Below are 63747 nucleotides of genomic sequence, written 5' to 3'. Positions count from 1 at the left end.
ATTGTCTAAAAATTGGACTTCACTAGAAAGTATATGCTAATTTTCCATTAGACTCCAGGAAGAAAAAGCTAGTCTTACCTAAAAGACAAACTTTCTTTTATTAATCATTGAGAACAGCAGAATTCATATTCCTTTTATGCCTGAGCTTTTAGCAAGTTAGAGTTAATGTAATGAATTTACCTCAGAATATGGCTGTATTTGGAGAGATAGGGCCTTTAAAGAGTGGATAGGGTGAGCCCTCATCCAATCAGACTGGTCCATAAGAGAAGAGGAGATTAGGACACAGACATAGAGGAAATAATGTGTGAATACACAGGGAGCCATTTGCAAGCCAAGGAGAGAGACCTCAGGAAAAAACCGATCCTGTTGACATCTTTAGCTGAGATTTATAGCCCCCAGAACTGTGGGGAAATAAATTTTTGTTGTTTAAGACACCTAGTCTGTGGTACTTTGTTCTGGCAGCCTTAGCAAACTAATAGAAAAAGCACAGGCACCATGATGATGATACGGTTGTCTGAATGCCTTGTTATATCTGTTATTGATAACTAAAACATATTCATGGTAAAAACAGAAATCATTCTAATAATGGAAAACAGTATAGGATAAAAATTTTAATTTCTCTTTTTTCCCCTGAACCCCCTATAATCATTCTCTAGAGGTAACAGAGTTTTATATTAAGTAATATCAGGTGAGAGTATCAGGTTTTATTTATTCACTACTCAGTGAGCATTGAGTCCCACCTATGTGCCAGACATTGTGCCTGGCAGGCATACAAAGAAAGATATGGTGCTATTCCAATCCTTAGTGCTGACAGTGTGGCAGTACCTGGCTTCTGTCTCTGGGGTCAGGGCACCGCGCCCCTCCCCCCCGCCCAACACAAGAGGAGGCCAACACTGGGGCCAGATTGGAATGAACACAGTTGTTACCTGGAGGAGCCAAAAGCAATCACAGCCAAGGGGTAAGAACCAATAGGAACTAAGATGTGCCCTTAGTCCTGGAGGAAAGAAAGCCAGCCACAGATCTAGGATGAGAGTACCAGGCCATCGATGGACGCCAGGTAGAAAGTCAGGAGCACTGGGAGAGTCCCAGCATGAACTGTGGAAGAAAAGGAATTTAAGACCCAGGCTGTGACGCAGCAGTGAGCAGGTCTAGCTGAGTGGACCTGGGCCGACCAACAGGGCCAAAGCCTCAGGGCCTCACATGACAAATACACATTATGTGGGGAGCCCAGCAGAGCTGGTCATGAATAGTGATAGTCATGGGGTAATCATGTCCAGAGTGCCATCAAACACAGAGAAGGAATCAAGGCAGTTAGAGAAGGAGTTGCCAAGAGGTGAGGCAGGAACTCAGTCTTAAAGAAAGATTAGGGTACAAAGGAAATCATAGGAAAAGGAAGCCCAAGCCAAAGCCATGATGTTAGGAGGATAAAAGATATGTCAGGGGAACTGAGAGCAGTCTGTTTAATGTATAGCAGGTCTGGAAAGGTACCCAGAGTCAGCCTGGACAGAGAAGATGCGAAGCAAGTTTAGGCTTTTTCCTGAAGAGTTTCGAAGGAGGAGAGAGGTACTAGACCTGGGGTTCGACACGGAGCTACTAGGTCCCACTAGGACAGTGAGGAGACAGGCCTGCTCCTGGGAAGATCATGCCAGCACTAGGGAAACACGTTTTACCGTCAGTCTCCCTCTTACCTTCTCCACAGCTGGGGACTTTCCTTGGCTCTCTTCTCCCTTTCATTTCTGCAGCAATTTTTTTTTTCCCAAACCAGTCACTGCCTGTGACAAAGGCAGGCTTGCCTACAGTCCTCCGGGCCTCTGAGGAGTGCCTTGGCACAGACTGCCACAGCGAGTCACATTGATGCCTCAAAGACATGGAACAGCTGCAGCCTAGGTTACGACTGTGAGCCCTTTCAAAGTGTACACGGGGCATACACGTGTCCCTCTGCGCCAGTCCAACACCTCCCTCACACACCGTGCGTTTGAGAATCTTGCCCAGTGAGTAAGCATACGTGTGGATCTCCATGATAATCTTTAGGTTGGAACCCAGGCCTTCCTCTCTCTCAAGGATAATGTGGATGAACATGTCACTTAGGATTCCCAGGATGTAAAATAGAACCTCTGCAGGGTTATCTCTGGTTGAGAATCAAACAGCTGCTCCCCACTGTCTCCCTGGAATAAAATGCTTCTACTCAAGCAAAATCGACAGTCGCACAGAGCAGATAAGCGTAAGATCTGGGCTGTGGGAGGCACGGTTATCTGGAATACTTTTCTTCCCCAGGAGAGAGGCATTTATCTGAGAAGTACTAGAAACATGTACTTCAGATAACAAAATTTCCGAGGGAATCCTTCATATCAGCAGCAATTCTTTATTCCTGGACTTAAACAGAAAAAAATTCAATATGCATTTCTCTGCCTTACATAGCTGAGAGAAAGTGTTTGAGTGTCAGGGGAGATGAGGACTGAAAGGAGCTTGTTCAGGGTGTGTCTCAGTCCCTGCCCTTAGCAAGGGGAAAGAAGCTATGAGAGTTGTGGGTGGGAATTATCTCGCCGCGAGAAGGCAGAGAGGTGAGGTATGACTTGAAAGGCCATTCCACTGTCCTGTTTTCCCACAAGGAATCCCTTCCCCAGCGATGGTGCCTTCAGTTCCCACATTAATGACCCTTCTGGGCTAAAGCGAGTTTTGTGTCTGGGCTGCTTAAAGATCTAGGAGCTCCAGGGCAAGTGAGGCCGGCAGGGGAAGGGTCCTGACCCTTCCTCACACTTTAAATTGGAGTGCTCTCAATTCTTCTATGTTACCTATCAGGTTTCCTTCCCTTTGAGATTTCTTTGAAAATTTTTTCTTCTTTTTTGTAAGTATGATGGTTAATTTTACGTGTCAACTTGGCTAGGCAAATACCAATCTAGATGTCACTGTGAAGGTGTTTTTGAGATGAGATTAACATTTAAATCAGTAGAGACTGAATAAAACAAACTACCCTCCCCAGCACAGGTGGGCCTCAGCTGATCAGTTGAAAGCCTTAAGAGGAAAAGACTGAGGTTCCTTGAACAGAAAAAAATTCTGACTCACTTTGCAACATCAACGTTTCCAGTCTGCTGGCCTGCCCTGCAGATTTTGGACTTGCCAGCTTCCACAATCTTGTGTGCCAACTCTTTAAAATAAATCTATTTATTCACATCCAATTAGTTCTGTTTCTCTGGAGAACCCTGACTACTACAGTAGGTTCGTTAAATTTGTGGTATAGATGAAATAGTTGGAAAGTATTTTCAGCGTAATACATAATTGAGCAAAAAGAATAAATGTGTTGATCTTCTTGGAGTTTCACTGTGCAAAAAGAACCATATAAAGATGGAATGGGGCAAGACAAGAAAGAGCTGTGTAGAAATGGATGGGAATTGGAGGTATTATGTAAACTCAGGATTTCTAAATTATATATATGTGTGTATGTACATGTTCACGTGCCTGTGTATGTATATTTATGTAAGTGGACGTGTATATAGGTGCATATACATGCTTATGCTTCCTAGTCCTGCCTGCTGAAAGCACCGGCAGCAATAAGTACACTTGGTGTCCAGGTAGTGATTTCTAATGTTTTCCACAAAAAGAGCCCAGGACTATATAGAAAAATGGCCAATTCCAAGGCTAGGGCAGGGTAAGACGAGATGAGCCTGGAACATGTTTGTTAAGCCAGAAAATGAAGACATGCACAGAAAGAAAAAAAAAATACGAGCATGTTATAATGACTTGGGAGACAGCTCAAAGGCATTCCACTGGCTAAATTGGGTACAGCTGGAACACCAAAATATTAGTGCAATGATAAACTATTGAAAAACGAGAGGACATCAATCCATATAGGTAATTTTAAAAGACATAAATAGGGGAGAAGGTAATTCTGCTTACATTAGAATGCTGCGGGCCATACGGGCGATCAGCAGAGAGTGCTAGAGAGGGAAGGAACATCATCACTTTGCGGCCACAGAATAAAGACGAGGTCACCAAAAAACACCAAGGAATGCTAATCTAGGCGAGATTTTGATGAGGAGCGGGATACTCATATGTCTTAAACTGTCCCCCCACAGACTGCTTCTTAGTTCGAGGGAGAAAATAAAACCTAATAATTATTCCCAATGTCATAAAAGACAATGTAAGGCTGTGGAAGTGTTTCAAATTAAAAGAAACTAAAACATCATGCAATACCTGACCCTAAACTGAATCTTATACTGGAGGAGAATGAAGTGCTAAAAAGAACATTATTAGGTCAACTGACAAAATTGGAATATGGCTGCCAGATTAAAGTATAATATAAATGTAAATTTATGAAGTTGATAGCGGCACTGTGGTTATGTAAGAGAATACGCTATTGTCAGGAAATACACTCTGAAGTATATAAAGGTAAAATGCCATAAAGTAATTTACTTTTCATTGGTTTGGAAGAAAGAATTCTATATTCGTACACATATATGTATATGTGGCTAGACAGGTAGGTAGATAAGTAGGTAGGTAGGTAGATAGATTACATACATACAAACATACATACATACATACATACATACATTGACAGACAGAACACAAAGATCATTCTGTAGGGAAGAGAGATATTTGTTCCCTGTAGCGGCATATATTCCAGGGCCATGCCACATATAACTGAACAAACTAGTCCTCTGGCCTGAAGAAATGACTACAAATATGTGAGGTGATGTTGGGGCACTGGTTAGAATCAGGTTGGTTAGTCCAACTGAATACATTTAATGCACTAGCCTCCTCTCAGTATGCATGTCCTATGATGCAGTGTATAAAATGCTAGCTTAATCACTGTACTAGTCAGTTTTCCAGGAGGAAACAGATGGCATAAGCTAGATAACCGAGGGCAGTGCAATAAAAGGGCCATTTACAAAGGTGGAGGCCCGAGTGAGAGAAACAACAAGGAAAAGACAGCTCCCCATGAAAAGTAGCAGTGAGGAGACAGTGCTATTCGAAAAAATGAAGGGAGGGAATTGTTACCAGGACCTGAAGCCGAGAGATGAGCTGTGTGGAGACCTGGTCTGGCCACCTGATAGGAGCTGTGGTCTTTGATAGAAAGATACATGGGACTCTGCAACCACCCCTCAGCGACCCAGCTGGGAGTGGGCCATGGAGTACAGTTAACTTGCCATACTTTCCTTGCAACTCTGGTCTCCTGTCAGGGTCTCGCATTGACAAAATCCACCCAACAGCCAAAGGGCAAGGGAGCCTAATGATGTGGCCAACACCGGTCATTCTCCCAGGGCACAAAGCAGGGTGGAAAAGGGTAGAAAGTGAATCTGGAAGGGGCGATGGATTTAGCAAATCAGTGACATGGGGCTGAAATGAATGTTTAGCTTTGTGGAAGCACGGAGAACTGACATTAAATACCACCATGCAAGAGTTCTGATTGTATGCAGAAGATTCTTGGAACTGCAATGATTAAAGATCAAATGATAGGGAAGTCAACCAAAAAAAAGTGCTTCTTTCCTGATTATTGGAGATGAGATTTTTTAGTCTTTATTTTCTCTAAATAAGTTATTTAACAAATCGTCAACTACAGCCAGTTAGAAGGTAAATATAGGAGACTTGTTAACAACATAGTGGTAAAATTCAACATGGATGGAGAAATTCTCCCATTAACTTTTCCTAGAAGTAGAATATCTGTCGCATTTGACAAAAAAAAAAGCAGTAACTTTCTGGAGTGCTCCACTAAAGTGTGGCCCAAGGTCTGTGGTGTATTCAGTGGAGGGGCTCTGCAAAGGGCAGAGGAGACAAAGCCGAACATTGACAGGACAGCTGGTTCACAAAGGAAATTCAAGGTAGCGTGAAGCAATTGACTAGAAGATGAATCACAGAATGAGAAGTCAGGAGGTTTGGAGGAAGACCAGAGGCGTGGCATATGACACTGCATGGCCATTCATCCAGGATCAAGGCTGTGAGAGGCCAGCGTGTAGTGTCATTAGCTGTTGGTTTTGGAGGCAGGACTCACATAGAGAAGAGGAGAGGACAGACCTATTAAGAACAAGGCTCTCTACACAGCCCAGCATTGCTTCTTTTGTGAGAAACAAACCCAGCCATGATTTTTGGCACATGAAACTATACTGCTTCCTGCCTTTCCAATCTTTGGGGCCCCACTCCCCACCAACTCATTTCTCAGTGCTCTAGTTACAAGATTTCCCTGAACATATTATGCCGTTTCACATTGCCATGTCTTTGAGTATTGAATTACACTTCAGGTTAAGTTACTGTAACAAAGAGAGACTGCAACAGACGGTCTTAGTTTTTCTCCTGAAGTAGCCCAGAGGTGAGTGGCACAGAGCCAGCAGGGTAGCACGTGGCTTCACACAGTTACTAAGAGACCCAGGTTCCTATCATCTTGTTACTCCTCTATCTCTTGGGATATTGACATCATTTACAGGGTTGAAGTGGGCTTACCTTCATGTATGGCAAAGAGGAAGTCCAGGGTTAAGTGGCTTTGTCTCCAGAGAAAGGACTCAGAAGTTGCACAAATAACTTTTACTTACATCCTCTTGGCCTGAACCTAGCCACATGACCATGTCTAGCTGCAAGGGAGGCTGAAAAGTATAATCTCTACGTGGTGGCCATGTGCTTTATTCAAATACAGGGTACATTTTCATAATAGGGGGTAATTAGAAGTTTCTGCCACCTGTCTGCTATTTTCTTGGCCTGGAATGACTTTTGTTCACCTTGATCACTTCCCTGACCTTCCTTTACTGCCACTTTGATGACTTCATTAAAAATAAACTCTGTTCTTCACTGCCAGCATTTTGTTAACTCCTCCCTGTTATAATTACCTGTGTACAGCTTAGACTGTGAACTGAAGAAGCCAGTAATAAACTACAAAAATCACTCCTGAAATATAACAATGTTAGTGTCTACAAAACCTCCCAGTTACTAGTCTTCATTTGGTCACCCTCCAGAACGGTATTGATACTGAAGAAAAAAATTTACAGACTTGATCACACTATTTTATATATTCCCAAAGTCAAAGATCTGTGACCAGGAAATAATCTGCCTACTTTGTGTCCCACTCTACACTATTCTCTAGGACCTGTTCAACTTTAGGCACCAGATATCACTACAATCACAAGATGCTTTCATCTGTATCAAAATAAAATTAATTCATTGACCAAAATTTGGCAGCTCATTTGTGAAGTTTGTGAAGGCACAGAGAGCTGAAGTCCTTTGGTTAATTATTACTGAAGCAGGCATTCACTAAGTGTTTGTTGAGTGGATGACTCATTCATTGAATGAATGAATGAGTGAATGAATGAATAAAAGTGTAAAGTTGGTCAATATCTGATCCAAAAGCTAGTTACAAAGAGTATGATTCTTTCAGTTTTCTTAATCGCCACATAGCATTTGCAGGTTGCACATCTGCTCATTAGCTTCCCATGGAGGAAAGTAGATAGTCATATTGCAGAATCTGATCTTGATGAAGGTGTAGTATGGAGTTTCGTGCTTCCTAGAAATCTTAGAAATTAAAAGGAATAAACCTTATTGGACTGCTCGTGTGGAAGTCAGTCTAGACAGAATCTGCTTTTTCTAGTTTACAGGACAGTGCTGTCCTGGCTCTCCCGCAACCCTTTGCCATGGTCTTTATTTAAGGTGGAGAGGTGACAGCAGAGCACACAGGCTTCCTGTTACTTTAGAACCTACCCAGGGCCCTTGCATGTGGTGGGAATGCCCTGGGAGCTACCATAGCTGTAGGCTGGCATCCCTACCCAAAAAAGGCTTGCTTGGGCCTGAACATTTAGGAGAACAAAGTAAATAAGAAAAACAATCTGATATATAGTATTTATATTGAAAGACAATACAACTGACCAAATATCTCCTAGGATCAATAAACACTCAGCCCTGCCTACATTAATATCCAAAATATTCTATGAAGATCACTGGAAGTCATCTTTTGGTCCAGCAATGATGTTGGTCAGGCTCTATAAGACCCTAAATGATCCCAGATTCAATTGTGTTTAGATTCCTATATTTCCCAAACATTGGAATATGGGCTTATAAGTTTATAAGCAAAGAGTCTAAATGAAAAATTCACTTTCACTCTATCCCTTGCATTTCTTGACTTCATTTTATCATGTAACCTGTTTCTCCCTAAACAAAGTAGAGTCAGAAGTCAGCCAAGCTTACAAATTCCTAACCTAGAAAACCTCTAGGCTACTTAGCACAGTCTCCTTATCTAATCAAGTATTTGATGTATTTTTTTTTCCTAAGAATAACAGGAAACATCCTAAAACATGAATTGAAAAATTTTAAGATCACCCTAAAAAACTAATCACAATCTATGAATAATTGCAAAAGTACCAATTGAATTATAATAATTTATGTCACACTTTTAACTGAGGGAGAAAACACTTGTTGAATGCAACTGGGGAGATTTTTACAAAACAGAAACACACTGAAGTTTAGTCAAAATGAGAGAAAAGATTGTTGAGAGGAAGGCCAAATAAATATTCTTATAACAAGATTTTAAAACAGATAAAATACTGTGTACTATTACAGAGCGCTAAAGCTGATAGCTGACTTGGAGCTCAAATAGGATTCAAACATATCTGAATTTAACTGTTGAGTGGTGGGTAGGTCTTGGAGTTAACAGTTTCTATAAGACAGTTGTTTGTGCTAAAGGAATAACCAGAAGTTAGGGCACATGTGTCTGGGCCATGCACTAGGTAGGAACAGAGGGCCAGTGTCTTATCAGTGCCCTGAACAGCTGGTGCAATATGAGAAACTCAGAACACACTTATTGTTAGTGAAATGGACATGCTACGAAAAAAAATGCAAAGTTGATATGAAACATTCGGGGCTGGAATCTCGAACCTATCTTCACTTGACATCCCTTCTTAAGGCTTCTGTTTTCTCATGTGTTACATAATTTGCTTGGGCTAGATGATTTCTGTGGACCTGCTAGATATAATGTTCTCTAGCTCTAAGGAGAATTATGACCAAAAAAAGACAACTAACACGGTGTGGTATAATATTAAGATCAGAAAATGAGTGGAGGGCAGAAAGGCATTGAAAAGAAGTGGCAGTGTGTCCCCTTTATCAAATGGAAGCAGGACCTGAAATCCATTTCCTTGGACACAGACAGAGGGCAGCAGTAACAGAGGAGTTGTAGATTTCTGTCATGTCTGCAGATTCCAACGAATTCTTGTTTCCATGGGAATGAGAAAACAAGGCTGCTTTCTAACAGATTGATGGTTTTAAAATCCCATCTCTTTCGAAAATTTCCTTCCATCTGTTTCTGTTGTGCCAAACTCTGCTTTGGTAGCATGAAAATAGAAACACAAGGAACAGCTGAAAGAAAAAGAAATTGTTCCCTTCTATGCTGCAAGTACATTCTATTCAAAAGATGGGCAGTGTGGGAAATAAAACAAAACAAAATACTAAAAACTTTGAACATCTTTTTTTTTCATACTCCGAATGAGTTCACAAACCTATTATAATTGGCTACCAAATTCTTAACATAATATTGAACATCAACGCTAATTGAAAAATAAAAAAAAAAATTCTTTTTGACAGGTGTATCCAATCTACTTACTCCCTATATTTTAGTATCGATTCTTTGTAATTCCCCTATCATGCTCTTGCTCTTGAAATTTTCTCAGTCTCCTTATTGCTTGCAAAAAAACTATATAGCACAGTGGTTAAGGGAATGGGAATGATAGACAATTCGGGGAAACAACCACCAAAATGTCTCAGCAATACTGAATTCTTATCTGCAGTTATCTCCAGCTAATGAGTGGTAGAGGAGAAAGTTAGGAAAGTGAAACACGCTTGCTTCACATTCTGCTAAGCTACTGTATGCCCCTTGTTACGAGACCCAATTCATTCAAGTTTTGCTCTAAGATGACCTTAAAAGTAAGTAGATGTGGCAGAAGTTATTAGTATAACTTACTGGTGAGTTACCTGAAGAATTAAATGCAAATAATAGTGATAATCGAGGCTAATGTTGTGTATCGATTGCACTAACAGGCCAATCTTTTCTGCCTATCACCACGCTCTTTGGTAGTGCCATCCACATTCTGACTTTCTGCTTATGTGACTTACTTTGGTCAATGCGCTCGTAGCGAACACTGATGCAAGCGGAGCCTTCAAAAAATTCTCACGTTTCCACCTCCTCTCTTACGCTCTGTAATCATAAAACTAGTCAGCTGGCGAATGAAACTGACCCAGCCACAGTCTATAATGATAATCGAGGCCATAACAGGTTAGATGACAGTCAAATGATCCCCACACATGTGAGTGAGCCCAGATGAGCCCAGCCCTGATCTGAAGAGCTGCCAGACAACCTTCCATCACACATTCTACTTTTTAAAGTAGAATGAGTTTGTAGAAGGTTATTTAGGACAACGGAAACACAAGAATACTAGGATGCATGATTTTTTTCTTTGTGAAGGGTTTTTGTTTGTTCGTTTGTTTTGTTTTGTTTTTAACAATACAGCTCACCTTGATAGGGATGACTAAAAGATTACTCCTGCTTTTTTCCTCTATTTGTTCAAAATTTGGCAGAAAGAGGCTCGACATACCTAATAATGTTTTTAATGATGAACTTCAAGCCTACATCATTTACTCATTTAATAAATAATACAATAGTGTTCATATACCTTTTATTCTAGATTTAGATGATTTCTGCTTTTGGCCATAATGAAATAATTGATATTGAACTTATCTTCCCACTATAAAGAACCACAAAACTGGACAAAATATATAAGGCAACTCTTTTCAGGCAGGGGAAAAAAGCAGTAAAGAACTGAGATCCATGAGATAAGGGAACATATAAAAATTTAGCATTATCTTTACTTCGGCTTTCTGCTCAGGGGTACTTTCAAACCAAAGTCCAAGATGATGGAGACCAAGAAAAGAGAAGTAGACTTGCTGAGCTGAGGAGGCAGAGATGAGAGTGCAGGGCTGCAATGTGGCTGGTGTTTGTCAGACAAGGTACCAGAGAGGAGGAAGTTTCACAGAAGGGGGAGCCCAGAAGTTGCATGGGCATTTGCCTTAGGTTCTAAATGGTGCATGGGCAATGTGAGACTTTTGAGGTCTAGCAGAGAGTGGCTACTGCAGACTAAGAGCTGAACAGGGTTCCCAGGGTGTACAGTCCTGGAAGACATTATAGTCCTAGTATAAAGTTCCATTCATAATAGAAAAACCCATACTAGCACCTTGAGCTTTTCAATGAGACCCTAGAATGGCCACACCTTAGGAGTAATAACCATGCCCTAGGGAAAAGGTCACACCTTAAGAATAAAGAAATTATCAAAATAGACACGCCCTAACAAAACCTAAAATTAAGTTTGAAAATATTCAGAGGACCTTCCAGCAATTCACTTACCTATCACAACAAAAGTCAGACCCTTTTAAAAGGAAATCATAATTTTAACTCCCTACAAAGTAATATTCACAATTTTCAGCATACAAAAATTTTGGACATATGAAAAAAAAAAGCAGAAAATGTGACCCATAATAAAGAGAAAATGTAGCCAATAGAAATAGATCTTAAGAGGATCCAAGTATTGGACTTATCAGAGTAGAACTTTGAAACAACTAGTATGAATACATTAAGAAATAAATGAACAGATATACATAATCAGTAAATATACAGGAGTCTCCAGCAGAGAAATTAAACTACAAAAAAGGAAACAAATGAAAATTCTAGAACTTAAAAATAAAACATCTAAAATGAAAATTTCACTGGATGTGTTTAACAGCAAATAGATGCAATAGAAGAAAGGGTGAGAAAAATTTAAGACAAGTCAGTAGAAATTACTCCAACTGAAAGAGTGGGAAAAAAATTTCAAAGAATAAAGAACAGCATCGAGCAACTCAATAACTTATAAGATAATATCGAGTGGTCTTACATGTGGTTAGAGTCTTAAATGAAGAAGAGAAAGAATATAATAAAAAAAAATTAGAAGAACAATGACCAAATATTTCCCATATTTTGTAAAAAAAAAAATTAACCTACAGAGAAAAGGAGCTCATAAAATCACAAGTAGAATAAATACAAGGAAACCCCATATAAGCACACTGTAGTCAAACTGCCTTAAAATTAAAGGTGAAATATTTAAGTCAGCTGGAAAAAAAATTAAAATGTTGTTACAGAGGAATGATATCTGAAAAGGCTTCTCATTAGAAACAAAGGTGGCCAGAAGACAATAAAAAGACATCTTAAAGTGGTAAAAGGTGGAGGGAGTCAATCTGGAATTATATATACAGCTAAAATATACTCCAAAATGAAAGTGAAATAGATATTGTCAAGTATATGAAAACTAAGATAGGTCACTAAGAAAACCACTACATGAAATGCTAGAAGGAATTCTTCAGGCTGAACAGAAATAATATCAGATGGAAACTCTGATATATAAATGCAATGAAGAGTACCAGAAATTTAAATATGTTAGCATATATAAAGGCTATCATCTTTCTCTTTCATAAATTACATTAAAAATGCATGACTCCTTAAAATTAAAAAAAATGACTTTGGAGTTTATTCATGTAAATGTAGAATATATGACAACAATAACACAAAATACAGCAGTATAAACATTTCAGAGACTTTAATTTCTAGTGTATAACATTTAAGTTAAATGTCTAACATGCCTAAAGTTTGGCATTTGCTAGGTTAGAAGCCAACCAGAGAAACAAAAGAAATAGAAGACATGGTTCTTGACCTCGAGGAACTTACGAGGAGATTAGAAAGCAAAATATACAAAAGTGAAATACCTTAGCAATAATTAAAAAGTGATGAGTGGAAAAATCACAAGGATATACAAAATGTCTTTTGTCCTAGAGTTCATAATGCAAAAATGCGATAGAACTTACTGTAGTTCATCTGTAGACATTTCGTGAAATTCAGGGGGGAATACCAGACCTCACTTCATAGCTGATGCCTGAGCAAGTATGTATGAGCTGGAATTTCAGCCCGCCTGTAGGAACTTTTATGCAATGAAGCTGCACAAACATCCACAGTGGCTCTGACCTGAGTGAACAGAGAGATAATAAGGATTCTTAAGTCAAATCTATAAAATCTTTAAGCCAGCCAGAAAAAAAACTTAAAGAACTTCATGAACTATGCATTAAAGAATTTCATGAACATTAACTGTCCTCACATTCAAAAGGAAGAAGATAACTCCTGCATTAATTTTCAGGAAGAAATTTAAAGGATCTCAAGCCCCGTATATTTCTGGAAGTGTCCTGTCCAGTCTGATTAGCCTTTACTTCATCTTTCTATTTTAAACAATCTTATGGGAATATTTTACACTTCATCTTTTTAGGAGAAATTATGAAGACAGGTATTCAAATAAAGGAGAAAATATAAAAGTTTGTATTGTTAATTAGTGTTAAATATTAAATAGCCCAAAAAAGACAAGCTCATAAAATTTTACTGAACAATGACTCTCAGGAATGATCTTTAAAGAAGTCTTTTTGCCCCTTTTCCATTGAATACACTCAGTACGCATGCACACATATTCCATCTGTGCTAGTACCAATATTAATATAAAATCTGGCAGCATGATGATCTTTTAATGTGATAAGTCATCAATTGCCAAATCGGGAGTTAACAGCTCCTACCATTTAAAATTATTATTAGTTTTCTTGAAGGGTGTAGAAATTTTATTTTATTTTTAAATTAAAGAGAAATGATATTGTTTGTATCTTAAAGAAAATAAAACCAAAATTTTAAATTTTTTTCTAATTGTATCCTCAAAATTCATGTTTGTTAATTATGAAGTTATTAATGTATACTGTAGTGTTATGTTTTGAAAACATACAAAAAAGTAAGAAAACTTTAAAATTCACAATCCTCTCACCTAGAAATAAGCAATGCTAACATTTTTATTTTCCCTCTGGTCTATATTTTCTGCATGAATAGGTACCCCAGACAATAACATAAAAAGTTATTTTAAAAACTCTTAAGTTATACTAAAGTTTTGAATGTTTTCTTTCATCTAACTTATTAAAGACCTTTTAAACACATTATTTATCATCATTGTGGTAGCCAGTCTCCCAGATGGCATCCAATGATTATTGCTTCCTGGTATTCATGAACCTGTGCAATCCCCGCCCTGCTCTGCCCTTTCCCCTTCAACATTTAAAGAACTGACCTGTGTAATAAAATACTTCAGAAACAATAGAGTGTGACTTTCAAAGTTATGTCATAAAAGACATCACAGTTTCCACCCTTGCTCTTTTTTGGAATACTCACCACAGAAGAAACCAACTGATATGTCATGAGGACTACAGCATCCCTACAGAGAAGCCCATGTGGTGAGGAACTAAGGCCTCCTGCCAATAATGAGCACTAATTTGCCAGGTATTTGAGTCTGTCACTATTTAAGGAAATCCTCTCACTCAGTCAAGTTCTCAGATGATTGAAACTCTGGATGACACCTTGAGTGTAACCTCATGAGAGACTCTGTGACAGAATCACCAAACTAGTTTGGTCCTGGGTTTCTCATCCACAGGAATTGTGTGTTAATAAATATTTATTGTTTTAAACATCTAAATTTTGGAGTAACTTGTTGCACATAGGTAAATAATAATTTTGGTGCTAAACATGGGGCATTACCATAACAACAACAACAACAACAAAACTAAAATGTTGGAGGGCTTTATAACAGTACAAAAGAAAGACTTTGAGAAGTTAAAGCAAAGTGCATTGAAGAAATTGTTAGCAGAAGCCTAGTGACCTTCATGGAAGCTATTGGTGAGGGCTTGGAGGAAAATCCGGAAACTATTATTGAAAACTAGAAGACAAAAGATTCTTGTTATATATGACAAAATTTAGCAACACTGTCACATGCAAAAAACATGGAAAAAAGAAAAATATATCTAACAAACTAAGTGATCTAGCTAAGGAGATTTCCAGGGAGAATGTTAAAAGTTGTTTTCCTCTTGCTGCTTATAGAAATATATGAGAGAAGAGATAAGCTGAAAGAAGAACTATTAAACAAAAAGTAGTCAAGACTTCCTGCTTATTAAATTTTCCAGATGACAGAAAATGCTAAAATTGTAAAATGGCTTCCAGGCAAAAATCAAATCCAGGGCTCTTCCAAGAAAACATGGTCTAAAGATGAAGCAGACACTATGACTATAAAATTCTATTTTAATTATTTTTAAAAATCTAAGGGATTAAAACTCTAGGGCTTCCACGCAGCTCAAGGGCACTGTCCTTCAAGCATTTTCAACAACAGTCTCAGGTAGAAAATAATAGTTCATTTTGAAGAGATATAATGGTGTAGTTTTTATCTAATGGAATGGACCTCACCTACAACCCCTTTGCAGGTGACTTAACAAAGTTCTTTTTTTTTTTTTTTTTTAATTAATGAGGGCAGAAATACTATCAGGTTCGACAGAATAGATAGAAACCGCATAAAATGAAAAGAGGCCTCAGACTCCAAAACTTTGATAGGCAGAAAGCAAACTGAAATTGTCTCTCAGCTGCAAAACACAGGTTACTTTTAATGGAAAAGGAAGGAAGAATCAAAGAGGGTGGAACCAAGGACTCAGAGGGTAGAGCCAAGAGCCATGAAGAACCAACCTCAGAAAAGAATAGGCTTGAGTCCAACTGAGGAACTTTCAACATGTGCCTGGCCAAATTTTAGAATTGCTATGAAGCAGTGACCTCTTTGTGCCCTCTGTTCTCCACTGTCTTGAACAGCAGTATCTATAGGAGCTATCTATGCCTGTCTCACCAGTAGATGCCAGGTGTGGGGGGAAGCAGATAACTTGTCTCTAATTCACAGGTCTTCAAATCGAGAGGAACTATACTTGGAATTATATGCCGAAGGAACTATATACCCAGAGATTCATCTGCCCCAGGATGTGATTTAGTTGATGAGATTCTAGATTTGGAACTTATGCTGTAACAGTTTAAAACTTTTAGGAGCCTTGTGAAAGGGTGAGCGTATTGTGTGTGTGTGAGGGACATGAATCACTGGGGCCAGAACACAGATTATAGTAACCAATCGGTCTCCCCAAAGACCCTCAGTCATTCTTGCCTCCTAGTACCCATGTCCTTGGTTAGCCCCCTACCACAATGAATAGGATCTGTGCGACACATAGGATGTTGTGAAAACAAAAGAGTGTGACTTCATAAAAGACATTGTAATTTCCATTTTGTTTTCCCTTAGATCACTCACTATGGGAGAAGTCATGTCATGAGAGGACACTCCAGTCTTATGGGGAAGTCCATGTGGTAAAGAATTTAGATGTCCTGCCAAAACCTGCACTATCTTCCCAAGCACATCTGTGAGCTGTCTTGAAGCAGAACCTCCAGCCCCAGTCAAGCCATCAGATGGCTGTAGCCCTGGCCAACATCTTGACCAAAACTTCATGTGGCAGAACCATCCAGCTAAGCTGCTCCTGGGTTCCAGACCCACAGAAACTGTGTGAGATAATAAATGTTGATTATTTTAAGCCACTAAGTTTTGGGATAATTTGTTATGTACTATAGGCCTTATTTTATCATACGGATATATTATTTAACTATTCTTCAGCGTCAACCATTTAAATTCTAATTTTTCACCATTACAAACAATACTGCTATGAAGAAATTGATAAATAATATTTATTAAACTTTTAGTATGTCTCTAGACTAAATTCTTAAAAACAAAATTACAAGATATGAACAATGTATCTTTAAGCCTGCATTATATGAGTATCAATTTTATTGTAGGCTCAGCCATACTTTTAAAAATCACAAGACAAGAATATCCACAATCACTATTCTTATTTGACATTATACTAGAATAATTATATTTAGAAAAGAAAATGAAATTCAGAGTATAAAACAGTAGTGAAAATAATAAAAATTAGAGAGGAAAAATTTAAATCCTCACTATTTTCATTTTATATGATGGATATTTGGAAAACACTAGAAAAACTATAAAAAAAGCTATTATAAATGATAAGAAAATTTAGTTAGGTGACACGAGACCAAACAACTGTCTCCATCGTAGGTACATTCAAGAAACTTTGAATAGAGGTCTGATCAAGTGTGTTTATGGGCAGCGATGGGAGGAAAGTAGAGCTTCTTGATTGTATCCTGCTGAATTCATCTAATTCAACAAACAAGTTACACCAATGCGTGTAACCATTTTAGTTGTATAACACTTGAATAGTACATGTGCCACTTTCGAATGCATGCAGACAATTATAATCCCTAATTATTGTAAGGGGAGTTGTTAATTTTAAAACTACAATTAGCAGGAGGAAAATAAGGGAGCACATGGTGACTGAGGCAAATTTGTCAACCTAACTCCCTCATTTCTTCCCACAATCCCCACAGGTTCTCGTACTCCTTCAGAGAGATAATCTCTGACACTCAGGTCTTCACTGTTTAGCGTTTGCTTCCTGAGCCACTGCTGAGTCACTCATGCTTCCAGCCTGGCAAACTCGCACATGTGAGAGTTTAGCTGGTTTCTATCCTGCAGGGTATAGTCAAGCCCAGAAGCCTAAGTAGAATTCACAAAGAATTGTGAAGCTCGAATTTACGGGATTGTATGTTTGTAATTCCCAGCCACCCATGGTTGCAGGCCTCAAGAATAGATGGACCTTGATGCTGAACCAGAAACTAGATTCTGCCTTGAGATTACCCTCCTTCACCAGATCCACTAGCAAGTGATAGATTTAACCAAGATGTGTTGCCATTGCTCACTCTGCTGCACACTCCCTTAAGAAGACATCTATGATAAAGAAAATAGATAAAAATGGGGACAAAAATCAGGAGGGGGAAAGGGTCAAAGTGATCCGCAAATCTCTGGAGCAACAAGGACTGCCTGTGATCTCTCCTGGCACTACAGAGCCCACCTCCAGGCTCAGTGCCTTTGCAGTAATGCTTTATATACATTTGACCTTCCTACAACGTCTGACAAATATTCCTTAGACTAACATGTGTTAAACGTGGCGAGATATTGGGTTGTTTATTCCCACAGCCTACCCATACATCATAGAGCTGAGTGTGTTGGCCACTAGGAAGAGCCTGCAGATGCCCCTGCAGGGTGTGGGCAGGGCACTCTATAAAGGGGGAGGGGTATTTAAATGACTTTTCCAGCACACACAAGGAGAGTGGATGGTTTTCCATAGGCAAAGACAACAAATTGCCAGAAGTAATTTGTGTGCTTTCTCTGAAGTGAACTGCATAAATTGTGTCCTCCAATTTCAGCAAGTAATGAGAATCTCATTCGTAGCCCGGAGAATGCCAGACTGAAGCACACATCGTGTTTATTCACAATAAACTGTGACCCAAGTCTACTGAGGCCAGAGCAGCTGAGTTTAAATGGTTAGAAAGAGAGAAAATATGAGAAAGTTGTCCCCAGCATTCACCCATCTATGAAGCTATTAAAATATCATATCTTGGAATCTTCAGAGAGTGCATTTTCCATCATGGTTTCACAACACTGTACGATTTCTCTATTTATCCCATGGGATATTAAAGAATTCGTTAAGCAGATTTATAATTAATTTTACTTCAAATGAGTATATAGCATATCACAGTTATGAGCACAGAGAGAAAATATGAAATAATAATAGGATATTGTAAACTGAAAAAAAAGTTGAAAATCATAGGATGTATAGGATAACTCTGACATATTAAATAGATATAGAGCAAAAAGAGTGCATCGATGTCCTTTTTCTAAGTCAAAGTTGTTTTAATTCTTGTTCGGGTTTTAACCTTGATTTATATTGAATTTCAAGAGCACTGTCTCAGTCTCCAATTCAGTTAGATTCAGCCTCTCTCAGTGCTTGGCACTGAGCTAGGCACTGGCCATATGGAGAGGAATAACACATATCACATAGAGAAGAGTCTACAAGGTGACATTGTTGCTATTTTGTTAGCAAACAGCAACAGCGCAGCAAGTCAGTTCAGTAAACCTTAGGGAGAGCCGACTATAAGGTTGGGCAAGGCCCTGGTAACCGCCCAAATAATGCCAAGCAGCAAGTGGCTTTTTAAAGTCATATTATGTATTGACTTTGCATAATGTGTATCTGGGAATGGCAGATTTACTTCCCTAATTATGATTTCCTTGTGCTAATATTAAAATTAGTCAGTACTCCCTGATCACCTTCAGAGGAAGAAGTAGCTTTAGAAGTATGCTGGGCAGCAAGATAAAGAAAAGATTCAAGATCCCCAAGCCAATAAAACGTGGCTCCTGTCCCCCTCTATTCCTTTCTCTCTATGCCTTTTCTTTTTTTCTTTTCTATCTTCTTTCCTTCCTTCCTTCCTTTCTTTCCTTCCTTCCTTCCCTCCTCCCTCCCTCCCTCCCTCCCTCCCTCCCTCCCTCCTTCCTTCCTTCCTTCCTTCCTTCCTTCCTTCCTTCCTTCCTTCCTTCCTTCCTTCTTTCTTCTTTCTTTCTTTCTTTCTCTTTCTCTCTCTCTCTCTCTCTCTCTCTCTCTCTTTCTTTCTTTCTTTCTTTTGGAAGTTATATGTGATTCTTTAAAAATATGGAAAATGTTTATTGTAATCTTTACAAAATCATGGGAGGAGAGAGAAAACACTTTTTAATGTATTGATATATTGAGCCTCTCTACTAAGGGCTAGACAGTGTACTAACTGTATTACACATTATCTCTTTTAATCCTCCCTAGAGCCCTGTGAAATAGGCATTGTTATTATTGTTCAGAGATGAGGAAACTGAAGCACAAAACCAATAAAAGATTGAAACAGAATTTGAATATTGGCCCACTAACTTTAAGACCTATTTCTTTCCAGTATCTAATATACTCTAACCTTTAATATTCCAATTTACCAACAGCCCAATAGAGAAACGGGCAAAAAAGAGAAACCAACAGTTCACAGAAAAGGCTCTGAAACATGTTTTTTAGATGTTTGATTATATTTGTAATAGGATAAGTGCAAATTAAAACTTTGCTTATCAAAAACAACAGAGCTGCAGAACATTTGGCATCACGATGTGCTTGTGGTGGTGTGGGGGGAGGGGAGGCTTGCTCATACACTGCTGGTGAGAATGAGGGCACTTAGACAATTCCTATAAAAATTACCCAATAATTTTATCCTTCAGGTATACGTGCATTTGTGAGAAATGGCATGCGCAAGACTATTCACTATAACATTGCCTATAATAGCAAAGGACTGATTCTCATTAAGGAAGACTTTATACATTATGGTCATCTCTATAAAGAATAATATATAACAATAGAAAAATGAGTATTATTCACATAATTTGCTTAGTGAAAACAATAAGATGCAGAACAGCAAGTGCTACATGCTTTAAATTGTGTGAAAGGGGAAATATATATGTCTTTGTACTTAATTAGACTAGTAAAAATTAGTACCAGTGTTTGTCTCCAAGCAGGGATCTGAGTAGCAGAAGAGAACGGCGGACTTCTAGCTGGACACCCTTTGTGCCATTTAAATTTTGAAACTTGTAAATATACTATTTTTAACAGTAAAATTAAAAATTAAAAAAGATGCCAATTAATTCCCCTTAAGGACACTGTATTTAACTACTAGACAGTGAAGGAGGACAACGATGCTTTAGTGGGTTGAAATCGAAATTTGTGCAAACCGATACAAAATTACCACCAGCTAGCTTTCTCTGGCCATTCATGTCTTTAGAACTACTTAAATTGTTGTTAAGGCTATGAGTTAAGTGCTTTATTTTTCTTCCTGCTTCTGAAAACAATATAACAATGATGAGAACAATTTATGAAAACCCTGAGCTTAGAGGTGCATTTATATTGTCTCATTTAATCTTTATGAGATAACTTTATAAAGTGTGAATATCAGCCCCATTTTTAAGGTGAGGAAATAGAGACTTAGAAAAATCTGTATTATCTATTTTCATTAATTTCCAGGTAGTACAAAACAACTGTTTTCCAATGTATATGGCTTTGAGAGAAAACTGAAAAAAAAAAAAAAAGTCTTTAAAAGTCTACTATGCCATACAGAAAATAAAGATGCTGACACAAAATTTGTTCCACAGAGATTATTCTAAAGGACTCTTCTGACATTCAAGTGCTACTCAGTAAAAATAGTCCAGGGATTACATAAGAGATGCTGATGTTTTAAAGAAAGAAAAACCCCATAACACTACAACAGCCAGAGACTTCTCTCCCATTCCCGTCAAGTTCTTAGCTGAAATGTGCACAAAGCAAGTGCTGTTCTTTTAACACAGAGAACCAAATCCTTTTCTCACCACACTATGATAACACACACACACACACACACACACACACACACACACACACACACACACAGTCCAGGTTTCCACTGCTATCTGAAAGTAGACATTCTTATAAAAACTTTCATAAGCTGAAATGATGTAAAAGGAAAAAGCATTTACCATTGATATATGGAAGAATTTTTGAGCATTCCCAGACCCAAAATTCAACAAATGCACAGTGTCTTTATGTCATTCACCATGATGATAATGCTTAATTATATACAGTTTTATACTAAATGTGACACCCTTAAAAACTCTCTTAAGCTTTTCTGATACCTTAGGACACATCTTGCTAACGGATGCATAAAATAAATGGAGATAAAGCACAGAAGCTCACAGACGCAGTTCAGGGCTATGGGGCTTGATATTGAGTGTGGTTCGCGCCAGCAGCCTGGCCTTGCTGCTTGGAGGGTATGCTGCCTCTGTAATGGCTCCTGTAAGACAAACGCTGAACACAATTTTTGCTTTTCACCTTTTTTCCATACCAGTGAAAATCTTCTTTGGATTTCTTTCAGTTAGAGAAAAGAGGTACTAATGTAGGACTTTAGCAAAAGCAAAGTGGCTTGAATTTGAACTTTCAAAAAATGGGAGATACCTGTATATCTCCTTCACCATTCCTTGTATGAGCCTCAAGCATTTTTTCACAAGTTACTGAGTCCAGAATAAAAGTCTGGCATACAAAAAGGATAAGAGAAACTTTCCATTAAAAATATACTTGATATTTTATTACAAAGTAAAGGCAACAGAATCAATCATTTAGCCTCGGGCTTTCCTCCCATCACTGTGTAGGAGGTTAGAATTGCAAGAAATGCTTACAAAACCAACCTTCTATTCCGTGTTGCCCCAGATGATATCGTAATCAGCCCACATTCAACTTCTCTCTTAGTCATCAAAAAGTGCTTCATACCTCACTAAAGAGCTCCCAAGAAAATGGTTACTGTGTTCACATTCAAAAATGAATGAGATTGAATACAGTCTTTCCACAAAGTTGCCATTTGGGCTCTTTGCGGGTTTGCAGTGTGCTACCAGGATTGTGCTCGAATTCAAACTTCTTGATGATAAAAACTCCTTGTCGATATTGGTGAACTGAAATGACTGAACTGCCACTCCAAAGGGCATAAGATGGTATGTGGCGCACAGGATAAGGACATTGTAAAACTCATTTTATTTCTCCTTTGGTTTTTCGTGGTATGGATTTTGTTTACTGCTTCCACATGATTCGATCCAGTGGGACAGAGTATAATCATCATCAAGGCATGGTCCCAGGCACTGAGGATATAAGCAAATATAAAAGCCAAAACAAATCCTGGCCCTCAAGGAGTTTAATATTCTGCCAGATGATACAGAAATATACAAGGTCAGATAAGTGATATGTGACATGGAAAGAAGATAACCCAAAGAGAGTAGAAACTAACAAGGGGTACATTAGTTAGAATGGCCAGGGAGGGTATCCGAGGAGGGGCCACTACCAAAGAGGCCTGAATGAAGCCTGTGGTTATCACAGAAAGAGAGTCCAGTGCAGAGGGAACAGCAAACTCCATGAGATGGGAGTAGATTTGGTGGAAATAGTGAATGCCTATCTAGGAAAGGTACAGGAAGCAAAAGGGAAAATTGAACGAAAGGAAAGGGGACAGAAAAACAGTTAAGATCCATGAAGGGCCTTGTTGGTTATAAGGACTTTGGATATTGGGAAGCCATTGAAAGGTTTTGATCAGGTGAGTAACATGATCTGATTTATATTTTAAAATGTCATCTTTGGAATCTATAATTATCTCAAAAGTTTTTTTAAATGATGTCTCTGGCAGCTGGGTGGGTAGTAGACTATAGGGTATGTGATAGGCTGACTCTAAGATGGCTCCCATTGATCCCCACTTTCTGTGTTCCTGCCCTTCTATAATGCCTACCCTTGAGTATGGGCTGCATGTATTGACTCACTTATAATGAACAGAATATGACAGAAGAAATGAGATGTCACTACAAAAAGACCAACTTTCATCCTGAACATTCTCTCCCTCTCTCTCTCTCTCTCAGGTCACTCATTCTGAGAGTCACTCATTGCTAACTGCCATACTGTGAACCACCTTATAAAGAAGTCCGCATGATGTGACAAGGAACTGAGGCCTGTGGTCCAAAGCCATGAGAAGCTGAAGCCTGTGACAGTCACGTGCTGACTGTAAGTGGATCCGTTTGTCCCAGTCAAATCTTGAGACAACCAGTCCTGACCAACAGGTGGATGGCAATGTCTCGAGAAACTTTGAGCCAGAGGAACCCAGCTAAGCTGCTCTCAGTTTCCTGACCCACAAAAATTGTGTGGTGATATATGTCCATTGTTTTTAAGTCATTATGTTGAGGAATACATTGTTATACAGCAATAGATAGCTGATACAAGGAATAAGAGTAGAGGCAGAAAGGCCAGTTACAAGCCATTGCACTAAAGAGACAAATAACCTAGAATAGGGTAGTAATGGTGGAAGTGGTGAGAAGTGGACCTGGGCAGGACAGACAAAGAAGATAAGCAAAGCAACCTGTTCTTTGTGACATGGAAAAGAAGAGCAAAACACTAGGACTCTAATTTCCACTTAGTGGAGAATAACCATCAAGTCCCACAGTAAAAGAGCATGTTTGCCATGAAAGATGGAGAGAACAGCTCTAGAAGGATTTTATCACAGGCTTTTATGGAAAGATACGGGGACAAGAAGTCTGAGGACACGGCCTGATCTGAGCTTTGTCTACAATTATGTGGCAGGGATTAAGAGCTGATTCAAGGAGCTGAGAAAGTGAAAGCAGCAGGATCTGACAACAGCCTGAATTTTTGGAGCAAAAGACAATAGTGATAAGTCCAGAACATCTTTGTTTGGTTAAAGCAATCAGAGAAACTCACCTGAATAAATATGTCAATCCAAGAGGCTAGGATTAAAAATTATTAAAAACCCATACCCTTAATTACTCCTCTATCCAGGATAGGTTGCAAGTTAACTGTAAATACAGGAACTCATCTATGCTGCACACACCAGTAGAGAGTCAGGCTGTTGCCGAACATGCAAGCATTAGCCCTGGAGGCAGTTTAGCCTAGTAGGTAAGACATGGGTTTTGATGGGTTGTGGTAGAAAGTCTAGCTCCCCTATTGCTAACTGTGATCACGGCAAATTTATTTAAACTCTTCAAGGTTCCGTTTTCTTGACAGCAAAATAAGGGTAATAAAGTTACTTACTCTTAGTACCTTTAGTATAACACTGGGTGGTTGGTAGGACTTGAAAAGATAGCATATGTGTTTTCCTTAGCACAATGTCTGGCATATAATAAGTTCTCAATAAATGAGCCTTGAGTTGCCATGATGTGAAGTCACCTACCACTGTTTTTTCTGATTCCCTAGAGAAAAACACATGGCAAGTGAAAAAGGAGGCAGTGCCCTTTATCTCAAAGCAAAACTGCACTGCTACGTCAGAGATTGAAAACAGTAAGGTACACATATCCCTGTAAAGCTATTCATCTAGGAAAAGCTGGGATTCAAGCCCACTTTACCCAATTAGCGAACACAGGTGCTTGTCTTTTCTGATTCCTTCTTATTTTTGATAATGAAGCTTTTAAAAAGCCTTAAGATGAGTCCTGCTGCTGAGTTGAAGGAGGCCCAAATGGGGACAGGGAAGATTTGTTGGAGAAACAATACTCCACAGAATGTCACTTCTTCCAATCCACCCTATTGCATGCTGTGTCACCACACCTGCTTCCTTGGCATTCACTGGCCCACTGATATATAAAGAGACAACCTACAAAACAAGCAGGTCAAGATGTTCGTGTTCACCAAGGCACCTGCAAGGTACAGGCTAGGCTCAGGGTATGTCTGACATGCCATAGCTGTGAGAGACACTTCTGCTTGGATAGCACACCCCACACCTGGGCATTTGGGGCCTTGTCAGTAAGAGCTAATGCATACTCTGAAGGGAAAGGCAGACTCAGCAGCTGATAGGTTCAGATACAAAAATCATCACAAAGTAAAGCCATCAACATGACTCTGGTGGAAGGAGTGATCACTTCATGAATAATAATGCCACAAACCAAGACCACTATGAATATACAGAACGATGTTAACAAGAAGCCCAATATATATATGCAAGTATGTAAAGACCCATCTTATGTTTTAATAAAAAACTGAATAATAGTGTTTGTAGCAAGAACAACTAAAAAGAACAAAATTTGTTCATATTTGTTTTATGTATATGTCTAATTTCAATGTGCACTGTGTAGTTAAAGATATCCACCTGAATTCAAGAGTATGTCATCAGCTTGGCTTCCTGTTCTGAAATGAAAGATTTCAGAAATCAAAATGTACTTGTAAATCTAAATGTTTCCAGTTATGCTTGTAATTAAGCCATAAACCTTTTGCTAACACCCACAAACAATTTAAATTTGGAAACAGAAGTATCAAAATTTATACAATTTGTAAATTTTCTTAATATTCTTCCTGACTGTGGATCTTTGCCAGGATTCTGTCATTTCTAATCTATAGTGTCAGTTTGACAGTTAAACCAAACAAGAGCTGATGTTTGTGGCAGGGGAAAATAATCAGCACATCCATTCATTAGCATCCTGCTTGCACATTCATTGCCAATTATAAATATTTGCTTGGACTAAATTCTGCCACCACCATTACTGCCTGTAACAAAATGATACATTTGAAGAGTCAATCTTCTGGCATTTTGCAGCTGGGACGCAAGAATAATCAAATGTTCATAAACTAACACTTGGGTACCAGCAAAGTGTCTTGCTCAATATAGAAAATGATTTTCCTAGACAATGCGACTACAAGTCAAGCTCTGATTCATGAGTTTCACAATTATGTTTCTGGACTATACCCATTAGCTTTTGTTGAAAGCCTTTTCATTTGCTATTTGGGGACATTTTCAGAGGACGCTCGAGTGCACAGTTGGCCTTGTACACTGGCAGATCCTGAAGGATTCTTGGGGGAACTCCGGATCCTACTAAATGTAGTGAAAGTTGGTGTCCTGCCAAGATTTCCTTTAGGGCTGGTGCACCTGCCCCTCAGCTGCTATGAGTGGTGGCTGCTAATGACACACAGCTGCCCTCTGCTCCAGAGAACTGCCCTCGGTCAAAGCCATCTTGACCTGGAAGCTATGTCTTCCCCCGACCTTAGTCAATGATTTACCAACACGGAGTACGAAGGCAAACGGCTTCTCTCCAAAAAGGAACAGCCAGCTCTATGGTGCAGTTTATGCTCTGAAGCTTCCCCATGGGGCCAGGCTGAGGCTTATCTCCTGCAGAGACCACATACTTTCTTAGTTTTCCTCCTGTGACCTGTCCTGCTTCTCTCACTCAGCTTCCAAGTAGACTCTGAAAAAAAAAAAAATGCTTGAAAAAAAAATCCACATATTAGTCTGCTTCTAGGGAGCCCAACCTAAGACACTCAGAACTTCTCTGCTTAGGATGGGAATGTGCTTCTGCCAAGGCCCAGCAGGAACCCGAGCCCCACCCCCGGAACTGGTTACTATTTCCCAGATACTTGAAACTGGTGAGTCTTTTCACTTGCCATAATCTAGACATCTTCCCACAAACTGGGAGATATACAATCCCAGGACTGTGTCTCCCCCGCCCCCGCCCCCCACCCCAGCACTGAGCACAGTTCCCACAGAATTCCTCGTCTCAGTCCTGACCAATAAAATCCTTCTCAACCTTTCTTAGAAATCGATTAGAAAAAGACCCAAAACCTAAGAGAAAAATCAGCACAGTAGGTATGAACAAAATCAGCCCACTGGAATGGAAATAGAGACATGGAAACATAACAGATGCTCATTCTCATTCATAATAAGTGAAATATGATTTAAAACTATACCGAGATATCATTTCTCAACCATTAGACTAGGAAAATTTTGAAATATAATTTTTTATTCTATCTGTATATCCAGACCAGTGATAGCAGGTTTTTTCTCCTGTTACAAATGAATTATTAGTCCAAGAAATGCCATTGTAGGATTCCACTGTTGGGAAATGAATAGGATAAAGCTCTGCAAAACCCTTTAGGGCTGTGGGTGAAAGGAGAGTGCAAATCTTAATTATTAACTTGAACACCTACTTCCTTAGGAATGTGACATATTCTAGTACGTTCCTTCTCTAAGTCTTACAGAATGTGTAGCTTTATTTTCTCTGTCCCACTCAGGCAAGACTCTTTATTATCATTTTTATCTATTTCTCGCTTTGGCCTAAAATCTTCCTCTCTTCAAGACCATAAAATGTCTTGGCAGCACTAGGGCCATACCCTTCAGTCTGTCATATTTTTTCTGCCCATCCTACAGCAGAATTGGGTTAAGTGGGGTTAAGTGTGCATTTTTTCTCTACCCTACCATGCCTACTAGTTATGTCTACCTGTGTCTGTTTCCTTTGTAGATCTATATGATTTTTTTTTGCATTATTTTTTTCAAATATTCACCTCCTCTCTCTGTAGAAGGATTGTAACACTTTGCCCCAATAACGTCAAATTTGGTCCTATAATTTGCATTGGCCAGTGAAATGTGAGCAGAAGTGACAAAGGCCATTTCCAATCAGAAGCTTTAAGACCCATCAGGTGGTTATATCATCTTATTTGTTCCTCTACTACGAGACCATCACATTCCAGAAATGATTCCAGAAATGATTTGTTCCTTTAGCTTGGGTCCTAGAATAAAGACAACATAGAGCAGAGACATGAAGGACATAAAACACAAGCAAGAAATAAACCTTTTTGGTCTTAAGTCCCTGCAATTTGGGAGTCATTTGTTATTGTAGTACAACCTAGCCCAGCTGTCTGCTAAACCTATAAGGTCTAATGCATCTTATTTTTCTTTGTATCCCAACAGCAGCTAGCATAATCTTTTGCCCACAGTACACATTCAATAAAAATTGGCTAAATTGAATTTTTCTCTTCCTCTTTTGCTTCCCTTCCCTTTCCTTCCTGAACAATTCAATCAAAAAGCCATTATGAGGGGCCAGGGAAGGTAACTGCTTGGTAAAGGTGTGAAGAAGAGTGGTAGTGGCCCAGAGCCTGGCATCAGAGCCTGAGTAAGGTGAGGAGACTTGATCAAATAAATATATTACGGATATAGTTTCTCACTATCAGAGAAAGGAATTATAAACATGGAAAGGGAGAAAATTATATTGAACCCTATTTTGTTGGATTGGAATTGAAGCTATTAATACAAATGCATGATTTTCAATATATGTAGATAGATAAACAAATAAACATAATTGTAAACATGTGTGTGTATTACATGTGTGTGTGTGTGTGTGTGTGTATATATATATATATATATATATATATATATATATATATATATATTAGCTAGTTCTCTCCTCTGAAAGGACCTGGGAGTATCAACTCCCCAATGAAAATGACCACACCTAGCACTTAGGTCTTGGTTTCTAAACACCATTCTCTACTAAAGGAATCAGGGATGTTTGGGAAAACAGCTGATTCTAGAGCTCAGACAGGGAAAGTAAAAGATGAGCCTGGAACATCTTGTTCTACCATAACTAAGGAAGTACTCAAAAGGAAACAGAAGCCTGTTTGAAGAGGCTCCCACTGGCTAATTCTGAGACAATTAGAGCATCAAAATAAATAATGAGAGTAATTAAGTCAAATCCATGAAACAACATAGGAATCCAATATATATAAATATTTAGACAGACAGAGAAATTGAAAGTTTGACAAGGAACAGGACATTTACATAATCTCAAAGTACCGCTCTCAATATACTCATCAATTATTAAGGAAAATAGTAAATTTATATTGGAGAAGCCTGGCTGCCATCACCAGTAATGGAACAAAGTGAAATGTGTGCACTGAAAGACTGCAGCGAGCCACACATCACCACGTGCATGATGTCCCCGCCAAAGAGACATAACTGGATCTACTCATGAGGAAGCACAGACAACCCAAACGGAGGGATAGCCTGTGATCTTCAAAATTCTCACAGTCATGATAGTCAAGGGAAGACTTAAAAACTATTCCAGATTAAAGGCAACTAAAGAGAAATGACAACTAACATGGCTAGGGAGGTACAAATTAGAGAGACGTGGCCACAAGTCAAAGAATGACAGCAGCTGCCAGAAGCAAAAGACACAAGAAATGGATTGTCCCTTAGAGCATCTGGAGAGAGCATGAACCTGCTAACACCCTGATTTAGCCTTAGTGAGATTGGTTTTGGATTTCTGGCCCAAAGAACTGAGAGAAAAGATTTCTGTTTTTTAAGTTTGTGGTCATTTGTTGTAGCAACCATGGGAACTAATACAGAATCACTCCCTAACACTTTAAGTGACCACAGTGGTGACAGTGGCTTACCAAGAAATGGTGGTTGTCTTATCTGGCTTACTCTCCATCATCTTCAATGAATTAAAGCAAACTAGAGATAGTCAACATTTCCCATATCATCATGCTTAAAGATCCAAAGGAAATCACAGATCTGATGCACTGTTAAAGTGGCTTCCTCTTGGAAAAGAAGGTTAATAATAAAATACTTAATATTCCTGAAGAGGTAGATATCCTTGTTAATAATTAAGGATTATACTCTCCTTTCATCCACAGCTAGAAAGTGTTTTATACAGCTTTATTACATTTATTTCCCAGCAGTAGGATGCCACAGGATCATCACTCAATCTAACGATTCAGCCGTAGCAGGATTATAACTGAGAATTTTGAGAGAAACAGAAGCAACAGGATGTGTGTGTGTATATATATATACATACAGAGAGAGAGAGAGATTTATTTTAAGGATCAGCTCACATGATTTGGAGGCTTGACAAGTCCAAAATCTAGCCTATCCTCAGGATAGGCCGGCAGGCTAGAGTCTTGGGAGGAACTGCAGTGCAAAAGCAGTCTGCTGGTAGAATTCTTTCTTGCTTAGGGAAGTCAGTGTATCCTATTAAGGCCTTCATCTGATTAAATGAGATTCACCCACCCTATGGAGAGTAATCTCCTTAACTTAAGGTCTTCTGATTTAAATATTAATCTTCCTAAAAATGCCTTCACAAAAATATCTAGAGTAATGTTTGACCAAATATCCATGTTGACATACAAAATTTAACCAGCCCACAGGGAAAAAGAACCCACTGTCACTGGACTGGACACATGCATAAAATAAGAGCTCATTTTTTTTGGATGCAAGGTCAATCACTTTGGTCTCATGTTATTTAGTGACACATATACTTTTATTTCATGTTTTTTTTAACCTGGTTTTTATCTTCAGGAGGAAATAAGCAGCCTTGAGCATCATCAAAATTTGGGGGCCCATTCTGCCACAGTGGCTAATGCATTTTGTAACTATGCATAAAGGCACATGGGAAAGTTTCTTACTAGCCATGCGGGGAACAACAAAATCTAGGCCCATCTGCTCTACAGGCCTGAATCAAGAAAAGCTACTCTCAGGACCAGATCTCAAGGCAGCTAGAGAAGAGATCTAAGACATAAGGATGTTTTCACCTAGAAGTTTTCAACTAATTTTATTTAAAACAGTCTAACCATTCACTATTGAAAGGAAAAATTGGAGTTCAGTTGTTTCAGAAAAGGCAACCACAAACTGCTCATTCTGTTTCAGAAGCTGATGCTATTTCTTCTGCTAGAGACAGAAATGACACTCACATCTTGGATCCAACTTCTGTTCATGTGGCCATGAGCAGAAAAACCAAAGATAATGAGATGGGGCTGAGAAATATCTTTGCCTTCATGGCTCCCTAGTTTTCTCAGAAATGTCAGCTGGGAAAAAATAGGTATCTCAAGCAAAAGAATCAGAAGGATAGTGAACTGAGCCAGTCGATAACCATAAAGATGATGAATTGAATATCTGTTTTGTACCAGATACTGTCCTGGGTACAGGGAGACAGATTGACAAAACATGGCCTGCTCCTCAGTCCAGTAGGAGTGACAAATAAATGAGTCACTATGATAACATGAGTAGGAGAGCTGCATACAAAGAGTTGACAAACACAAAGAAGGGCGTGAGTAACTCTGTCTGAGGGTATAGGAAGGTTTCACAGAGGAGGTGACCTTTGACCTCCACCTTAAAAGATACTTGAGTTCAGTAGGAGGAGTAACAGCAAAGAGAGGATTCCAGAAACTTGGAGTTTTTTACTTACTAATTGGTTTTATTATTAGTTATTAAAGAGCTGAATATTCAGTTAGGATATATGGAATGTACAAAAAACATTATAAAGAAGTCAAAGAACAATGACCCCCCGAAAAATGGTCCATAACTCCAATATCTAGAGATACTACTGCAGCAATAATTATTTTGCCATAATTCCTTGTTTTCTTTTTTCTACACATTTTAATATAAAGTTGTATCTATGATCTATAACTTAGTATATTGTTTATTCTCAAAATATATTCTATCATTTAAAAACTTGGTAAACTAATATTTAATAGCCTTTTAAAATCCCACCAGATTTATCGTAATATTTGTTAAGTATTGATCTGTTGTGGATTTTGTGCTCCAAGTTTTCATTCATATAAAGGATGTCTTCGTATGTAAGTTTTTGCTGTATTTTAGAATTGGAAACCCTGAGTTAAAGTATATGAACACTATTAAATGAAAGGAACTACAAGTCAAGAATTATATATCCAGCTAAGCTCTTCATTAGATATGAAGGAGAAATAAAGACCTTTCCAGATATACAAAAATTGAGGGAATTCTCCACTGCGAGGTCTGCACTACAGGAAATATTGAAAGAGGTCAGCTCACCTAAAACAAAATGACAAAAAAAATACATAATTAGGAGTAAGATGACTAGCAGACTGATAGAAGCAGAGGAGTGCAACCCTTACTAGGAACAGAGGACATTATAAGCTTAAAATAAGAGATTTGCTATGGCGAGATAGTAATGAACATTCAGCATATATAAGGACAAATTAAGAGAACAATGACTGAAAATGGGAGGATTCAAAGATTTGAATTCTAAAACAGGAATAGAGATAAGACACACAGAAGAAAAGGGACGACTGTATGTATGTATACATATATACATGTATATGTATATATACATATACACATATATACACACACACACATATATATACATATATAACTATTCTTTACACATTCATAATGGTAACCACATGCCAAAGATTTAGAATCAAAGTTTATAACATACAACAACAAGGACCAGAGGGAAAACCCACAAAAGCCAACCAAAATAAAGAAAACAGAAATACAAGGAAAGGGAAGCAATGGAAACACCAAACTACCAGTAAGCAAAAGATAAAATGGCTATAAGAAGACCTCATATTTCAATAATCCCCCTAAATGTAAATGGACTGAACTCACCAATAAAAAGGCACAGAGTTACAGAATTGATCAAGAAACAAAACCCAACCATATGCTGCCTCCAGGAGACACATCTCAGCTACAACGACAAATATAGACTCAAAGTGAAAGGGTGGAAAATGATATTTCAAGCAAATGGCATGCAAAGAATAGGGGGAGTAGTAGTGCTAATATCGGATGAAATAGATTTCAAAATGAAAAAGGTAAAGAAAGAGGGATAATGATGAAAGGAATCATACACCAAAAAGATATAACACTTATTAATATCTATGCTTCCAATCAGGGAGCCCCGAAATATATAAAGCAACTACTAACAGAATTAAAGGAAGAAACAGGCCAAAACACTATCATAGTAGGGGACCTAAATACTCTACTATCAGATATGGACAGATTATCCAAACAGAAAATCAATAAGGAAATAACATCCTTAAATGATACATTCGACCAACTGGACATAATAGACATATATGGAGGCTTTCATCCCAAAACAGCTGCTTACACATTCTTCTCTAGTGCACATGGAACATTCTCAAGGACTGACCACATACTGGGACACAGAGGTAGCCTCAACCAAATATAAGAGAGTTGAAATCATACCAATTATATTCTCTGATCATAATGCTTTGAACATAGAGATCAACTGTAAAAAGAAAGCTTAAAGAACCATAAATATATGGAGATTAAACAACATACTACTGAAGAATAACTGGGTCAGAGAAGAAATAGAGAGAGCAAGAAATGCATACAAATGAATGATAACGATAGTAAAACATATCAAAACTTTTGGGACATGGCAAAAGTGGTCATAACAGGGAAGTTTATATCATTACTGGTCTATCTCCAAAAATAAGAATGAACCCAAATAAACAACCTGATGCTTCATCTGATAAAACTAGAAAAGGAAGAACAAATGAAGCCTAAAGTCAGAAAAAAAAAAAAAGAAATGATCGAAATTAGAGCAGAATTCAATGAGATTAAGAAAATAGAAAAAATAAATGCAACAAAGCCAACAAATATATGAAAAGATGCTCAATGTCACTAGCTATTAGGGAAATGCAAATCAAAACTACAATGAGATACCATCTCACGCCTGTTAGAATAGCTATAATCAACAGAACAAGTAATAACAAATGTTGGAGAGGATATGGAGAAATAGGAACCCTCATATACTGCTGATGGGACAGCTACCGCAAATTGGTACAGCTACTATGGACAACACTATGGAGGTTTCTCAAAAAACTAAGAATTGATCTATCATATGATCTAGCAATCCCTCTACTGGGTATTTACCCCAAAGACTTGAAAACTCATATCTGAAAAGATATTTGCACACCAATGTTCATGGCAGCATTATTCACAGTGGCCAGGACAGGGAAGCAACTGAAGTGTCCTACAACAGACGATTAGCTAATGAAGTTATGGTACATATATATACAATGGAATATTACTCAGCCATAAGAAGGGATGAAATATTGCCATTTGCAAAAACATGAATGGACCTTGAGATAATCATACTAAGTGAAATAAGCCAGATGAAAAATATTCAAAAATCACATGATATCACTTATATGTGGGATATAAACCTAAAAGAAACAAATGAACAGGACAAACAGAGACTCATGGACATGGACAATGGACTAGTGGTTGCCAGAGGGGAGGAGGGAGTGGGGAGGGGGAAAAATAAATAAAATGTTAAATAAATAAAATGTTAAATAAATAAATAAATAAAATGCTAAATGAAGTATGTGGACATTATTAATGCTCTTGATAACTAGCCATATTACTTTCTAGAAATGTAACAATTTAAATTACTTTCTAGAAATGTTGTAACATAACAATGTATGAATGTGCCTTTCTTACGAAACTCTTATCAACATTGCGTAGAATTTTATTAAGTAGATTTTAGCATACACTCAGTAAAGTGCGCTAATCTTAAATGTTCACTAGGCCCACTGGAATAGTATCACTCTTTAAATATTTGATAATTTAACTGGGAAATTATACTTCTTTTATTTCTAGTAAAGTTAAATATTTTCTTAGGCTTACTAGACTCTTGGACTTGCTATTCTGTGAACTTGATTCATGCCATTTATCTATTGAGGTCTAAGTAGTTATTTAAAATATATGTTTTAGTTATATTTGTCAGACTTGCTATAAATATTTTCCCTAGCTTATTTCTTTCCATTTTCTTTGTGTTATGTTGACAATCAAAGGTTTATTGTTTATGTCATCATTTTTTTTTCAGTTTTTTTCTTTTGTGATTTTTTTCAAGTAGAATTCACAGTATTTTTTTTGAGACTTTTTTGACTTGTGGGTTATTTAGAAATTTGTTATGTAATTTCTAAATATTTAGGGGATTATCCGGCTATCCTTCTGCTATTGATATCCACTGTGGTCAGGGAACATTCTTTGTATGATTTCTATACTTAAATTTGTTCAAGTGTGTATTATGGCCTCGGACGTGGTCTATCTTAGTGAATGTTCCATGTGAGTTTGAGAAGAATGTGTGTTCTGCTATTGTTGGGTAGAGTATTCTATTGATGTTCATTAGATCTAACTGATTGATAGTGCTATTTAGGCCATTATTCAGGGATCCCCAACTCCCAGGCTGCAGACTGGTCAGTGGCCTGTTAGGAACCAGGACATACAGCAGGATGTGAGCGGCAGGTGAGCAAGAGAAGCTTCACCTGTATTTGCAGCCACTCCCCAGCGCTAGCATCATCACCTCATCTCCACCTCAGATCACCAGGCATTAGATTTTCATAGGAGCACCTGTCCCTGATGCCAAAAATGTTGGGTACTGCTGATCTGTATCCTTACTGATTTACTGCCTGCTTGATGTCTTAGTTATGAGATGAGGGGTATTGAAGTCTTCAATTGTAATTATGGATTTGTCTATAGCTCCTTTCAATTCTATCAGTTTTTGACTCATGTATTTAGATGTATATTTAGGTCTATGAGTGTTTAGGTTGTTATGTCCTCTTGGAGAATTAAACTTTATTATTATGTAATATCCCATTTTACTCCTGATAATCTTTCTCATTCAGAAGCCAGCTTTGCCTGAAATCAATATACTCTAGCTTTCTTTGATTGATGTTAGCATGGTAGATCCTTCTCCACCCCTTTATTTATACTCTATCTGAGCCTTTAAATATAAAATGGGTTTTTCATAGTTAGGCTTGTTTTTTTAATCCACAATAACTTCCTGTCTTTTTTAATTAGTATATTTAAATCATTCACATTCAGGCCTTTACTATGAAAATCTGCTGGATTCCTGAAGATAAAGACCACAAAAATATGGGACTTACCCCCAACACTATGGTCCCCAAGAGCTTCTCACTCATACTAGTCTACAGTCAGCCTCTGGAAATTCATTCGAAATTATCAATTAAGTAAAAAATTTTAATTGACCAATGTCAATGGAAATTTAGGCCAAGTATATGATTCAACACATCTAAAAGATATGTTTTCAGATACACAACCATGGCATAAGACACTGTCTAAAAAGTATATGTGAAGCATCCTTTTAAAATGGATTAATTTCTACAGACATCAAGAGCATGTTACCACTTTAGACCTAACAGAGACCTCACAGAGCCTAATCCTGGGAGCTGAGATCCAAGAAAGAGTGACTCGGAAGGCAGAGTGGCTTTCCTGCAGCCCCTTGGGCTATATTTCTGGGGAGAGCATTTCTAAGAGCTCCACAGAAACAGCAAACTAGACAAGAATTTTATATATTATACCCAAACCACCCTCCCTCTCTCCTGTTGGTGGCATTGTCTGTGTCTATTTAGAGCTGTTTAGTTTACAGGTCTGGCCAGAGTCGTAACATGTCTTTAGGCCGTAAAGGAATTTCACAGTCCCTTGTATACTTCCTACCTTTCTACTGTGACAAGTGGAAAAAGGCTCCAGTCTAATTTGGAGCACAATAAAAATCTAGACAGCTCAGGGCAAGGTTACCTGAAGAGCCTCTTGCAGCTTACTAATAGGACTAATGAGTGCATTATGTTAATAGTATTTCTGAAAGATCCAAGCCACAATAAAATTATAGTAATCAAGATAGTGAGGTACTGGCTTAAAAACAGACATAGAGTTCAACATAAGAGAATTGAGAATCCAGAAATAAACCCTTACATTTTTGACAAGGATATCAATTCAGTGCAATAAGAATAATCTTTTCAACAAATGGTGCTGGGACAACTGAATATTTAGTTGCAAAAAAAAATTCAATTGAGCTATTATCTCACAAAATACAAAAATTAACACAAAATGAATCAAAGACCTAAATGTAAAAGCTAACACCATAAAACTCTTAAAGAAAACATAGGCATAAATCTTCATCACTGTGGATTAGGCAATTGTTTTTTAGATATGACACCGAACAGCACAAATGATAAAAGAAAAAATAGATAATTAGACTTCATCCAAAGCTAAAACATTTGTGCTTCAAAAGACACTATTAAGAGAGTAAAAAGACAACACGAAGAGTAGGAGAAAATATTTATAAATTGTATAAATGATTAGAGAATTGTATATGGAATATATAAAGAAATGTTATAATTCAGCAATAAAATAAAAATAGCCCAAGAGCCCACATCTTGGTTTCTAATGGCATTCTTCAATGGTATTAATTTAAACAAACAAACAAACAAACAAACAAACAAACAAAAACCAGGCTTCTTGGAGAAATGGTTGATTCTAAGACTGATGCAAGAAATATACAAGATGGGCCTGGAGCACCTTACAGTGCCAGAATGTAAGGAAGTGCTCAAACATACACACACATGCGGACATACACACGCATGCACACACACACTCACGATGATAGGGATATACCAAAGGTACTCAGGAGCCATCTGAAAGAGCTCCCAGCAGCCTAAATTGGAACAAGAAGACAACTTGAGCAAGAAGACAAATAAAAGGGTATTAGATTATAAATCGAAGTATACGATAAATAACCATGAGTCCATCAGAATATGAATAAGTGAATGAATACAGAAAGAGAGAGAGGAAAGAAAGAAGGAAAGAAAGAAAGAAAGAAGAAAGAAAGAAAGAAAGAAAGAAAGAAAGAAAGAAAGAAAGAAAGAAAGAAAGAAGGAAAGACAAAACTTGTGTGTAGAAGAATTCCAAATAATTTATATAGCTATTCTACCTTCAAGAGGTGGCACATAACTTCCTTCTCTTAGAAGTGAGCTGTGCAAAGTGACTTCCTTGTAAAGAGTACAGTATGGAAAGGGACATGAAAGAAACTGTAAACACTGCTTCTGCCAAGTGATCAAGGTCCACACCAGCAATGATAAGCCATGTCAATAGTGTGCAGTGAAAATGACACTTTACCTTTGTGGCCTTCCTCCCAAAAACATAATCCTAGTCTAATCATGAGAAAAACATCAGTATTCCTCAAAACTGTCAAGGTCATTAGAAACAAGGAATGTCTGAGAAAAGGTCAGAGATGAGAAGAGCCTAAGGAGACAGGATAACTAAATATAGTATGATATCATTAACTGTAAGAAGTGTACCATATTAATGTAAGCTGTTAATAATAGGGGAAACTAGGTACAGGGTATATCAAAACCCTAAACTATCTTCACAATTTTCCTGGAAATCTAAAACTGTTCTAAAAAAACAAAATTTATTTTTAAAAAGACACAATAAACAAAGTTTAAAAATACAAATAACCCAATTTAAAAATAGGCAATGATTTGAATAAACATTTAGCCAAAGGAGATATATGAATGGCCAATAAACACATGAAAAGATATTCAACATTCTTAACCTATAAAGGCAAATCAAAATGGTAGTAGATACCATCTCATACTCACTAGGATGATTATAATTAAAAGATAGACAATAAAAGTTATTGGCAAGGATTCAAAGGAATTGGAACCCTCATACATAGCTAGTAGAAATGAAAAATATGTAGCATATTTGGGAAAAATTTGTCAGTTCTTCAAAAAGTTCAACATAGAGCTACCATATGACCCAGAAATTCAGCTCCTACACATACACCCAAGAAAATTAATGTATGTTCTCATAAAAATTTGTACTTGAATGTTCATAGCAGTACTATTCATAATAGCTGAACAGTAGGAACAACTCAAATATTCGTCAACTGATGAATGGATAAACAAAATATAGTATATCCATACAGTGGAATATTATTCAGCTATAAAAAGGAATGAAGGATTGATACATACTAACACATGGATGAACATTTAAAACATTGTTTCATGAAAGAAGCCAGACACAAAAGATTACCTACTGTGTGGGTTCCATTTCTATGAAATGTCTATAACAGACAAACCATAGAGATCAAAGGTAAATTAGTGATTTCCAGAGGTGAAGGGAAATGGGAAATGGAGAATGACTGCTAGTGGGTACAGAGTTTCTTTGGGGGGGGGGGCAAAGAAAAATTTCTGGAATTTGATAGTGACACAACTTTGTGAATATCTACTGAGCTGTACATTTAAAATTAATAAAATAAGAAAAATAAGATTCAAGCCATGCTATGAACTGTCCTCACCATTTTCTTACAAAAAAAGGAGGAAGATGTGTCATATGACACATATTTATAGAGAAACTAAGGTACCAACGTGGACGGCCAAGCTGCCATCATTTAGATAAGCAATTATCGGATGCCTGCTGTGAGTAGGGCCAGTACCCACCATTTCCCTAGAGGAAGTAACGCAGGAAAAAGCAAAGAACATTCTCTCCTTTCATGAAGTAGGAGTCCAGGATAAACACGTCATATCTATCCAAATAAAATAACTAATGGGTGCTGGGTTAACTTTGACCATTCATTTAGAAAATTACAGGTTTGTTATGATTTTTTGTATGAGAACTGACTGTCATACAGCTGAAAACATGAGATCTACTCTGTGCTCACCATTTCTCTACTACACAGAGTAGCCCCCATTCCCACAGGCTAATGGAACAGAATACCAGGTGGCAGTTTGAGCAACAATGACCGACAACAAGTGAGGCTTTTATGTCTTTTTGTGTGTGTGTCAAATATAAAAAACAATGCTTCAGAGTGAATTTTTTAATTGAGGAGAGACAGGAGGCTACCTGATTTCCCAATCCTGAGGAAAATAATGCGTTTAGAAAAGAGGAGCAAAAAATAAAAGCTATGAAAGAAAGTAATGAAGAAAATGCACATGGTGTCAACACGATATCCTCTCACAGTGCAGTAAGACTATAATATATTTGACCTGCATTCACAGGTCCTGGAGGGGAGGGAGCCCCACCTGAGAAATAGCATTGCTCTTTGAGAGGAGGAAATGGCATGAGGCCAAGGCCAGCGAAGGAATAGCGGTGAAGTTTGACCAGCATTCAACTGAGGCAAAAACTTCCTGATGATGTTGCTGTGGCAACGGCCCAGACTGTATATCAGAATATGAGAAAAGGACCCAGTTGTCCCTGACCTGGGAAATGAAGTCATTGCTTGTTAAATGGTCCAAGCTGGTGGCTGCCATGGAAACCACAGAACTCTTTCTTTCTCAAAATAGGGATGGGAAGAAACAGTTCCAGAAATCTGTGCGGAAAGCAGAGTTCAGACGGGCCTGCTTCTCAAACTCATGTCAGGTTTGTTATCTCTTCTTCCCTGGCATAATAATCCCCGATTCCTTCCCACCTGACCTCTGTGAAGGGGCAGAGTGGGAAACAGACTCAGAAAAAGGTCTTCTTGTTCCTGGCTTCATTAACATAATGCCAGTCATTAACCAGAATGGTCCTTGCTATGCAAAGAACTCAAATGAGACACTTCCTATATTACAAACAGTGAAGAGAAGTTATCACTGAGGAGAAATATAAATAGTTACATGTGTAACAAGGTGGATGTAGTGAACGCCTGAAGTTTGGGCCTATTCAGTATCCATTTCTCCTTCGGCTGATAAGAACATCCTGATTTTCCTTTGAGAAATACCACTCCCTCATTCTTGGTCCACATGGTTCAAATGGAGCCATCCCCAGCCCACAAAATGCAAGAACAAGCATGTGACTCAGGTGTGGCCAATGAAAGCATAGTAATTAGTCCACAATGCCCAAGCTACACCAGTGGGTCATAGAACTTTGACTAAGCTGAAGCAGTAAACTTGGAGCTGCCAGAAGACATCTTCCCTAACTGAATGGAGAAAGATCACATGCAATGTAAAGAAATGAGGCCAATGACAAAAGACAGTAGGGTTGAGGGAAAGAGAAAGTCCTGACGACATCATTGGATCTTCGAACGAGCTATATCTGAAGATGAAGTTGCCTGTAGATGTCCCAAATACATGAGTTTATTGATTATCTATTAGGTAATCTGGCCATTACCTAATAGCTGGAAATAGGTTATTTTTCTACTTCAGTAAAGTAAAAGAGGCTACCAATATGGTGGATAAATTGAATTACAATTTTTACTAAAATTTCTGACAGGTGATTTGGTATAGTTACCTCTGACATACAAAATGGACCTTGCCAAAGCCTGTTGAATGACTGATCAACAACTCACCCACTAGAGAAGGCATATGAAATCTGAAGAAAGAACAAAGCAATTAAACTCTAAAATTAAAAAAAAATTTTCTTAAGTTACTTTTCTGAATTGATCAAAGGACAGGGATTATGTGTAATGTTGGCATATAAAATGTTAATAATTATTAAATTGATAACATTAACAATGATTATTATTGTAAAAATTAGCATTTTAGAACACATTTTTATGTGTTGGTGCAAATTATTTTGTATTCATATATATATTTTTTTGTATTCTCACTTAAATCTCACCTTAATAGGGGAACTATTATTATTTTCATTTTGCAGAATTGAGGCTGGGATCATCTACAACAGTGCTCAAGGTCACTCAGGGGATTCTCAGTGTCTGACAGAATACTTTGCTTGGTCCTATCTTATAAAACAAATAAGACCTAAACTTACCTTCAAGGAGCTATAATCCAGTTAGCACTAGCTATAAAAGGCAATATCATATGTGAGTAAGGGCCAGGTTAATTGTACAAACCATGAATGTTATAAGATTTCAGTGGAAAGAAAGATCAGAAAACATTGAAGAGGTGAGTTTTATGCAAGACCCCAAAGGAGAAGGAAGGTAGAGAGACAGCCGGACTCAGAAAGGAGGCAATGGCACCAAGGTGGCGGGAAATAGAGCAGCCGGGCCTTGCTGAAGTAGCAGACTTTTGCTGGGGTAACATTGGCAATGAGCAGAGATCAATCAGGTAAGCCCTTAGATTGCAGGTTAAGGAATTAAAACTATCTTATCTCAAAGGAACAAAAAACTGAGCTCAAGGGACCAGATCAAGATAGTACTGTACTAATGAGGCATCATCTTGAAGATAATTTCCACTGTAGAGACCTGTTCAGAATTAAATTTCTAAAGAGTTAAGGATTAGAGTAATTTGAGAAATATGCATAATAGTTAACCACAAAAGTAGCATTTCAGGACCATAGAAAACCTACATTAAAGCTAGGAGATGCTCCAAAAAGGGGAACAAGACAGTACAAACTGTTATCAGTGACTCAAAATCAAATCAACTGTGTGTCTAATTTGCTTTCCCTGCATTTTCTCTCCATTTTCTCCTTTATCATGAGTATCTCTCCCACTGTGGTATCTCCATACTCTTTCTCTTTAACTCTCTCCTTCACTCTCTCTTTCAACCTCAAAAATATTGAGAACTCACTGTCTCTTCCCCTATTCCCCACTTCAACCCTTTTATCTAGGCTCTTCTGTCTCTGCTCGTCTCTCAAAATGTTGGTGTTTTATATCCTTCATGTGTGTGTGGGGAGAGAGAGGAGAGAAGAGGAGAGGAGAGGAGAGGAGAGGAGAGGAGAGGAGAGGAGAGGAGATGAGAGGGGAGGGGAGGGGAGGGGAGGGGAGGGGAGGGGAGGGAGGGGAGGAGAGGGGGGGAGGGGAGGGGAGGGGAGGGGAGGGGAGAGAGAAGGAATGGAGCGTATGTGTGTGTAGGAAAAAAAGCATAAGTATATGTTAGTCTATGTGACTCTTTGGTTGTCTGGGGGCAACAGAAGCTACAAATGTAACTTAAGCATTTATTAGTCCCTTCCATCCCTAAAATCAAGCAGAGGAGCTTTGGGTGAATGAGGAGAGAAGTGTAAGGAGCTACTAAAGTCTTCAGTACCAGGAAAGTTCAAGGGAAAGTTATTCATGGTGAATGGGGTTTAGTTATTCTATATTTACTATAACTAAATTGATTTTTTTCAAGGGGAAGATTCATAGATTGAATCTACAATTAAATCTTAAAAAGATTTAAAAAGACAAGAAAAACCAACAAACAAATGTACTACTATGCTTACTCACTTTTAAAAAGAAAAGTACCAAAAGGGGAAGAGATTAAGATGTATAAACTGCCAAATATAAAAAGTCACAGGGATGTAAAGTACAGTATAAGGAATATAGTCAATAATACTGTAATAACTATGTATGGTACCAGGTGGGTACTAGACTTATCGGGGGATCACTTTGTAAGTTATATAAGTATCTAATCGCTATGTTGTACACCTGAAACTAATATAATATTGTGTGTCAACTCCATTAGAAAAATTAAAAAGTATATATTTTTAAAAGTACCTATGCTTTTCAAAAGGTGACAACATGCACATGGAAGCATATCATTATCTGTATCTGTGAAGTTGTCCTCATTCAGTGCTTCCAAACAAGCCAAGACCCTCACAGGTAAGAGTGCCTTGGGCTGCTGAGGACAGGACACTGCATTGTGTTTCGTAAGCACTCCTGCCCTTTCAAATGTGGTCAACGTTATAATATTTTTTTCTTAACTCAAAGGTTTACTACTTAGAAAAGTGAGACTAGATTCATAAGGAAAAATTAGAGATGACCAAAGCTGCAAAAGCAGAACAGGAATACTTCTGAGGCAAGCAGAAACATGAACCAGGAGCACTTTGTGGGTTCTCTGTGCGGGAGAGGCTTTAAAACACCATGAAAATTAAAAACACCCTATGTATCCAAGCATATTTATATAAGAGTGTTGTCTTTCTTTTTATAACTGCAATAACCCCAGGAACAAAATGTATATAAACTCTACTTAATAGATTACAAACAGATTTAATCGAAAGTGAAATTCTCTGATGAATCTGGTAAGAATTTATGGAGAACCTGCTATGTGCCGGGAACTGTGCTAAATCCTCACCCATCTTATGTAATCTTCACAAGGCCCCCAGAAAGCAGGAAGCATTCTCGCCATTTTGTAATCAAGAAAGCTGAGATTCAAAAGGACTAAATAATTTGTCCAAGATTTTACTAGTATATACCTGAGATCCAAACCTAATCCAGACTCCCACACCCACCACTCATCCTCTTCTGACTAGGTGTTCGAACACAAAATCCACCTGAACAAGGTCATTTTTGTAATCAACGGCGGAAAGAGTCCTGGACTGAGTTCCAAGTTCTAGTGTTGATTCTGTCCCACCTTGGCCCTAGGAGGACACTTCCTTGCCATCTAATCTAAATTGTCAAAGTTGAAATAATCAAAATGATTTTTGCCAAAATCCATAAAATGAATGAATGGGATGGCACCTCAAAACATTCTTTCATTCTTTTAGTCTATGTGCCTTTTTCTTGATGGAATGGTGGATATATTCTCTTCACTACTCAGGACCTTGGCAAGGGTGTGACTCTGCCTGGAATACTCATCACACTGGAAACGTCAATCTCCTATGTTTATCCAGTTTCCTCACCTAAGCTTCTCTTGGTAAAAAATCTGAAAGCATTCATCACAAACATCTTTATAACACTGTGTTGTTGCAATGTAACAATAAAGGTGAGTGAGAACAATAGACCTCCTAGAAAGCAGATGCTTATAGCAAATACCAGTATCTCTGAGCCTCAGTTTCCCCATCTATGCATAGAAGAACTGGACTGGAGAAGCTCTAAGTTCCCATCAATTCTTATGATTTTATCATCCTATTAACCATATAATAGGTAGGAGAATTTATAAGCTTTAAAAAATGATAGCTAGGTAATAGATAGATAGATAGATAGATAGATAGATAGATGATAGATAGATAGATAGATAGATAGATAGATAGATAGATAGATAGATATGGACAAATAAGTAGATACTCCTGTATATTGAATATCTTTTATACAAATGTACAGTAAGCTATACTTTATTTAACAATGCTAATGGTGTTAAACCCATAGCATTTCCATAAGAAGCAATCCAAATGCTGCAAAAAACAACCCCTCCTTACCCAAAAAAAAATTTTGAGAAAAAAATTACCATCTAACAGTTTTAAACATTCTCTTTACTAGAAACATTTTTTAAAAAATAATTAAGAGTCATGCCATATAGGTTTAGAAAACAGGTCATAATATGCAGAGCTCAAGTACAGCTATCAAACAGGCTCAAGCTCAGTTCTCTTATTATTTTTAAGAGGAAGGAAGGAGTAGGTATGCACTATTAATTTCTCTTAAATTATAGGAGAAAGTGCCTGGCATATTGTAGGTGCTCACAACTTCTTTGTGAAAAGGAAAGAACACAATATAGTGAATATAAAGGACCTTAACCCCACGGAACACTGACGCACACACACAATAGAAGATACAGGACCCAGTTTAGAGAATTGATCCCCTCACCCCACTCTCACTTTCCCTTGACCTTTTGCCAGCATAGTCCTGCTAAAGAGAGTCATTCTATCTCATAAATTTGTCCTCATGGTACCCTTGAAAAAATTTATTCATAACATACTAAAAGACAATAGACAAGGAAATTAGAACACTAAATCTCCAATGTCAATATGTAGTGTATTATAAAGTGAGGAGTATGGTTCCAGAGCTCACAACCCCAGTTTAAATCTTGGCTCTAGTATCGCCTTTAAGCAAATCCTTGACTCTCTTTGACCCTCAATGTTATCAAATATCTTACTCAGTTACCAATTATTTGAAGATATATTTCTCATTTAAAAAAAATAACAGCCTATTCAGATATAATTCACCTACCATACCATAAATCCATTGAGAGTATACAATCATTTCTAGTATCGTCACAGAGTTGAGAATTTTAAAACATTTTCATCATCCTAAAGAGAAACCCTGCACTTACTGTCAATCATTCCACATTTCTCTTCATCCTTCCTTCCACAGCCCTAAGAATTCACCAATCTATTTTCTATGTCTATAAATTTTCCCATCCTGGAGATTTTATATAAATGGAATTATACTATATGACTTCTTCTGTGACTGGCTTCTTTCACTTAGTATGATGTTTTAAAGGTATATCTATGTTGTAGCATGTATTAATACTTCATTCCTTTTTGTTGCCAAATGATATTTCATTTTCTAGATGTAGCATATTCTATTTACTCATAATGAATATTTAAAGATATTTTTTAAATAGTTTCAGCTACTCGGAGTGATATTTATGTAGGTGCATTGATTTTTTTCCCTTTCACTTCCCTTATCCACACATCGGTACTATGTTGTTTTGGGCCTCCCAAATAGCTAAACCATAATAAAATTCCTCATTAAGGTAGGTAAATTGAGTACCACCAGTAAAGTGTTCTTTATCTGTCATCATTGTCCTTTGCTCAGTAAGTCAAGCAATTGCAGGATCTTATCCTTTTTTTTTTTTTGATCCAGACCTCACTAATGGTCATATCTATACACTGTCATTAGAAAAACTGTATCATCTTCAGATCTTTTATTTTATTTCACTCCCTCAATTATCATCAGTCCAACAATTCTTTTCCCTTCCCAGAATATCCACTCTATCCTCTCTACTACCTTTTGACTATCTAGCAACACTTTCACAACCTCATATTCTTCTTTAACCAGCCTAGATACCATGACCCATCATCATGATCATAATCATCATCCTTCTCTTGCATAAAATCTCCACTTCCAGCCCTTCTGCTTTCTGTTATTCTTGCCTGGCAAAGTCATAACCCTGATCTAATGATCTGCTGTTCTCAATTCTGAGTAGTTGAACATGGCTAGAAAGAAACCACCCAACATGCGGAGGGGCATTACTTTAAACTGGCCTTTTTCTCATTTATTTACTCTCCCAGTTTCCTCTACAGCTATTTCTCGCTCCCCTCTTTTCAAATTTTTATCCCCTTGACCTTTCTCACCCTCACTGATAAACTGATGGACTTCTTTTTATTCCACTGAGAAAACAGCTGCAATCAGAAAATAATTTTCTCCACATCCCTCTAACAAATCTACCAATTTACCCTCATCAAAATGCATACATTCTGCTTTCCTTCTACTTTCAATGGATAAACCAGTTTTGTTAATCAATATAACACTTATGAAAGTTTTCAAAAGAGATTAGACAATGGTAGAGAGTATAGAGTTGAATTAGTAGAAAGTACATTAGAAAACTCATTCCAAGGCCTAATTGTCCATTTGTGTGCTCAATCACAACTCCTCTTGCATTTTGGAAAAACTTGCTTAGCAAAGAAAAAGTAATCATAGTTTACCACTTGGTTCATCTATAGATAAAGTTTACATAGTCATAATAAAGTAAACTCTGAATATTGATCTAACCAAAATTATGAAGTTATGTGTCATTTATTAACTTCTCACATGAAAGATGAGAATTTACCTTTCATTTTCCCCCCACATCTCCTCTTATTAGAAAAAAAAAACTTAAGAAAACAATCATCTTTACTTCCTCATTCCTTTCTCACTAAAACTACAAGAAACAAGATGACCAATAACCTCTATGTCACCATATCAATGACCAAGCCTAAGTCCTCATCTTATGCTTACTGGCAGCATTCACACAGTTGATTCTTTACATACTTCTTGAAATACTTCACGTGACTTCTAGGCTGTCACACTACCTTGGCTTCCTCATACTTGGTGGAGCATGGAAGATCCAGGAGTCAAAATGAAAGCAATAGTGACAATTTGGGAGAGCCACACCAGAGCACTTTTTATTTTATTTTATTTATTTTATTTTTTAGGCAAGGCAACCCTTGGTTGACCTCACAGATTGCAAGGACCTTGTCAGCTTACAACCCCTTACTATTATTATTATTTTTATGTATCTACAGCACCTGGTCTTCCTAGCCAGAGCATTTTTGAGCCTTTGCTTTCATGAGGAAGACTCCAGGGTTTATTCTGAAAGAAAAAGATCACTAGCGTGCCCCCGCTATCATACCACTGGGATCTAGGATGTTCCCTCCCCAGGTGACCAGTTGTTGCTCTCTCCATTGCAACAAAATCTGTGTGTCCCAGTTCAGTACCAATAATTGTATCATACCCTATCTGCACCCACACATTTTGTCTGGAAAGGTAAGGTGCAAGATGGACAAGGGCATTATAAAATAAAATTTACAGAGACCCATTATGTCTTCCACTCTGGCCCATATAGGGACTCGGTAAACAATGTGCTCCTCTAAGTGGTCATTATCCTATATACTCTAGGACCTTGTCAATCCAAAAAGAGAATCTAAGTGCCTAAACCAGAATTAAGTTTATATACTCTATGCTCCCTTTTGGCTGGGCTGCCACTTGGAGAGTGTACCAACCACGCTGGTCAGGATTGCTGTTCAGGGGGAAGAAAAATATATCATGTCTGGAGATGGTCAGGGTAGAATCCCAATAAGTTTACATAACCCCCCAAACCTGGTCACCACCCAGGAAGATATTGAGAAGATATTATCCCTTTCTGGGGACAGCTGCATTCAGTGACCAAACTGCTTTAACTAAGTGGTGTGAACCAGAAGCCAGTGAAGGAGATAGAATCAGAAATATATTCGAGTAGAAGTTTTTTAGGTTATTCCAACATGCAACAACACCAGATGCCTATGGACGACAGGGACCATAAAAGATCCATTGAATTTCTTGGAAATTAGCCCATTGTTGAGTGGCTTTTGTGATAAAAGATATACTATTATCATACTGCAAATGATCCAGAAGGCCAAATACGTAACACAGGTTATTTTGAGGGCCACGATACTGGATAGTAAATGAACTTTTCTTCTACTCTGGAGGAAGGGCCATCTCTGTTTTCCATGGCTATCCTCTACAATGCCTTGAAAAGAATGTCTGGACAGAAGTAGGCAGGGCCCCCTCTCATAAGATGTGCAGAAACACAAGACACTCATGTCTCCCAGCAGGTAGTTAGTTGAGTACAAAATTAACACCAGAAATAATGATAATTTTATGTGTACATGCACACATTAACTAATTAGAAGATATACTAGAAGAAAGGGATTAATAATTAAAATTAATATCACCAAAATTAGAAACAAATGAACATAAACGAGCCTGTGACTATGATACCCTGAGAATACAAGAGTATTTATGTTGTTTTCATATCCTAAGTTTTACCATGATTATAAAACCCAAACTAAAACAACTTACTGGTACTCTTCAAAAAATATCATCATGAAAGTCTAAGGAAATGTTCACTAAAGAAAAATGAAGAATCATGATAATAAACACAGTATGTGATCCTGGACTGCATCCTGTGCCTGGAAAGAAAAAAGTTGCTGCAAAGGACATTATTGGGACAATTGACAAGTTGAAATATGGACTTTAGATTAAATAAAAGTATTAAACCAATTCTAAATTTCTTGAGTTAAACATGATAGATAGATAGATAGATAGATAGATAGATAGATAGATAGATAGATGAGAGAGAAGGAGAGAGGGAGGGAGGAAGGAAGAGAGGATAGGTAAAAAGAGAGCATAATAAAGTAAATGTGGCAAAATATTAAAAATTGGTGAAATCAGGGTAAGGAGAATATAAGAGCTCTTAGTACTATATTGCAGCTTTAAGTTCAAATTTTTTTCAAAATAAAATATAAAATAATATTTATGAATAAACCAAAGAAGAAATGATTATGATCTCTGAATAAAACTTAAAAAAAATTTAAAACTCTACTAAGAAACACAAAAGAAGTTTTGAATAACTAAAAAACATATCTTAGGAGGAAATAACTCATTGAGATGTCAATTTACCTTAAATGCAAAATTTAATGTGATCTCAAGATACAACATGAAAATAGCAGGAAATCTTTTTTTAAATACCATACTCGATATTAAACTGTATTATAAAGCCACAGTTGAGTAATGCTATATGACCAGGTAGACTGCTCAATGGACTAATTTCAAAAACCAGAAATACATTCAAATACACATGCAAATTTTGACCCAGCAATTCTAATAGTAGGATTTTTCAACTAGTAAAATATTTGCATGTAAACAAAATGACACATGTGCAAAGTCATTAATTATATCATATTAAGAAGAGCAAAAGATTGGAAATAGTCTAAATTGGAAATAGTCCATTAATAGGGACTAATAAAATTAATTATGATCCTTCCACACAATGGAATTCTATGCTTCCATAGAGAAAAATAAGGATATTCTCTATGTACTGAAAACAAATATTCTCCTAGACACAAAGCAATGTGTTTAGCATACGACCACCTATTTTTTAAAGAAGAGGAGGGGAGAGAATTTACTATATGTCTAGAAGGATATGCTGCGGTTGATAGGAAACAACTGTGGCAACAGGAATTCAAAATATTATCTTTATCATTGATAATGCTCATATCAGAGAACACAATTTAGATATGAGTCAACAGTGGATTTCCCAATACCAAACCCCAAAAGCAAGTAGTCTCATCAACCCAAGTGGGATCCCCACATGCCTCTCCATGTAGAAGACACCCCTGTACCTTTCCCAACATGAAATTGCAGAGCACAAAGCCTTTGCTGGAGTCATCTTGGCTCCCAAAATAAAAGAGAGGAGGAAGAGGACTGGGCTCCACATACCAGTTTTTCTCCCAAACTCGTAAATCATGTAATTCATTCCATTCTAAGGGGATGAGAAAGAAATAGAGTTAAAAGTGAGGAGAGTTAGAAAAAGAACTCTTTTCTTGTAAACCTTGAAGGTGAGCAAGAAATATTCTTTCCTATCCCCTGCCCCAACAGGGGAGACAAGAAACACAACTGAAAACCTGTAGGAAAAGGTACTAGGTGACTGGTGGACATGGATTAAAGGAGACCAAGAAGTGGTTTCCCTTTTATATTTTCAAATTTTAAACCATGGGATTATATTCTCCATTCAAATATAAATAAAAGTAAAATAAATAAAGCCATCTCTATACAGATAATTGAAAATTGCCAAAAAGGCATAGAAGAAGCAAGACTGAATTCATGTATCATTGTTTCATAACTGGTGAAAAAATGGAATTTTACCTAATTTGAGAATTAGAAAATTAGATAGTTAGAAATTTTTTTCCAAAAGCAGGTAAACTACCCAGAAAGTATGACCTCTCCAGCCATGTCTGGTCCTTTTGCACAAAATGTGTTATTTGTCCATCAAGAGGCCATAGACAGGGTTCAAGAGGGCTGCTGCAGATATGACCTGTAAAGAATGGTGGATCTGGAGAGGGATGCAACATGACTACTAAACGTCTTCCCAGTGCCTGGGGCTCATACAAAGTGAGTGAATAGCCTCATGGATGCTCTGGATAAAGAGCTCATGTTCACCAACATTTATAATACTGAAGAATGTCTTTTCCATGATCTAAGGGCGCTTCTTACCTTACAAGCTGGCTGATTCATATAATGGTGCCTGCCCATGCAAACACAAATGGGTGTGCTCTTGTCCCCATTTTGTCCTCTTCAGACCGACCTCTTCTTTGCTTCGAGGACGCTGAACAAATGAAGAAATGAAGAATAGGTCAGTAGCTGTCACCTTGACTCTGCTTTTTGGGACTAGAGAGGTCTAGATTTTGACTACTCCTTTATGCTAAAAATATCTATTAGGTTTATTTACTTTTTGTAGTTTTTATACCATTTCTACTTATGTTCTCATATTTTTGGTAGACTCTGAAGTGTCAAACCAGGCATATTTTTAAAACAGCACTATAAATAGATCAAGAGAGGCAGCCAAGGAAAATGTCACCAACTCACAGTGGCACCGAAAGTAATGTTTCAAGAATGATTGATTCAAAGTGCTTCCTTGCTGGGCATGCGAAGGCTGAGACAATGGTGAAAAAGTTTAACATACCAAATTCAAAAAGGACATTTAGGACAGCTATCTCACTCAGCCCTCCCTCTTGTCCTCTGACTTCCTCCCATGGAGAAATTGGCCTCTTCCTGAATGGCTTTGCTGTATTTGAAGTACTGTTGTGTAAATTTGGTTCTGAGTTTTCCTGTTAGGTTAGAGGAAGCAGAGGAATAAACTGTGTGTCAATGAAGGGGAAACAAAGTGAAGAAAAGGGATGGTAAAAAAAAAGTATAAAAGAACTGATGAGGTATATTAATAAACAATACTAAATAAGGCAAAACAAAGCTCACCTCTTCTCTCAAACACTGTAGCGTAGAAGTGTCTTCTGGTGGCAAAGCATTGCTTTGGGCAGGTCATGTACCTACTGGGACCTCAGCCTTCCAGGCAAGCCTGCCCCTCACAGTCCATTGGCAACAGTGCTGGTCCCCAGACCAAAGGAGTTTTAAAATAAAGTCTTCCCTTGTCCATGTGAAACTGAGGAAATAGGAAGCAATGCAGTTAACTTTTTATGAAACTAAAATTAAAATACTTCTTTTATTCTGATATATTGACCCTGAGCAAGGACATACCTGTTAAAAAGGACTCCTTGTGGGTAATTTGCCCAAATTAATAATCAAAGTCTAACAGCAGTTGTTTACAGGAAACCTCTCATTCATACTGAATCTCAGGAAAAACTACGGACTCCACTGCCACACCTCCTGCACTGTCTTCTTGCAGACTGAGCTGACCCTTATAAAGGAGGCTCCTCATAAAGGAGCTGCCCCATCCAATGGAGAGTGGCTCCATAACAACCAATCAGGATGCACGGTTTTGACCAACCATGATCGTGCAATTTGGACCAATCAAACTGTGTAAATTTGGATCCTTCATTTGCATAAAAATGGATAAATCAGGGACCAAGAAGGGCACTTTATATAAGTTGGCATCCCTTTTGTCTTGAGGGGTGTACTTCTGATTTCTCCCACAAGCTGCATTTCTGTGGTTTACAAACTGTTCACCTGAATGAAGTCTCACCTTTTTCTGCACCCCAGAATGGAGACTCTTGTTGGCATTGGATTGGTGGCAGTGATGTGCTCACTGTGGCAGCAAATATATTAAAATTTGATTAGTGGCAGCGACCTTCTCTTGACGGATGTTATGTTCTTTCTAAACTGGTGATATTAAAATGTTCTTTTTTCACTCTATGGAGCTAGTAGACACTGGTTGGTTTTTTTGTTTTGTTTTATTTTTTATTTTGTTTTGTTTTGTTTTGTTTTTTTGCTAGTTGCCTTTAAATTTCCAAGTGGGAAATACATTATTCAGGATCTTCTAAACTTTTGACTATACAAGTCTTTTATTGAAAAGCACTTAATAGAAACTATTTTTCTATTAATTATTTTTTCTAGTTGCTTTTATTTTGTCCCACTTAGCAAAATAAAACAGTTGGGAAACTCTCTGCCTCAGTTTTATAAATATATGTCTTACCGACCCATGAACTACAATAACCTAAAAAACATTGGTCTAAAATGTTTGCCAAAAATGTACCGAAAAAAGTTAAATCCAGTGTGGCTAAAATGTGTTCAAAACAGATATCATTATGATTAAAAGTTACTTCAAATTAATATCAAAAATAATTTCACAATAGAGAAGCTCGGCAGGTATAAAAATAATCCTTTTAAATTGCAAATGATGTGCAAACATGTCACTCCTCAAATAATTAGTCAGGAAGAGTTAATGAAAGTGTGTTATTTAAAAAATCTATTTGTTGTTAAAGACTGCTGGCTTCATAAATCTTTCTCTTATTTTAATAGTTTTAAGGTACCTTCTTTAAAAACCTCAAATAGCCATTTACTTTTATTTCAACAGCTTCAGTAAAGTTAAGCAAAATATTAATGCAAAGTCTAAAACTTTTCATTCCTGTGATCGGAAAAATTGTATTTTACCCACAAGTGGTAACTATGTCAGTAATGGCATAAATCTTTATACTTCCCTTCTGATATATTTTAGATTTAGTATACATTACTAAAAATTCGCAAACTTATTTACCTGCATCTCTTGCTCCCTGGATAAACTTCTAAAATAGTAGACCTGAAGTCTAAAACTGTAATATGAGTGTGATCCTGAAAGAATCAGGAAAAAAGACTGGATAGCATTATAAAATCATAGTATTGAATGATAATTCAGAAATTTCTTGGTTCAGTATTTCTCAACAGTGTTTCTATTAAATATTTCTCAATAAAAGAGTTCTAAAGTCAGACAAGTTTAGAAGATACTGAATAATGTATTTCCCCACTGGAAATTCACAATAAACATTGGCACATTAAAGGTTCTGAGAAGTCCTGTATAAAGGAAATCTCTTTAACTGGGTTTAAAGTTTCCCAAACTTTCTTTAGCATTTAACATTCGTGAATAAAATGCACTTTGGGAAAGAATAATCTAATAGAATCTATTTTATTGGTTGAAAAACTGGGGCCAGAGAAAGATTAAGAGACTTGTTTAAGATTATCCAAGTGGGTAGCAGTAGTCAGGACCAGAACTGAGACCCCTTTAGTCCCAATACAGGGCACTTACTATTATTATTGTTTCACCTCATATTGGAAATTATTATGGAAAGCCTGTTACGAAAATGAAACAGAGACAAATCAAGGGGATATAAATTATGTTCTTGTCAATTTCCATGCCTTTCCAAGTTGATGTTATCAGAATATTTTTAAAAACGTACAAGTATGTGCATAAATAAGGAAGAAGGGCAGTTTGTAATTGGTGGATGGTGTGGGGGAGTTGCTTTTTTCTGAGACTACTGTTATTCAGATTATATGTTGTATGTATGAAAAATTGAGACAAAGATGTTAGCTTCTAAGTAACACACTGAAGCCCTCTTTATCTATGGATCAAGTTATAATGGGTTGGACTACCGTGAACTTGGATACTCTTGTGTCAGATTATTTTGGGCATGTGTCTGACAATTCATTCTTGAATGAAAATAATACACTATACAATGTAAAGTCTCCACAAAATATGTTCATGTTTATTTAGGTATATCTAATACCTTCAAACATTTTTCATTTAGAAATTTCTTAACCTAAATTTAATAAACATCATTTTTTAAAAATACTCTTAAAGTTTTTTTAAAAATAATTGTCATGTAGCATTAGTGTCTCATATCAGAATAGAACTAGTTACATACTTCTTATTAGTTTGGAATATTGTGAAGTGGTTAATTATAGAGTGTGTACCTGAAAGATTTCCATTGGTTCCTTGAAAAAGGCCTTAGTGATCCATTTTGTACCAATGAGTTAAGAAAAAAAAAAACAAACATACTTCCAATTTAATAGTTCTTTTTATTTTGTAGAAACTACTTCTGAGAGATAGTTATTAAGAATGTTTTATAAAAGTGTTTAAGAAATACATCTCCAAATTATCCCACATAAAAATCTTGTGATGGTGAGAGAATATAATTTCAGAATAGTCTTCATATTATTCATATAATGATAGAAGTGGTTAGTGACAGTTTGTTCAAAAAAATGTGCAATTGGTCTATAGCCATGCCACCCTGAACACACCTGATCTCTTTGATCTCAGATGCTAAGCAGAGTTGGGCCTGGTTAGTACTTTGATGGGAGACCACCTAGGAAGACCGAGTTCTGTAGGCATTAAAAAAAAACAAAACCCAAAACACAAAAAAACAAAAAAAAAGTGCAATTTATTCTTTTTCTTTTTTGGGGTTTTAACTTTTTTTCTTGGTGAGAACAATTTTTTTTCCATTCAGACTATTTTTAAAATATGGTGGAAGAATCACATTAAAATTTTCTTTATAGCCTCATGGTACTTCTCTGTTAATTTGCATACAGACGGAATCCTGTCCTTTTTTCTCTAAACTGTTGCAGACAGAATTCTAATGGCCTCCATGGTCTCTGCTGCCTAGTGTTTCTCCCATGATTATATTACTTATGTGGTAAAAGGATTTTTCACACATAAGTAAGGGCACTAATGAATGACTTAAGATGGAGTATCTAGGTATGCCTAACCCAATCACCTGAGCCATATAAAAGCATAGAGTTTTCTCCATCAGGTAGTAGAAGTGGGAGTCAGGGGGATTCCAAGTGTGGGAAGGTTTTAATGTGCCATTCCTGCCTTTGAAGATGGAGCAGGCATTGGGGCGAGGAATATGAACAGCCTCCAGTGCTGAGGGGAGACAGCCAGCAAGTAAATGGAAACCACAGTCCTACAACAACAGGACAGAAAACTACCAAAAACCTGAAGGAGCTTGGAAGATTTCTCCCCAGAACCGCTAGATAAGAGCCTAATCCAGCCTGTACATGAGTTCTTTCAAAAATATGTTAAGGAAATCTCTACCAATTCTTATTATAAAGTATTATTTCTTTAAGTCAAGATGTTAACTTTCATAACATGCTTGTATGTATCTACAGTGATGCTATCATTTCTCTCCTTTTTACCTATTAATCTGATTGTTATTGTTTACTTAGTGACTGTCCATATTTCTGATATGAATCCAATGAAGGCACAGACTATGCTTTCATGTGTTGCTGGGTTCTAATTGTCTAAGATTTGTGCACTGATGTGTGAGATTACCTTGTAACCTTCGTGATGCTAGTTTTGTCAGGTATATTAACTGATATTAATATACCCATTCCAATCTGTTTATGCTATTGTTTGCATGATATATCTCCTTCTATTCACTTGTTTTCAATCTGTGTCTTTATATTTAAAATTCATCTCTTGTGGACCAAGTCTTGCTTTTTTAATCCATCCTGATAATCTCTGACTTTTAATTGGAATGTCTTCCATTGGTATTTAATACAAGTATTAACATGGTGGGATTTAGATCTACCACTATATTATTTTCTATGGTTGACTCCTCCATTTTTTGTTGGACTTTTTAATTTTTCAGGATTCTTTTTGCCAATCTGGTGAGTGTGTGGTGCTATCTTATTCTGCTTTTACTTGGCATTTTCCTAATTACTGAGATTCACCACTTTTTCATAGGTTTGTTAACTATGTAGATATCCTCTTTGTGAAGTTGATCAGGTCTTTCGCCCATTTTCTTATTGGGTTAGCCTCGTCCTTATTGATTTTGTAGGTTCTTTACATATTCTAGTTACAAGTCCTTGACCATTTATATGTGCTGCTGCCGCCTTCTTCCACTTTATACTTTACTTGCCTTTTTACTATCTTAATAGTCTTTAAAAAACCACACACACATACACACACAGACTCTTAGTTTTAATGTGATCAAATCCCTAACATGAGTGTTTTTGTGCCTTGTTTAAGAAATCTTTCCCCATTGCCAGAGGCCATGAAGATACGTTATCTTCTAAAAGTTTCAGTGTTCGGCCTTTCACTTAGGTCTTTCTTCCATCTGGAGTTATTTTTTGTGTATATGAGTTTGGGCCTAAATTTCTCTTTTTCCACAGTAATATCCAATTTTCCCCACACATTTATTGGAATACTATCCTTCCCCCACTGATATGCAATGTCACCTTTGTTGTGAATCAGGTGCTCATATATGCATAAGTTTATTCTGGGTTTTCTATTCTATTCTACTGGTTTATTTTCTTATCCTTCTGCCAGAAGACCATATTTTTAAATTTTCCAATATTTAAAAATGTATTAATAATTGAGAGCAAGTTCTCTCAATAAATTCTTTTTTGAGTGTCATCTATTCTTACTCTTAATTCTGTATCAATTCAAATCACTTTGTTAAAATATACACACAATTTCTGTTACAATTTTGACCAAGAATGCATTGAATCTATAGGTCTATGGACCAAATTTGTCCTTAGCTTTACAATATTGGATCGTCCCTTCCGTGAACATGACATATCTCTCCACTTATTTCATCTGTTAAAATTTCTCTCAGCAATGTTTTTAGGTTTCTGCAGAAAAGGTCTACATTTTTTTCATCAGATTTGTTTTATTAGCTATTTTTGACGCTAAAGCTAATACCTATTTTAAATTTCATTGTCAATGATATATACAAATATGTGACATTTATAAATTGCTTATGAATACAGGAACTTTGCCAAACTCTAAGTTCACAATAATAATATCTGCAAATAATGACATTTTTATTTTTATTTCCTACTTCTATGCATTTCTTTTTCCAGAGTTCCTGCTCTTTCCAGGGTCTCTAGGACAATACTGAATAGAAGTGAACAACTTATTTTTTCTCCCATACACAAAGGGAAATCTTTTTACTTTTCCTAGTTAAACATAAAATCTACTGTAAATTTTGATAGATGTCTTCTCTCAGATTAACGAAGCTCCCTGCTAGTCCTAATTTACTGAATACTTTAAAAATCATGGATATTAAATTGTATACAAATTTTTTTTGTATCTATTGGAGAAAGTCTTATGCTTTTTCTCTTTAACTCTACTAATTGGTAAGTTATATTGATAAATTTTCTGTTACCAACTTGGAAATTCTCACATAAATCCAATTTGGCTGAAATATATTGCCTTTTTTACATATTCCTGAATTTGTTTCAAAATTATTTTGTTTAGGATATTTGCATCCACGTTCATTAATGACTTTAATTTTCTTTTCTCAACTTGTCCTTGTTAGATTTTTGTACCAAGACTATGCTAGACTTATAAAATGAGTTATAAAGTTTTTCTCATTTTCCATTCTTTGGAAGAGTTTACAAGGTTTGGATTGTTTCAACCTAAATGTTTGAGGAAACTCATATTTAATACCATTTGGGACTGGATGTTTTTGTATGTGTGTAATAGATTTTTAATGATGGATTCAGTTACTTTAATAGTAATATGACTCTTCAGATCGTTTTCCTTCCATAAGTTTAGTAAGTTGCATTTTTATTGGAATTTTCCATTTCAATTAAATTTTCAAATTTATTGGCATAAAGTTGTCAAAAATATCCACTGGTCATCTTCTTAGTGTTAGTAGGATCTAAAGTGACATCCTCCTTTAAATTACTTAATTATTTGTGCTTTCTTTCTTGACCACACTGAGCAGATTAATGAATTTACTAATCTTTATTATAAAGAATCAACTTTTACTTTTGTCAATCCTATCTTTTGTATATTTGTTTTCTGTTTTCATTTGTCTTGTGTATTTTAATTTCTGCTCTCATCTTTAACACTTCTTTTTACTTCTTTTCTAACTTAAGATGTATACTTAGCTTATTTTCAGTCTTTTAATTTTCTAATAAAGTTCCCTCTAAGTAGTGTTTTAGCTGTATCCCATAAGTTTAAGATATAGTATTCCCATAATCAATTAAAAATATTTTCTAACTTGCATTTCTTCTTAAGCTCAAGGATTCTTTTAAGGTATGTATCTTAATGTGCAAATATATGGAAATATTTTCAGACTTTTTGTTATTTATTTCTAGCATACTTGTGATTAAGATATTCTATAGAATTTCAATTCTTCAAAATTTGGTTGATACTTTTTTTATGTACCTTTTAGAATTTCTTTAGTGCAGGTCTGCTAATGGTGACCTTTAATTCTTGCCTGGAAATGCCTTTTCAGAGCTATAATAGAGGAACTGGATTTGTTCCTTCTAAGTAAGTATGCTTACTTAGTATGTAGCTTCCAGACTCAAGATCACTCATAGTCCTAGAAAACTGCTAGAGTTCTGGCCATCCTGTTTGCATTCCTAGAAGCATGAAGAAGGAAAGAAAGAACAAAAAGCACGACCAAGCTGTCCATCCTTTTTAAAAACAACTTCTGAAATTTTATACCTAACAACTTCTACTTATATCTCATCAGCTACAACTTAGTTACATGACCACACTGATGAAGGTGGGTTATAACGTGTAGTCTTTAAGCTCAGTGTTTGGTGTTTGGAATGAATTGGAAGTATTGTCACTAAGAGAGAAGGGAAAAATGAACTTGAGTAGGCAGAGAAAACAGTGCTTGAAAAATTCAGTTTTGGCTTTTTGTAGCTAAGGAGCTACATGCTGTACATGTATAATGATGTCATGCATTGTGGAGACTGTCAGGTAGGGGTCATAGTAGAGAAAGTTCTCTCTATATTCTCCAATGGTGAGTAAGCAGGGATGGATGCTCATGGCAAGGAACATGGCAGACAGCTCATAGCCTGGCTTTTGGAGCGGTATGCACAAAAGTCCACCTTTAATATGCCTATTTCCAGATTACAGACCTCCTTTCATGGAAAGGGCATAGTAGAATACTCTCAAGGTGTAGTTCACTCTGAGGAAACAGTAGGCAGAATATGCATTTTGTTTAGTTTTTAAAAATCAGCTATGCTCCTGTTTGAATAATCTCTTAAAATTTTTGGACTCCAGTCTCCTGTAGAAAACCTCTAGAGGCACAATCAGGTTGCTCCGGGTATTTTATTATCCTTTTGTGTTTTCCTACTACAGAATAGTTTTAATACTGTGTTGATTACAATCATAGAAGAGTGATTTAATCAACCAGCAGAGGCAGGCCATAATGGTAACATCCCAACTATGGAAGCCAGCCTCCAAGATGGCTCCTGAAGATCCCTGCCTCCTGGTATTCATGACCTTGGGTCTCCCCCTCCCATGCTGGGGAGCCACAGAATATTACAAAAATAATAATGTGACTTAAAAGACATTGCAGACTATTTTTCTCTTTTGAATCACTTGCTCTGGGGGTAGCAAGTTGCCATCTGTTAGGTCACACAAGCAGCCCTACAGAGGCTTACATAGTGAAGAACTAACACCTCCTGCCAACAGCCATATGAATGAGCCAAATTTTCAGACAATGACAGCTCCAGCCGATAGTTTGCTTACAACCTCATGAGATATTCCAAACTAGGCCATCCAGCTAAGTCATTCCTTTATTCCTGACCCACAGAAACTACACAATGTTTGTTTTCTAAGTCATTAAATTTGGGGGGCACTTTTTACTCAGTAGATAACTAATACACTAAGTTTAATATGTTTATCTCCCAACAGAATCTCCCCTTAATAAATCTTTTCTCTTTACTTTACCCATAAGATTGTTGCCTCTCATCCAGACTCTAAGTATTCCTTTTCCTGAATGAGGGTCTGGCCTCACTATTTGCTTGATGAATATCTTCCCACATGATGTCCACTCAGTGGGAAAAGCCTGGCCCAGAAAGAAATCATTCAGATATCTAAATCTTATGATAATTATCTCGTTACAATCATCTCTTCTGTCAGGATATTAGTATGTGAATAAATGGTTAAAGAAAAGAGCAAATGTGCCATCATCCTTGGTTTTGAGACATAATTATAGTCTGAAGCAGTCATTTTGGGATAACCTAGAGTTTTACAAAATACAGATCCTAGGCCTAGGCCTCACTAAGTCTGAAATGAGGCCCAGGAATCAATATTTTTTTAATCACTAAATTATTCTGATGATCATCCACTGTTGTTTTTTCTGCTAAAACTGTATGATTTCCTTCTAATATTTATCAGTCTCCTTTCTCTGGAATATAAGCTCCACGAAGGCAGATATTTTTGTTTATCTTGTTCATTCATATATCCTTAGCAACTAGTACTGTGCTTGGCACACAGTAGATGATCAATAAAATGGTGAGTAAGTAAACAATTTTAGAAGCGATGAGTGCTATGGAAAGAAATAGAGCTGGGTGAGAAAGATCAGAAATGCGATACAGGGTCTTTACAATGCAGAGTCATCATAGGGTAGATTTCACTACACAATGACTTTAAGAGGTTAAGGAATGCGCTGTATGGAAGAGGGTTCCAGGCAGAGGAAAAGCAGTACAAAAGCCCTTTGTCTGGAATATTCTAGAAATATCAAGGAGACCAGAGTGCTTGGAGTGGAATGAGCAAAGAGAGTATTATGAGATGGAAATCAGAGAGGTAAACAGGTATTGGATCATGTATAGTCATACATATATATGAAAGAACTTCAGCTTTTAAGAAATGAAGAGCTATTGCAGTGTTTGAACAAGGACATTGCATTTTTAAAGGATCGTTCTGGCTGTTTGTGTGAAAAATAGAATATAAAGGAGCAGGATGAAAGTAGGGAGACAAGTTAGAAGTTAGGCTGAGCTTTATTAAAATGACTTTAAGCAAAAATTGGAAGAAATTGGATATAATGAATAAACACAACCTTCTTGAGTTTTGCTGGAAGAGGCAACCAAAATTATTCAAGCAAAGGTTTTATTTTTTTGAGATGGTAGATATAACAGTGTATTTGTATGCTCATGGATGACCCAACAGAGGAAAAAAAGCACGGGTGGTTACCAAACCTGGGAATCTAAACCCTAGAAGAGACAGGAACCAGTGAAAAAGAAGATCAGTAAAGATACAAGGGGGTCTTGAAGAATAAGTCACTAAGACTTTTTTGTAGACACTAGCTTCAAATTGTAGTGACCGAAAAACCTTTCCCCGTGGAATGTTTGAGGATAAGGTGGCATATCTCCACCTCCTTTTACATAATAAATGCTATAATCATGTGTCAAAAGAGAATGGTTTCCCACAGAAGAGTCTGCCAACCTTTTCCAATCTCCATGGGGAACGTGGGGCTGTCCTCAGTTCATGTTACCACCACTTTCTCCTCCAGTTGTTTATTTTGTTCTCTGGTGAACTGCTTGTGGTTTACATTAACATTTAAATCCTCTCTCTCCACCGCTCCCCCCCCCCCCACACACACACCATATTCACTCAGCCACGCACATCCTGGCTGCTCTCTTTATTTTGCAAATACCATAGCAGAATTTAACAGGTAGGTTATTTACCTGATATTTCTGTTCAAGAAACATTTGATCATCTAGATCAGGGTTTCTTAACCTCTGCATATGACATTTTAGGCTGGGTGTTTTTTTGTTGTAGTGAGTGCTGATGTGCTTTAGGGCGTTGAGCAACACTCTTGGCTTTAACCCACTAGATGTCAGTAGCACCTTCCTTCTGCCTCCACCTCCTGGCCAATGTGACAAAAAAGTCTCCAGACATTGCCAACTGTCCAGGGGGTAAAAATAGCCCCCGGTGCAGAATCACTGATGTAGATGTAAAATTCAATACATTAATAAGAGAACTTGATGGTATCAATGATAATACGTGAGACAAAGCAGGGGATTTATTACCTCTATCTTTATCCTGTGCTTTTGTCACAGATACTATTGTTAACCCTCCACTGCCTACCACTATTCTCTAAAGAACACAATAATTTCACCCTGGTTTTAAAAACTGATACCTTTACAAATGTTTGGACTGGGGGAATGAAGGAATGAGAATAGGTGGACTATGGAAATTTAAAATACTATTGGTGAGATTTTGTCATCTAAGGCCTTTCAAAATATTTGCCTGAAACATCATGCAGAAAAAATTTTTTTCTATTAACTGATTGCTGATAGCTTACAATTGGTCTTAGCTGCAATGGGTCCATAAATGTGAATTACTTTGATTTTGAAGTATCAAAAAATAGAACCAGAAGAGCTCAATCAAGCTTGAATTCAAGACCTACTGCAAAAGTACAGTAAAGACAGTGTGGGATTGGCACAAGGACACACAAATACACTAGTGGAATAGTCAGGAAAAGAGTGTGACAGGTATCAATGCAAATCTATAAAGGGACAAATGGTTTTTCAATTGGTACTGAAACATTTGGATATTTTATGGAACAAAATGAGACTTGACCCTTACTAAACATGATATAAAATTTAATTTGAGAAAGGTCACAGTTCTAAATGTGTAAAACAATAAGCTTTTGGAGTATAACAGGAAAGTTTCTTCGAGACCATTAAATAGAACACAAAGGGCACTAACCATAAAAGACTGACTTCATTAAAAGAACTATACTTACCCATCAAAAGACACAATTAAACAAGTAAAATGACAAATCACAGACAGAGATTTTCATGATACATATATCCAACAAGACTCATATCGAAATCAGTAACAAAATGACAAATAATCCAACTTTTTTAAAATAGGCAAAATACCTGAAGAGGTCTGTCGCAAAAGAGGCTGTTCAAGTGGCCAACAAGCATATAAAAAGACGTTCAACATAATTCCTTGTCACAGAAATAATTAAAATATAGTACACCTACCAGAATGATTAAAATTAAAAAGATCGTCAATATCAAATATTAACAAGGATATGAAGCAACCATTGCAACTCTCATACATTACTGATGGGAAGGAAAATTAGTTCAACTGCTTTGAAAAACTGTTTGGCGATAGGAAAACTGATAGGACTATGCACTAAAATGAAACATACACCTACCCTATGATCCAGCAATTCATGTCATAGGTACAACTCACGAGAAATGAGAGCAC

The 63747-nt window shown here is 37.1% G+C and overlaps 1 long non-coding RNA gene and 1 pseudogene across 2 annotated transcripts; one reads left to right on the top strand and one right to left on the bottom strand.

The window, feature by feature from the left end:
- Positions 1–25336: 25336 nt before the first annotated feature.
- On the bottom strand, positions 25337–54163 carry LOC118608663. Of its 2 annotated transcripts, none has more exons than XR_004953075.1 (3): positions 51526–54163; positions 51057–51168; positions 25337–26567 (listed from the first exon to the last, which is right to left on the bottom strand). It is a non-coding gene; the product is annotated as an uncharacterized LOC118608663 (long non-coding RNA). The 2 variants fall into 2 exon arrangements; XR_004953074.1 differs by having other exon boundaries at positions 51057–51670; positions 51816–54163.
- An 876-nt stretch (positions 54164–55039) lies between these two features.
- Positions 55040–55157, top strand: LOC118608993 (annotated as a pseudogene).
- Positions 55158–63747: the final 8590 nt, after the last annotated feature.

The sequence above is a fragment of the Rousettus aegyptiacus genome, unplaced genomic scaffold (assembly GCF_014176215.1).
Source record: "Rousettus aegyptiacus isolate mRouAeg1 unplaced genomic scaffold, mRouAeg1.p scaffold_m13_p_10, whole genome shotgun sequence".
NCBI lineage: Eukaryota > Metazoa > Chordata > Mammalia > Chiroptera > Pteropodidae > Rousettus > Rousettus aegyptiacus.
This window is presented reverse-complemented; position numbering and strand designations above follow the sequence as displayed.